General features: G+C 42.3%; 2 protein-coding genes across 2 annotated transcripts; both read left to right on the top strand.

Moving 5' to 3' along the window:
- Nucleotides 1–22,024: 22,024 nt before the first annotated feature.
- On the top strand, nt 22,025–56,816 carry LOC127315259 (uncharacterized). The gene is made up of 3 exons (XM_051345762.2): nt 22,025–22,162; nt 25,708–26,175; nt 56,567–56,816. The coding sequence occupies exons 1-2, from the start codon at nt 22,025–22,027 to the stop codon at nt 26,161–26,163; spliced, it is 594 nt and encodes a 197-aa protein (XP_051201722.1). The 3' UTR covers nt 26,164–26,175; nt 56,567–56,816.
- LOC127315260 (protein FAR1-RELATED SEQUENCE 5-like) lies at nt 28,492–29,388 on the top strand. The gene has a single exon (XM_051345763.1). The coding sequence runs from the start codon at nt 28,492–28,494 to the stop codon at nt 29,386–29,388; it is 897 nt and encodes a 298-aa protein (XP_051201723.1).
- Nucleotides 56,817–72,089: the final 15,273 nt, after the last annotated feature.

Raw genomic sequence — 72,089 nt, 5'->3', positions numbered from 1 at the left:
TCCTCCGAAGCAACGCCTGCCTCCGCTCCTCCGCCAGCCTTTCCTCCTCGCGCCGCCTCACTCGCTCCTCTCCAAGCCTTGTCTCCTCCGCGAAGGAGAGGAGCCCGAGCAACCACTTTGGGATCAACAAAGGAGCGCTCTGATGGCCTCTCTGGCGAGTACCACCGGCGGCGAGAGTCTAGGGCAGGGGAGATCGCGGTGGAGGTGGGGAATTGCCTGGAAATCGCCTGGGGCATGGGTGGAGCGGAACCTACGTCAGGAGCCGGAGTTTTTCCTCTTCGTCCGACACCTCGACTTTTCCTTTTTCAATATTATCAAATGTGTTATACAAGTACAAGAAGTTCTTCTCTAGCATTAGAGTCCATCATACATCAAGATGTTATAGTTTTTGTATGGCAATAGCAAGATATTGAGTACAAGAGTTAGGTCAGGAAAATATGGTGAAATCACGTCTTGAAGAAGATAAGGTACTGAATCTACCCTGTGCTTGATCTCAAACTTTTTTCATCAACTTTGACTCTTTCCTTTTTTTTCCTTTTCTTCTCTGATAAAGACTCACCTAGTCACCTGGTCTGGGCTTTGTGAAAGGCTTCATACTGTCCATCTCCTCTCGTTACTAGAAATTCCCATTTTCCCTAGCGTCTATATCGCTCCCTAATAGTGCAAATCGATAGGTTTGGTGTTAAATATTTTCAAGAATAGAACGTGAATCACGTTTGCTGTTAAATATTTGTAATCCCTCGTGTAGTCCATCTCCTCTCACAACTAGAAAAATTGGGAAAACGCCAATTTTTTTTCCCTCTGTTCTTGTTTATTAGGGGCAGCATCAATAGGCTGTCCTTTCTTATTTGATGATTAGTTGTCAGCTGGGAGCCACATGCAAGATACCGCTGGGGCAATTACGAACTGACAGAACAGGCAGTCGCCCATTTTTTCTTTATTTCCTCGATCTCAATGCTTGCTCCTATCATGTTCCAAGATATCTCACTGTTTTGGGATCCAGCATTAATTTATTAGATTTGTCCCAACTAAATATATAATAAGAAAGCAATACTAAGTAGTAATATATTTCTTACCGATCGATCAAACAATGCAAATTGTAGTACTCCTTTCTAAATTAGTTGATGCAGAATTTTTAAAGAATGAGCAAACCTACACACTCACTCAACTGTGTTCAAATCTGACTAAAACTACATCAACTAATTTGAAATAGAAGAAATACGAAATACTTACTTGGTGTAAGAAAAACAGAAAGAAATACAAACATGAAACCAGCAGGCTTGATTAGCGAGTGAGACGGAGAATGAGACAGGGTACACGATGATCTGTGTGGTTAAGGACGCTTCCTTGCATCGCCCTTATCCAGAAACGCCAACCTTTCCCTTTCGTAATCATTTGGTGTTTCGTTTTCCGAGAGAGAAGAGAGCGGATCGTACTGAGGGCGAGCGAGAGAAGCAACAGTACTGTAGTACGGTATAACTCCCCTTCCTGATCAGTGATCACGATGTATAGCATCCCCCTTCGAATATCCTGGTGTGCGTCTCAGTCACTAATTAGTTTGTGATGATCGTCTACGAGGCTTAATTTGATCATCTCGTATTTTGGCAGCCTCGCTAAGCCGCCGCCCCGCCGCGCATGTAACGCGTGCTTGTTATTTTTCCATTATGCTCAGCTCAAGTTGGCGGTTTTCATGGCGGCGTGCACTGTCAAGCTGACTGTCTGTCTGTAGATGATGCTCCCGGCCAGTGGCGCTCGTTATTCACGTCGAGCTTTATTTAAGTAGTCCTTTGTTTTCCCCACAGAGCATGCTAATGCAATGCATCGATCGGTACTTAGGTCAATGCGCTACAACTTGTGGAATTCATATATATTTTCTCATCACGGACATGTATTATTAACAGTTTTAACTTTTAAAGAAGGTATGCTCTCACCTGCTTGAACGTGGAAGACAGGGTGCACGTTGACGTCCTGACACAGATCCGAGAGACAGAAATGTACAAGTGCACAGCGTGATGGTTCATCTCAACTAATTTAGTTTATTTACTATTTACAAGATCTTGAATCGCGAGCCAACATCTCTGCTGCTTCCGATAAACGAAAACACTCACATGAATTGATTTGAGTTTAACTGAACCTATCACTTGAGTGAACTATGTCCTAGCATATCATTTTCTAGTCAGCAAAAACATGTCACATACGATTGTGGTGCCAATTGTCCTGGTGTCTAGATGAGAAGGAATGTAAATTTCTGGCCTAGGTTCAACACGGATCAAACGGGAAAACTAAGAGCACACCATATATAGACTAAAACCTGTCGGCTAAGATCCTTCTGAGCTCATTAGAGGAAGGAGAGAGAGAAAATCTGTAAGGGTACATTGCCCCTATGTGTGGTTTTGGTAATTAATGACAACCCCTATGGACTAATGTTTTTATTGAGTTTATATGAAGGAATATTCCATAGGTTCTACTTGTACTCCATGTGTTGGATTCAAGTATGGATGCCATGAAGATAAAGGTATACCTTGTGTATTGGCATCACGATCATCGGTATGAAGATATATGTGTGATATGATCAAGAAGAAGAAATGCAGATGGAGTTCTTATGTGGAACTCAATATTAGCCATGCTCTATCTTATGTGAGTATGAGAAGATACAAGGTTGAGTTGGGCAAGTTCAAGATGAGCATCTTGAGTGGATCACATGCTTGAAGCTTGTCGTCTATTTGGTGATAATGGACATGTGAAGATGTGCATCAATGGAGCTTTCCCATCATGGTGTATGGGGGAGCATTTGTGAGTCTTCACGAAGCAACGATGATCAAGTGAGGCATTCCGGCTTGAGTGGAGCTTGAAGATCTATCATCAAGATCAAGCGGGATGCGCAAGGCAAAGGTATGGCCTTGCTAGGTTTTCCTTTTACCGGTCTCAAGGTGATTGTTGGGAGACCAGATTATAGGATAGATAGCCGCACTATCAAGAGGGGCTTTCGGTTGGGTAACTTGATCGCATCGTCATAGGGAGATCAATCCTTTGCATACTTTGCATATCCCTATTGCTTCTTGGTGTTTCTCCGTGAGAGGTTCTTGAGCTTGTTGCTAGCTTTACAACAAGCCCAAGTTCATCGAAAACGGAATCCGCATGCATCTTCTATTGCGTTTTCGAGTTTGGACGTCTTCACCGTTTCTTGACGGTGGGGGACTCCCTCTCTAAAATCATCTAAAATATTCTGTGAGGAGTCTCCATATTTCCAGTTTTTGTTGGGGTTCTATTCGTCGTTATCTTTCCAACAAAATTGGTTTCATGTCAATCGGAGTTCGGGAGCATTAGTTATCACAGTTTTTGTATAAACATGTTTTCCTGCTCACCCAGTCGGACCGGCCCATGCGCCGGCCGGTTCCAGTTGCCGACCGGTCAGCCGGCCTACAGACCAGGGAGTCCGGCGCTCGGCCCGGTCAACCGGGCGGCAACCGGGCTCCAAACGAAGAGCCAGCAGATCCGGTTGCCGACCGGTCAGCCGGCCTACAGACCGGGGAGTCCGGTCTGTGGCCCGGTCTGACTGGGCCCTGGACCGGACGGCCCGGCCCCAGGCCCGGTTGACCGGCTTCCTCGACGGTTGACTCAGCCCAACTTTTCCCCAATGGTTATATTTGCTCTTGGGCTATAAATAGCCCTTCTTCCACCTTGGGCTGAGTAGTTCTTCCCATTCTCTCTCCTCCATTGTTGCATTTGCAGAACTTGCTCTCTCTCTTGATTCCTCCCATAGTTCTTGCTATTTCTTGAGGGATCTAAGAGAGGAGATCTAGATCTACACTTCCACCAATCCATTTCTTCTCTAAGTGAGGGGAACTCTTGGGATCTAGATCTTGGAGTCTTTTGTTGACTTTCCCCATTGTTCTTCCTCTCCAATCTCATCCTAGCATTTGTTGTTTGGGTGGGATTTGAGAGTGAAGGATTTGAACACCTCTAGTGTTCTTGCTTTGCATCATTGCATAGTGTTGAGCTCTCCACCACGATTAGTTCGAGTGAGAGACCGTGAGCTTGTTACTCTTGGAGGGAGACCTCCTAGTTGGCTTGGTGATTGGTGCTCCGGTGATCTCTTGAAGAAGATTGTGAAGAGGCCCGAGCTTCTCCTTCGTGGAGCTTGTGAAGTGGTTGTGGAGCTTGCCATCTCCGGAGCGGAGGAAAAGCTAACCATAAGGAAAGGGCCATTATCCTTCGTGGGTGTGGTTCGGAGAATAGGGTGAGCCTTCGTGGCGCGGGGAATCCTTCGCGGGACCTCCACTCCTCCAAACGTGACGTACCTTCTTGCAAAGGAAGGGAACACGGGAATACATCCTCGTCTCCGCGTGCCTCGGTTATTTATATACCCGAGCTCTCTTTCCTTGTGATAGCCATCGTGCTTGAAGTACATATATCTTGCTATCACTTGTGCTACATATATCTTGTGCCTATCTTGCTTAGCTCTAGTTGCTATTGTTACACTTAGTTGAGCTTAGCATATTTAGGGTTTGTGCTTGTAAACTAAACGATAGTTTAATTCCGCATTATTACAAGATAAATCCGTAAGAGTTTTTAATTACCTATTCACCCCCCCCCCCCTCTAGGCGACATCTCGATCTTTCAATTGGTATCAGAGCAAGGTCTCTCCTTGTTTAAGGCTTCACCGCCTTGAGAGTAAAGATGTCGGCTAGTATAGTGCACAATGACACAATTGTCTTTAATGGCACAAATTATCTTTTGTGGAGAAATTGCTTGCTTTGTAAACTTCGGACCTTGTGTCCACATATAGAGCAATTTCTAGATGTCGGTTTTTCTCCTCCGATGGATTCTCAAAATCTATCTTTAGAGGATGAGAAAAACTTACATCTTGAAGCTCAAGTATCTAATGAGCTTTTATTCTCCTTGAGACCCGATTTTCGTAGGTTCTTGATATATATAAAGCGAAAGTCGTCTCATGAGATGTGGATCAAGCTTAAAGAAATGTTTGGTGGATCCACTTCTCATTTGGTCGGTGGTGACTCCGAGGAGCTCTCTTCCCCTTCACATCATGAAGAGTTCCAAGTTGCTTCCACCTCCGGCCGTGATGAGTCATCATCTTCTTCCACTTCACCAACGTGTTGCAAGACACAAGGTAATGATATGGTGAGTGGTGAGGGAAATTGCAATGTTGATATTGTGCTCAATAGTGATGACTCTTCATCTCTATCACATTGCAATGTTTCCTCTTTGGACATAAACACATCTTGCATTGAAAATAATCTACATGCTTGTGTTGATAGCCCTTGCATATCATGTGTAAATTGCTTACATAGATCTCAATGCTTGCCTTGTCTTGCTCCCATAATCAAAATGTTTCTATTTCCTCTGGTTGCTTGTTGACTAACAATGTAGAGGAAACCAAACACTCTATGGATCAAGACATGATTTCAAATGAGGATTCAAGAATATCTTCATCTTCATCCTCCGGTATGCACATGTGCCTTATGGCAAATGGATCAAAGGTATCTCCTACTTTGACTCCTAACACATCCTCTAATGATGAGAGTGATGATGATGATAATGATGAAGAACATAATACCTTAGTGCATGATATGGCAATGGTATATGCTTTTCTTCGTGGTAATAAAGAAGCTCGTGCTTATCTCGAACACTCTATGGATACCTTGAATAAATATAGGGAAACCATAGTGGAGTTGGAGTCCCATGTTGAAAATGGGGAAATGAGATTCACTCTCCTCAAGCATGAGCTAAAAGATGAGAAGCATACTAATTTCATGCTTACACAAAAAATTGAATCCTATATTTAGGGTTTAGCATATTTATATACCCGAGCTCTCTTTCCTTGTGATAGCCATCGTGCTTGAAGTACATATATCTTGCTATCACTTGTGCTACATATATCTTGTGCCTATCTTGCTTAGCTCTAGTTGTTATTGTTACACTTAGTTAAGCTTAGCATATTTAGGGTTTGTGCTTGTAAACTAAACGATAGTTTGATTTCGCATTATTACAAGATAAATCCGTAAGAGTTTTTAATTGCCTATTCACCCCCCCCCCCCCCTCCTCTAGGCGACATCTCGATCTTTCAAAATCCATTGAGTCCAAATACTGTTAATTAATTTTTTTCTCGGTAGAGTATTTTTATTACTTAAAAGGTTTAAGTATTATGCCTACGCATCTCTAACATGCACACAACCTGAAAACATAATTAGAAAATTAAACGTTCATTACGTAGAACCAAACTTGACTTAAAGTACGGTAACTTTTTTTCAAAAATTAAAGTACGATAACTAAGGAGGTGTAGGTCTAATCCTTAGGTTATGGTGCTACCCATATTGGATAATAGAATCCCTCGCCGCACCCTTTAACCGTGTAGATACCTCCATAAATAGGTTGCGATCCTCCATACGCTGTAGCAACAACCATAACGGAGCATACTGGTGCATAGGTAGCTAACCTGCATGAGAGAAGCACTTTTATCATTAAAAATCTTGTCATTTCTATATAACCAAAGCGACCAAACAACAGCGACCGCTTCCAACCTAATAAGTATTTTAAACCTATGATCCACCCTATTAAGCCAATTACCAAAAATATTGGTGACGTTACGTGGAGGGTATAAGGTATGGCCTTTTTGGATAATTGACCATATAGTTTTTGCCAGCTAGCATTGAAAGAATAAGTGTTTAATTGTCTCATCTTGATGACAAAATACACACATTTTACTTCCTTGCCTGACAAGGTTGTCCTTAGTAAGGATAACTCCTCGACGTAGATATCATGCAAACACCTTTGTTTTTAAGAGTATCTTCATCTTTCAAATAAATTTATTATTACTATCTGTTGAACAGGTTGAACCAACACTCTATACATGGAGTCCACAGAGAATCTACCATTCTAATTTAGATTCCAACATGCAATACTATCTCCGTTTCAATAAATAAGATACACATGTATTTCAAAACAAAATTTGACAAAAAAGGAAGAAAATCTTAATTATATTGTACGCAATTAATATCGTTGGATTCATATTGAAAAACCCTTTGTAACGATATTAGTTTCATACCAAAAATATTTATATATTTGAGTAATTTTTAATTAAAAAATATTACGGAAAACAAAGATGGTTTATTCATTGGAACGGAGGGAGTATTGGTGCACATACATGCACACTTTTGAAGGTGGTGGGAAGAGCCTCAGCCCATGAGGCACTGCAGATCATCTACAGTGCACATACATGCACACTTTTCGTTTGAAAAGATCATAACTATTTGCACAATGAATTGTGAAACACATGCCATGGTATTTTTTCAGCGGTAATTATTTGGCTATAAGTTTTCAATAATTTTTATCAGCAAGTAATTATTTAACAATAATTTTTGTACGAAACATAATTTCTCGAAAGCAATTTTTTTGCGGTAGTTCTTCAATGGAGCATAAACACTAATTATTCAGAAGTTTTTTTCCACCCACAACTTTTCAATGGTGACTGTTAGCTTCGGGGTTCTCTTACAGTAATTACAGGAAACAAAATATTCTACTATTTGTCATCTCTTCTATTACAGTAATTATTTGGCCGTAAGTTTTCAAAACTTCTTTTACCAGCGAATAATTACTCAACAGTAATTTTCTACAATCTATAATTTTTCGAATGTATTTTAGCAGGAATTCTTCGGTGGAACATGAACAGTAAATGTGCAGGAGCAATTTCTCTACGGTAACTTTCCAATGCTGACTGTTAGCTTCGTGTTCTCCCACACTAATCTATTATATACTAAAAGCAAAATAAGGATGTATAACAGAGCCACCAAGTTAATCCACATCATCTAAATTTATTTTGATTGTTAGATCTAAAATATATGGCTAGAATTTAATCAACTATTAATAGTTACGTAACTAAAAAGCAGTCTAATTTGCCCAGTTGACACGATGAGTTACAAAAAAACTGCTATGTTGGTCTAGCGTGAAACAAAAAAAAAGCCATTGCATCTACGGCTGGCCAGCTACTAAGAAGGAAGAGTCCATTTAAAAAAGGACAGGGCTATATCTGTTTATTAATAAAAAATAAAATAAAAACGTACGATCAGCTACAACAAAAGAAGTCTTCTGGCAGGCCGGCTGCCAAAACAAAAAAAAAGTCCACGTAAAAGAAAATAGGGCCACGTCCGTTTAAAAAGATGACACTAGCTATATCCGTTAAAACAAAAGATTAGTTAAGAGGATAGTGAGATGGTTGCATGCAACTGTGCTCTAGGTCCGCACTCTCATATTACAATAAACAAAGACTATTCCTACACGTTGGCGCAAAAACAATTTTGTAGAGACATGAACATGGGTTTTTTCTTCTCGATTGGTATTTCCGGTATCTTGGCAGAAACTGCTTTTTTCGGTTACCACTCAGGAAAAATATTATCAAACAAAATTTACCAAATTTAAACTAATTTTCTCAATTTTAATGAATATTTACAAATTATGAACAAATCTGAAAAATGGTTTTAATAAATCTCGGATGATATATGATCGGTATTTCCGAAAACCAAATAACATTACCTAGAGGTATATTTTCCTTCGGAGAAAAATAAAATTAGAAATGAGAGTACCTTTTGTCGATTTTAGACGCTATGGCAGTCTAATCCATATCTCTTAACATAAAATATATTTTGTTTCGACTCGAGTAAATATAAATTATATCTGTCTTCACTAGAGCTTCGTACCAAGGCGTGACTGACAATCAGTAGGTTTTGCACTTGCCTGAGAAATTTAATTATTCCAAGCACTCGGACAAACATCTCCATATATTCTACTCTAAGTGGCCCTCAATAAGTAAATATCAACAACTTTAGATCTTTTATTCAATTGTTTTCCACAATTCAGTTTATTTATTATTAAAACATGATCATATGAAAAACAAGGTCAAAGGGACACCTTTATGATGTAGCAATAACTTAAACATTGTGTATTTTGTAATTAAGAAAGTAAAAAAATATTTTGGTTCGACTCGAGTAAATATAAACTCTATATGCCTTCACTTGAGCCTCGCACCTAGGCGGGATATGGTCATCTTGACTCACGATGAGGAAGTTTTGCACTTGCTCAATCAATTTACTTACTCCAATCAGTCAGACAAACACCTCCATATCTTCTACTCCAAGTGGCCGTCAATGAGTAAATATCATAAACTTTAGATCTTTTATTCAATTGTTTTCCACAATTCAGTTTATTAATTATTAAAACATAATCATATGAAAAACAAGGCCAAAGCGACACCTTTATGATGTAGCAATAACTAAAACATTGTGTATTTTTAATGAAAGTAGTAAATAAAAACGTTTCATAACACAAAGAGCACACACCCGCCCTTTGTTATTGCATCCATCTATGGAAGGGACTATCAGGGACTCTAACTCATGTGCTATGACTATATAATCATATTTTTATACTGACATATTTCAAAAATCTAAGAAACTATGAATGTATTTCTCGAACTATGCCCTCGCATTTGCGAGGGCCACTATGCTAGTTATAGGAAACACTACAATCAACTATTTTTCATTTTCTTCAAGAAAATAAACCTATCTTCTTCTGATCGTCTCCAGAAATTCTTCGACTACATTCTTTTGACGGTGGTTGCTCAATGGTTATTTTGTGACCTCTTCCATTCGGGAACATCTTCTGCTGACCGTCTCTATACTAATTCTCTGATAAAAAAAATCGACGGTAGTTGCTCAAATAGTTATTTTGTGATCTCTTCTATTTGGGAAATATGTTACTACCTTTTTTTATAGATCACACCATGATCACCCTACATGCACGTGTCAAGGCCCACAAGTCGCGCCACTACTCATGTAAATAGTGATGTGTGGATGAATAGTGCTTGGACCGTTAAATTTCGACCCTACTGCCAAAACAACATCAATGAACTGTTCACTACATCGCCCACCACAATAATTTCCCGTTTATTTTCTACCGTAGTTTTCCCATACAACATGACCAATGCATGCTAGAGTTGTTTTACTTGTGATTTTCTTGTAGCAGTAACTTTATGGTACAAAATCTTCATCTTAATTAGTAATTTTCTGTTACTGAGCAAGAATCCTTCAAAGTTGATTTGCAATTATTTGGTGGAGGGAGTATTCAACTGTAGTAACTTTTCACTTAAGGTTTTTGCTGGGTTGTTCTCAGATAGGTTTTTTCTGTTTTTTTGGTTCTAAGGTGCTTTTCTCTAGCACCTTTTTAGCTGTACTCTAGTTTTTTTGGACTCTTATATAAAATAAATAAAAATATGCAGTGGGGAAACCCACTGTTCAACCTCAAAAAAAAAACTATACAAAATTGAATCGAGGATGCTGGTTAGAGAGAGAGAGAGAGCCGGAGAATGAGACAGGGTACTGCCATAATTCTAGGTTAAGGTCGCTTTCTATGCTTGCGCTTATCTAGAAACGCCAATAACCTTTCCCCTTCACAATCATTTGATACAGCAAGAGAAGGACATCTTGGTTGGCCTGCTTTTCCTGTCGCGTGCATCCTCTGTCAAATATCCTCGTGTGCGCGCGTCTCTGTTGCCAATTAGTTTGTGATGATCGTCAACGAGGCTCTGATCATCCAGCAACCACGATCAGCACTCATCGCGTGGCGCTAAGCTTCCGCACGTGCAATGTGTGATCTTCTATTGTTCACTTCAAGTTGGCAGCGGCATGCATCGTCAAGGTGATATGTCCGATGTCCGGGAATGATACTCCCCGGCCAGTGCCACTCGCCGTACTTTATTCATCGAACATCTTTAGATATGACATTATACTTCGTACATGACATTGCAATAAGCTTTAATTCCTTTTCCTTGAGCTCCACCACCTTGGCTCTTGCTTTTGCATTGCCCTCAACAATCTCAACCTTTATTTTTTGTACATCGGACCCCTCTTCTAATTTGACATTTCCTTTTCGATATACAAGTCCTTCAATGTGCCAAGCAAATAAAGTGCCGAAGAATCATGCTTCATGTTGGTCTTGGTTGTCTTTTCCCCTCTTAGCCGGGCCACACGTGAGCTCATTCTTGCGAAAGGTTGGACACTATCAAGATTAATCACCGTTGCATCCTTGGCACTATTGCTTCCAACAAAGGGCATCTTGTACGCCTCATAGCCCTCTTGAAACTTGGGACAATCTTTCATGTCCTTCCAACAATGGGGCAAGGTAAAATATTTACCGCCATTTACCTCCTTGAAATACCCCAAAGCTTGTCATACCTAGAATTTACGAGAGAGAATAATATGGAAATGTATGTATGCATGACAACATATAATTCATTTATGTCCAAGGGGCGAAACTTACCAATCCTTTCATGCCGATTTCGCTCGCGGGGTGTTTGATCACATGATCGTGCACCGTGCAAAACTTGTTGCATTTTGTTTGGATAAATGACAACCTTTTTGAATGGACAATTCGTTCCGATCGTTCTCAAAACAGTATTACCCAAAGCGTTTATGGTCGTGAAAGTAGTCATGGATTCTCTTCCAAAATCCCCCATTTTGCTCGGCATCACTAATAGAATATTTTCCAATTATCATCCATGCCTCGCATATCATCTTGTCCTCAAGATCCATGTAGTTGCCGGTTCTTTTACTTTGGCAGCGGGTTTGAGCATTGATGGTTGGGTGAGGTTGTCCTCGAACAATGACTCATCCTCGATGCCAGGCCCACCTTGGCATCCATTGGTCATGTCCTCCATGATGCACACATTATTATAGTAGGCCTGATCGGCCGACGTGGTGGGAGGTTACATTGCCGCTACAAAGTCCATTATGGGAGGCTGCATCGCAGCTGGATACATCGTTGCCAGGTCAAATGAGCCTGACATTTCCTAGTATAGGCCGCGGGCGCTCGGGAACGAGCCAACGGGGATCGCCCGTGGGGTCTTTGAGTGTAGCACCGGTATGCGGTTTTTTTTGAAGCATGACTGTGAGGCAAAAAGCCCCATAGAAAATTTTATTAACTTAACTCAGTCTTATATACACAAAAAATAAACAAAGAATGCTAGGATGGAAAAGACTCTAAGGCAGAGACTTAATCCATCTGAGAAGACTATATCTATGCTTGGCCTTAATTCTATACTGCAACCAAGTGATCTCGTGCACAAGTTTAGCCTTCCACCTAATGAAAGGCACATTCTCTCGTCGAAAAATTCTGCCATTTCTGATGAGCCATATATTCCAACAAGCTGTAATAAGCACTTCCATAAAAAATAGGTGACCAAAGCTTCTCTTGGCATGATCCAAAACAGTATGTAAATCATCATGCTGCTGCCACTCTATTTGAAGATAATTCCAAATTCTGCTGTTAGAAGTACAATGGAAGAATAAATGTATTCTATCCTCATAAGTTCTGGATGGGCAAAGAACGCATGGAGTATCATCTATAACATTCTAATGCTTCCTCCTCAGTAGATCTCATGTGTTCAACCTATCAGACAGGAGTAGCCAAGCAAACATCTTAGACTTCATTACACAACAGGGCTTCCAAAGCCATGTATAAACCTTAGGCACCATCAGATGAGCATGAATATGATCATAAAATTTCTTAGCAGAATAACTCTCACCCAAGCAATAGCGCCACTCATCCTTCCTCTCAGATAACTGGTTTGTCTGCAATATGTCCTGCAACTTTACCAACTCCTGAAAGGCCTGTATGGACAGTGGCCTATAGAATAAATTCAATAATTCATCTGCCTCCAACACTTGAAACACAGCCAGTTTATCAATTAACACAAAGGAGAAAAGCCTGGGAAACCTAGCCATGAGAGGTTTAGCTGACCCATCAATATTCCAATTATCCTGCCAGAACATGATAGTGTCCCCTTTCCCAACATAATCACAGATACTCCTCTAAAGTTATCCACTTGTTTCATTATGTCTCTCCACCAAAAAGAGCCACATAACTTCTCCTCATGTGAAAATTTTCCCTGATAATGAGCTGACCAGACCAACTGTACACAAGGCACTTCGTTCTTATTATAAAATTTATCCAGAAACTTCAACAATAGTGCTGCGTTTTGCTTCTGAAAGTTGACAATACCAAGACCTCCCTTCAGAGGATTGCATATCATCTCCCATGCTGCCAAGGATTTCTTAGGCTCACCCTCTTGATCTTTCCATAGACACTGCCTCAAAATCCTATCCAACTGCTTGGTTAACCCTGGTGGCAGCTGCAAAGTGCATAGAAACTGTAATGGCATTGAAGCCAAAGCAGAGTTTATCAATTGCAACCTAGCACCTCGGGACAAGAAGCTAGAGCTAGCAGTGAGCTTTACACATGTATGCGATTGAGGTCAAGGGACACCGGGGTTGCCATGTACTCGCACACATCGGGCAATCCATCCCGTCGCAAGATGGAGAAACGGGGTGGCGCTGCCGTCAGTTGCGAGATGGTGGGTGCATACCCGCACGTCGGTGTCGACGTGCTGGTGGATGCCGCCCTTGGAAGAAGAGGTTAGGCTGCGGAGACCTCGAGCTCACCGCCATGGCACTACCGGCGCAGGTCATGACCAACTGTGCGAGCGCATTCCGGTAGAGATTGAGGAGGGATTTTTACTGTGGCGGCAAGGGCGTCCGCTTTGGCCTTCGACTATATGGCCGTTAGATGCTCCGAGGATCGTTACCGTTTGTGGTGGCTACAACTTTGATCTTCCTCGGCGGTCCTCTGCTCCGTCGTGAGCTCGACTTTCGACTTCATCAGCGTGGTGGATGCGACAGAAGACGCCTCAGTAGCAGTAGGTGCTTCAGCTGCAGCGGCCATGTCAGGGATGGAGGCGGCGGGAGGTGCTTCATCCAAGTCACCCTAGGGTAGCTTTGGGAGTGGAGTTGCCTCGTAATGGGTCACAGAATAGCATGCCAGGGGGAGACAAAGTGGACAAGAGTGGGGTCTGCGTTGTGTCCGTGTCCTTGCAAAGTCGGACTAGATTTGAGCTAGCTTTGGGTCAGAAATGTTGACATCCCAAATTTTAGGGGAGTGATTGGTAGCCCGCAACACCTCAAAACAAAAGTTGGGGAGAAAAAATGGCCTGTTTGGTTGCCCATTAGATGCCCACGTTGTGTCCAGAGCGCGCATCAAAGAAGCCCGGAGACATGCCAAGCAGGAACGGCCAAGTCAGCCATTTCCAGGGAGCCACCCTCACCGTGTACTCCCTCTATGCCAAAATATACTGCCTATTAGATTTATTGAAGTCAAATCTTGTAGATATTGACTAAGTTTATACCAAAAAATATATATTAACATTTAGAATCTTAAATTAATAACATCATATTTACTGCAATTTTTTTTAATAAGGTTGTTGCGGTCAAAACCCACCGGCGGGCAGCGACGGGCAACACAGTAGAGCCGGGAACAACTTAGGGCTGCGGCTGGCCCTGGTCCCTCCGAGCGACGGCCCGCAAAGCCTTCTGGTCACACGTCCGATGCTGATTGCAAGGGCGTGCCACCTGACATATACCTGGTCAGGAAGGTGATGGAGATGCCTCGCTTAGTTTCCTGCATGGCATACACGTAAACATTAAATACGAGCCTCGATCGGCTCTCAGGTTATCCTGTGAATCGGCTCAAGGAGCCGATCCACCCATGATTCGTATGAGGTGCACGAATATATGGTGGTCCTGCTTGATCAAGATAAAGCTAATGAGATCTACGACGATTTAGGGTTTTCACCGCATAATCGGATCATCCTACTCACGATTGGGCCTCGCGGCCACGCACGGTGATCGTAAGCCGATCCTAGATAGGGCCTAAAAACCAACACGAGGTTGATCCCCGGAACATCCTGTCTAGGACTAGCAAACGACACCCTACGCGCCGCTGGATCCTCCAACCCTTTGTAAGGCCTAACTATTGCAGATATTAAACTAATCCTTGATGAACAAGGAGCAACCGTAACGGATCAGATCTACTAAATAATGATCAAGCGGGGTGCCGCCCCTACACCTAAGATAGGTGTAAGGGCGGCTAGATATGCAAGGGTTGCACTACGACAGCATATGATACGAAGAACAATGCAAACCCTAACATATCTATGATAACTACGTTGCTCGCCATCAAAAAGGCTTCAGTACGAGCAACGCATGAACAACATGAAGCTTGTGCTGCCTAGATCGCAAGATGCGATCTAGGCAGCATGTTGCTTATCGGTAGAAACCCTCGAGACGAAGGAGTTGGCGATGCGCCGAGATTGATTTGTTGGTTGAACGTGGGTTGTTGTTTATTCCATAAACCCTAGATACATATTTATAGTCCAGGGGACTTTCTAACGTGGGAATAATCCCACCGTGCACGAGACAAACTCTAACTTTTAATCTACGATGCAATCTACTATAATTAAAGATACACGGGCAATCTAGCCCAAATTCTTCGTGCAAGGCCGCTTCAGAGATCTTCCACGTGTAATCTTCCAAGCCCATCTCCCTTACGGCCCACCTCCTGATTTGGCCAAAATCTGGTGATAACACATGCCCCCTGGTTTTGGCAATGATAATTTCAAAACCACTCTGTTTTTCCTTCGAAGGGTCATGTCGTGGCAGAGCAGAGCCGTTGCAGTATCCGTCATCATTATGCCCTGTCTTCTCAGCTTCTCTGCAAAATTCGATAGCTTTGGCATCACCTCCTCGGAAACTGTAATGGCATTAAATCTCCACCCGGCTCCTTATTATTTAACCGTGCCGATTGATTAGCCCACTTCATCCTCTTCCTCTGTTCCAGCTATCGGCACCAAAAAAACCCTCTTCCCCAGTAGCGATGTCTTCCTCTTCCTCTGTCTCCTCCGGCCTCTCCCTCCAATCCTTCTCTTCGAGCAAGCCGGAGTGGAACTCCGATCACGCGCCAGAGGGCGACCTGCCCCTGACCGATGGGGAAGAGGACCTCAAGTTCCTCATCAATGGGGAGCTGATAAGCGAAAGTGAAGACGACCTCCACCCCTGGGCGGAACCCACCTCCCCCGACGGGAAGGGGGAAGAAGTAGAGGAAGAAGAAGAAAAAGAAGAGGGCGGCCCCTCTTCCCCCGTTAAGCTTCTGCCGGCCAAGCGATTCCGCGCTTGGGCAGACAGCGAAGACGATGATGATGACGAGGAGGAGGAGGGGGAGGAAGATGAATCCTCCTCCTCCATCGGGTACCCGCCGACCAAGCGCTTCCGCTCCTGGGCGGACAGCGGGGATGATGATGATGACGAGGAAGATGAAGCTCCGGCTAAGGGCTGGGGCAGCAGCGACGAAGAGCTTCCTGGGAGCAGCGCCGACGACGTCGACGACGGCGACGATGAAGATAGCGATGACTAGTAGAGTAGGACTAGTAGTAGTAGTGCACTAGGCACCAGACCCCTCTTTTGAGAGCCATCGGCTCTTCCTTGTAAAGCCGCTCCTTTTGAATTAATGAAAATTGTTCTTTCAATTAATCCAATTTCACTTCTTCCGCCTGCCATACCAAGACCGATAGCAACGTATCGGATTCTTTTCCCTTAGATGCCCATGAAGCCGGACTCAAATGTCGATTAGACCGTCAGTCAAGCACTTCTCAAATTCAGGCTGTGATTTGATATCTGACCATAATTTTTCGCAATCTCTTAGCCGATGACTACTCATCGGCTATTTTGAGAATCCAGTCCCTTTCCTTTTCTTGCAGCAACATGACGGTCCAAAACCTGTAAAACCGAAGGCCTCCTTTTCCGGTTCCTCTCCGTAGCTTTAGCAGTTTTCTCCTGCAAGTAGCTCAGCACTTTCGGAGAAGGCCACGATGCAGGATCAGCCGATGCAACTCCAATCGGCTCCCGAAAATAGAGCATCTACCAAATTAGCTGCCCCCCGAGCCTTAATCAAGGCGAGAACATCAGCGAGGATGCATCGATGCAACAGAAAAGGGTTTGACCCCAGGTAATCTGGTAATCTGAGACAGCCACCAGGAACAGTTAGCCAAACTTGCCCCCATTGATCAGCTTTCTCCCATTGAACGCCGATGTATTGCATGCCGATTGATACTACCGCTGAACTGTCATAAAGGGTCGTCGGCTCGTTGCACCCGAGGTTGCTTTCATTACACATTCCCTCCAAGGAAACAGAAGCTCTTGAGGCCAAAACATCTTGGCGCAAATCTGAGCCTTGAGAGTATATCTGGTGGGTCCCATGCAATTGTTCTAGAGTCGATGGCTGTGCATCGGCTGTATGTCATGAAATTTTTTTTTACTGGCCGATTTTTCCTAATCGGCTATCGGCCCCCAATGTTTCACTGCATACATGTTTACACATGTTTATCTGCACATGTTCATCTGACTATATGCCCCCCGAGCCGAATCTGCCAGGTGACTGCAGATATCGGCTTTGTGGTTAGCCAAGGCACTGTACTTGTACATCGGCTCCGCGAGGATTCGTGTTGACTTTCATCCGCCGACGTGGCCGCTGCCCAGTAGATCGATGTTGAACACAAGCAGAACATGTGGTGAAGATAATTTTGGCCGATTGCTGGAATCGGCCGCCATGTTGATTGAAGCGATGACTGAAGGTTCTGTAATGTCCCTTCATAGATTTTTGGGGCCGATCACAAGGATCAGCCTCGCCACGTTTGCTCATTGGTTTGTCCTTGCTACTCGGTCAGGCTGGTGGATAAAACCAGCCCAACCTCTGACTTTATGCGCTTGCTGTCGTCCATCTTGAGTGCATCGTGTAATCGTGGAGCACCAAGCTCCGTCGGGAGGACGAGCACCATGTTTGTGCCAGCCGATGTTCCATCATCGGCTTTCCTTTGTTTGGGGCGCCACACCATTTTCCGTGGCCGACCCTCTTCGTCCAGGGTTCGCTGAACTTTCGCAGCCAGATCAGGTCGTGTCTTCCTTAGCGTATGCAAGTATACCCTTTCAGCTTCCTCCAGGCCGCGCAATCGCTGAACCCTGCGCTTTTGGGAACGGCTGAGTCCGTCAGGGCACCACCTTGGCCGGTGGTACCTGTCTTCTTCTTCTTCTCCCTCGTCTTCTGAATCCTCGAGATCTGCCCAACGAGGTGACTCAGCGCGTTTGCTTTGTGGCGGGAGAGGCCCTAGGCGCTTGAACACAGACACGTTGGCTGCCTCCTTCTTCTTCCGGTTGCATTCTGGGCAATTGCCGATTGTGGGCAATCGGCTCATTCCTGAATCCCAGCAGTGTCTGAAGAAGGGGCAGTCCCAGTGCCTATCGTTGTCGTCTTGCTCCCTTGATTTTTCTTCGGCACAGCGCTCGTGCTCCTCCTCATCGCGATCGTGCCGACGATGTCTTCTGGCGTCTCTAGCCAGACGATCTCTTTCATCATCATCGCTTGATCGTCGGCGTTGGTCATACTGACTCACATACTTGTTGAGGAGGTGATCAGAGAGGGGTCGCTGATATCTTATGTTCTTCACTTCTCCCTCTGTGACGTAGTGCTTGCCATCATGACGGAGCCGATCGCGTGGAGCAGCTTCCTCTGTGTCCTTGCTATGAGAGCAGCTGCCCTCGTCTCCATCCTTGCCAGCGTGGTGTCCAAGTCCTACCATGTTGATGCTGAACGAGGATCCTGGCTGGCAACCTTCCGGGTAGGTGCATCCCACCATGTTAACGGCGGGGAAGGGTTGGGTGTCGACCTTCATGGCGTACTGGTTGAAAATCAGACGTCCTTGTTCTATCGCCATTTGGATCTGCTGACGCCAAACCCTGCAGTCGTTGGTGGCATGGGAGAGCGAGTTATGCCATTTGCAGTACGGCTTTCCGTTCAGCTCCTGTACCGTGGGGAATTTGAGACCTTCGGGTATCTTCAACTGCTTTTCCTTGAGTAGGAGGTCGAAGATTTGTTCAGTCTTGGTCACGTCAAAATCAAACCCCCTGGGCGGGCCTGGTGGCTTCACCCATTTGCAGGACACGGGGGTTGCCCCCCGAGTCCATTCGGCCACTGCTACCTCTTGATCTCCCGCAGAGACTTCGTCTTCCTCCGCCTCGACCAGGACTACTGCACGCTTGAATTTGTCCTGGTACAAGTCCGGGTGGCGCTGTTCATATGCCGACAGTTTCTGAACCATATGCGCCAGTGAGGGGTAGTCTGCTTGGGAGGCCATGTCCTTGAGCGGTGCTGCAAGGCCCGCTACTGCCAACTCGACTGCTTCCTTTTCAGTTATACGAACCGAATAACATCGGTTCCTAAGATTCCTGAAGCGCTGGATGTATTTTGTCACAGTTTCTCCACACTTCTGACGTAGTTGTGCTAGATCGGCAATGCCGGACTCGGAAGCCTCTGAATGGTACTGCATATGGAACTGTTCTTCCAACTGCTTCCAAGTCCGGATGGAGTCTGGTGGCAACGAGGTGTACCACCCGAAAGCCGATCCCGTGAGGGACTGTGAGAAGAACCTCACGCGTAGTTGATCCGACACTGAAGCCGGTCCTAGCTGTGCCAAATATCGGCCTATGTGCTCGATGGAGCTAGAACCATCTGATCCACTGAATTTGGAGAAATCAGGGAGCCGATATTTAGGTGGTAGCGGGATCAATTCGTAGTCGTCGGGGTACGGCTTGGAATAGCCGATTGCCCTCCTTTTCGGCACCATGCCGAACTGGTCTCTCAGTATGGTACTGATCTGATCCGCTGTGCTGGCTGCAGGAGTTGAACTCTGAAGATTCGCCGGGGTGGCGTACTTAGCCAGCCATGTTTGCTTTTCCAGCTCTGAGCCAACTGCAGGAGCTGAGCTCTGGAGGTTCGTCGGGGTGGCGTACTTAGTCAGCCACATCTGCTTCTCAAGATCTGTGGCTGACGTTCCTCCTGTTTCCCCCGGAGTCCCTGATGTTGTGGCCTGGTTCGTGAGCGCCCAGTTACCGCAATCTGGCACATACGTGCACGTGTACCCGTGAGGGATCTCCTTAGGCGCCTCATGCAAGAACTGGTAGTCACTAGGGTCACCACCAATCTTGTAGACGACGAATGCCGGTGAATTCGGCACTTCTGGTGCTGCCAACGCAAATGGCAGCGGTGGACGGGACTGGAGTGGCAACTCTCCTTGATGCGTCCCGAGAGCTGGTCCTGACGGCGAGTACTGATGCCTCATGATCTCCTGGATCACGCGAAGAGCGACGCGCTCCAACGTGTTTACCAGGTTCTCAGAGTGGCGGTGTAGCGAGTGAGCCACCAAGAAGTTGATCTCCTGCCGCAGGGACCTGGTGCGCTCTTCCGACGGGGCAGAGAGGTCTATCCCATCGAGTGCACCATTAGGCGAGAAACCCTTCCACCTGATGCCATGTGAACGGGTTCTGTGGAAATATCAGATGAGGTCGGCTTCGAGGATGACTTTGATCTCGTCATACTTCTTCTTGAGCTCGTCCGTCAGATCCTCGTACGTGACTGGCGTGCCGTCCGCCATCTCAGATGTAGATGGCGAGGTGGTTGATGTCGAAGCTTGTCCCACCGGGCGTGCCAGAATGTGTTGCGGTCAAAACCCACCGGCAGGCAGCGACGGGCAACACAGTAGAGCCGGGAACAACTTAGGGCTGCGGCTGGCCCTGGTCCCTCCGAGCGACGGCCCGCAAAGCCTTCTGGTCACACGTCCGATGCTGATTGCAAGGGCGTGCCACCTGACCTATACCTGGTCAGGAAGGTGATGGAGATGCCTCGCTTAGTTTCCTGCATGGCATACACGTAAACATTAAATACGAGCCTCGATCGGCTCTCAGGTTATCCTGTAAATCGGCTCAAGGAGCCGATCCACCCATGATTCGTACGAGGTGCACGAATATATGGTGGTCCTGCTTGATCAAGATAAAGCTAATGAGATCTACGACGATTTAGGGTTTTCACCGCATAATCGGATCATCCTACTCACGATTGGGCCTCGCGGCCACGCACGGTGATCGTAAGCCGATCCTAGATAGGGCCTAAAAACCAACACGAGGTTGATCCCCGGAACATCCTGTCTAGGACTAGCAAACGACACCCTACGCGCCGCTGGATCCTCCAACCCTTTGTAAGGCCTAACTATTGCAGATATTAAACTAATCCTTGATGAACAAGGAGCAACCGTAACGGATCAGATCTACTAAATAATGATCAAGCGGGGTGCCGCCCCTACACCTAAGATAGGTGTAAGGGCGGCTAGATATGCAAGGGTTGCACTACGACAGCATATGATATGAAGAACAATGCAAACCCTAAGATATCTATGATAACTACGTTGCTCGCCATCAAAAAGGCTTCAGTACGAGCAACGCATGAACAACATGAAGCTTGTGCTGCCTAGATCGCAAGATGCGATCTAGGCAGCATGTTGCTTATCGGTAGAAACCCTCGAGACGAAGGAGTTGGCGATGCGCCGAGATTGATTTGTTGGTTGAACGTTGGTTGTTGTTTATTCCATAAACCCTAGATACATATTTATAGTCCAGGGGACTTTCTAACGTGGGAATAATCCCACCGTGCACGAGACAAACTCTAACTTTTAATCTACGATGCAATCTACTATAATTAAAGATACACGGGCAATCTAGCCCAAATTCTTCGTGCAAGGCCGCTTCAGAGATCTTCCACGTGTAATCTTCCAAGCCCATCTCCCTTACGGCCCACCTCCTGATTTGGCCAAAATCTGGTGATAACAAAGGTATACATAATGTTCTCAATAAACTTAGTCAAAGTTAGTGAAATTTAATTTTTACGGAAAGAACTACAACAGGGAGAAGTAGCTAATAAGGAGGGAGAGCTAATAGATCAGGACATGAATTTCTGGCAAAGTTAGTGAAATTTAAACCCCATAATTTCTAGTAATTTCAAATATTAAAAAATCGAATTCTTCTAGAAACAAAAGATAATCAAGTATTCTAGCCGTATAAAATGTGTGGGCTGGAAATGATTTCTGTCGTATCCTAGGAAAAAAAGAAAAAAATATGATGAATATATCATGAATAGTACATGGAGATTGGGCTTTTTGATTTTATCTTGTTTTATCCAAGATACAATAATAATTATTCCCTCGTGAAATATTTTTATACAAGTATAATACTTCACTACGGGAGAGATGGAGTCTGCCGACGGCGTCGGCACAGGCTGCGCCGACGGTGACCGTCGGTGTAGCGTCGTCGGTATAGTTATGGGCGGGGACTGCCCGATCACCGTCGGCACAGACTGGCCGTCGGCACAGACTGCTATGCCGAAGGTTTTACCGTCGGCATAGTATTTCGAAATTTTCAAATTTATTTTTGAAAAAAATTTCAAATTATGTTTTTTGAATTTTGAATTTTTATTTTTTTCACTTGTCTTCTCCTTTTTTTTAATCTTTGACAATCACACTTAGTACACATAATCTTAGGTCAAATTGCACCTGTGCTCAAACTTCCCAATTGGTCACCCATCCTCACATTACTCCCGCCCCGGCACGCTCAACTTCTTGGTTTTCTTCGGATGAGCTTTCATAAAAGAAATGATACCTTGATGTTAATACTACCATATCAATCATATTAACCCTTTGACCGTGATGTCACACCTCTATATTTTTGAATTCTAAATAATTACTTAAGTAAACAACAATGAATATAAATAATAATAATAACAATATAGAATTTGAAAAACAATTACTTTTTTATTTAATATGGAATTTAATATCAGTAAATGCAAATTTGACGAATAATATGTCTAAATTGATCAGAAAAATGAGAGGAATACAAATATGACAACCGTATCATCTTTTGAACCTACAAATTTAATTTACCCTTATGAGCATTAGATCAAGTACATCTAGTTTAAATTTGACTGACTTTATCGAAAATGAGGTGGGAAACGGCATCGGCATGGCATAGTTTGACGAAACGAGGTCATATTTGGCACGTGTGTGGGTCCTAGGATCGGAAGCAAGACCTCAGACGCAGATTACAAATCCGATCAACAGGCGACCATTTTTCATTTTAGCGTGCCCAAACAGTTATTTTTTGTGAAGCAGCTACATGAGGCACATTTTATTATGACGTGAAACCTCCGTGCGGTGATAGTAGACAACCTACGCACCACCTATCACATGCTATGTGCACGACTTAGCTTTTTGGGAACCAGTACGGCTTTCGGGGGTGTCCCACCGAATCCGCTGGAAACTGACCGGATTTAACCTAGGGGTCAACTATCTGTCGCTCTAGAAATTCCAGAAAAACTGTTTTTAGTTCTACGACGCATCATTATATGTGCTAATTTTTTCCCGTTTAATTTGTTCGTGAATGGGTGCACCCGCACGGCCGGTACGGCGATACCGCATGTCCCGGGGTCCCTGTTTTGACCAGATGGCAATTTGAACGAAGTCAAAAAATCCCACGGAGCCACGTAGCATCATTTTATATGTCATAGTAACTATTCCGTTTTTCAAAATTGGGATACAATAATTATTTTGAAAAACCTTTCACGAAAAGGGCTATCACGTCCGGAGTTCTATGGATTTCAAGGGAAATGAGGTGGGAAACGGCCTCGGCATGGCATAGTTTGCCGAAACAAGGTCATATTTGGCACGTGTGTGGGCCCTAGGATGGGAAGCAAGACCCCGAACGCGGATTTCTAATCCGACCCACGGGCGACCATCTTTTCACTTTTAGCGTGCCCAAATGGTTTTTATTTGTGAAGCAGCTAAATGGGGCGCATTTTAGTATGACGTGAAACCTCCGTGCGATGATAGTAGATCACCTACACACCACCTATCACATGCCATGTGCACGCGTTAGCTTTTTGGGAACCCATGCGGATTCCGGTGGTGTCCCGCCGAATCCGCTGGAAATTGATCGGATTTGAACTAGGGGTCAACTATCCGTCACTCTAGAAATTCCAGAAAAATGTATTTAGTTCTATGATGCATCATTATATGTGCTAATTTTTGTCTGTTTAACTTTTTTCGTGAATGGGTGCACCCGCACGCCCGGTACGGCGACACCGCATGTCCCGGGAGCCCTGTTTTGGTCAGATGACAATTTGAATAAAGTCAAAAAATCCCACGGAGCCACGCAACATCATTTTATATGTCATAGTAACTATTCCGTTTGTCAAAATTGGGATACGATAATTATTTTGAAAAACCTTCATGAAAACGGCTATCACGTCCGGAGTTCTATGGATTTCAGGGGAAATAAGGTGAGAAACGGCCTCGGCATGGCATAGTTTGCCGAAACGAGGTCATATTTGGCACGTGTCTTGGCCCTAGGATGGGAAGCAAGACCCCGGACGCGGATTTCTAATTCGACCCACGGTTGACCATCTTTTCATTTTTAGCGTGCCCAAACGGTTTTTATTTGTGAAGCAGCTACATGGGGCGTATTTTAGTATGACGTGAAACCTCCGTGCGATGATAGTAGACCACCTACGCACCACCTAAGCAGCATACATGGGGCGTATTTTTAGCGTGCCCAAACGTTTTCCATGTGCACGCGTTAGCTTTTTGGGAACCCATGCGGCTTCCGGTGGTGTCCCGCCGAATTCGCTAGAAACTGACCGGATTTGAACGTCAACTATCCGTCGCTATAGAAATTCCAGAAAAAATGTTTTTAGTTTTACGACGCATTATTAGATGTGCTAATTTTTGCCATTTAGTTTGTTCGCGAATGGGTGTATCTGCACGCCCGGTACGGCGATACCTCATGTCCCGGGGCCCCTGTTTTGGCCAGATGGTAATTTGAACGAAGTTCAAAAAATCCCACGGAGCCACGTAGCGTCATTTTATATGTCGTAGTAACTATTTCGTTTGTCAAAATTAGGATACGATAGTTATTTTGAAAAACCCTTCACGAAAAGGGCTATCACGTCCGGAGTTCTATGGATTTCAAGAGAAATGAGGTGGAAAACGACCTTGGCATGACATAGTTTACCGAAACGTGGACATATTTGGCATGTGTGTGGGCCCTGGGATGGGAAGCAATACCCCGGACGCGGATTTCTAATTCGACCCACGGGCGACCATTTTTTCATTTTTTACGTGTGTGAAAGCCATGAAACCTCGAACGTTATAGCTCATTTCTAAGAAGATTTGTTTATGTATTTTAAATATTTCGTTTTTGATATTTTCTATGATAGATCTTGTTTTTCTGCAAAATTTGATATATTATACTTGTTTTTCTCTATTAGAATGATTTAGTTATACTTTTTTGAAGATTGTCGTGAAGAAATAGAAAAAAGCTATGCCACGTATAGCCGTCATAGCTCTGTAGTGGAGAAAATAGAAAAAAAATGTTGTGCTGATGGCCCAGACTGGTCATGTGCCAACGGCCAGGGGTGCCGACGGCCACCGTTGGCACCTCCGGCCTGTACCGATGGCCAGTTTAACACCGACGGCCATTCTTGTCGCCGCTCTCCGGAGGCTCCTGTGCCGACGGCCCCGATATTTGCCGTCGGCACATACGGCGGCCCCGTCGGCACATGTGTGCTCTCCCGTAGTGCTTGATCATCTTTAGTTCTTAAAAGAATTTGTATTTTCAAAACCACTTTATAATTACTATTGTTTTTAGATGTACGGGGTATTCAACACCCAGGAGCTTAAATGTATTTTCGATCAGTTGCATCTCTGTACACATCAATGTGCACGTGACATGAGCGACGAAGAAGCAAGAAAGCCGCGAGTTAGTTAAAAGTCAGCCACTCCTTCCCACTCGACTCCATACTCGTGCACCCTTCCACGTGTCTCTCCTCTTCGACTCACGAAAATGGCGAAACACTCTCAATCCCGCATCGTCGTCCTAGCTCCTCCCAGTCGCGGCCATCCTCGCGGTGGCCCTCCTCCTCCCACTCGTCCGCTCCGACGCCGACGCCGACGCCGGATCCACCCCCACCACCGCGTACGACGAGCTCCGCCTCCGCGGCTTTCCCCGGGGCCTGCTCCCGGCCAACGTCCGCGGCTACACGCTCGACGCCGGCTCGGGGGACTTCACCGTAGACCTCGTCTCCAGCTGCCGCATCGTGCTGCCCGCGGGAAGCTACCTCGCCAACTTCAACGACCGCATCACCGGCCACCTCGACGACGGTCGCATCTCCGGGCTCAGCGGCATCAGAGTCAAGGCCTTCTTCCGCTGGTGGTCGATCACCGGGATCCACGCCGATGGGGACGACCTCGTCTTCGAGGTCGGCTCCGTCTCCGCCAAATTCCCCGCTCGCCACTTCAAGGCCAGCCTCGAATGCCCAGCCAAGGCCAACTCTTAGTACTACAGCAAGGTACTTGCTGCTTTACCGATGTACTATACCCGAGCTAAGCATGGGCATGGCTACGTTGTATGAATTGTCAGCTTTTACGTCATGGTTGTGTTAGAGTTAGAGTATCTCCAGTCGCGTCCCCCAAATGAGGTTTGGGGGACCGCGGACAAGAAATGGGGAAAAAAGCTGTCCAGTCGCGTCCCCCAAAGCTAATTAGCGCCCCATTTTGTGTCCGGCGTCCTCGGTAGAGTCTCTACCGGGGACGCCGGACACAAAAATAGCGTCCGGACGCATGCATGCAGCCTCTAGTCCCCACATGCTAGTCTCTTTCCCCACACTTTCTCTCACCTACTTTTCCCACATGGGGTGGTCCCTTCTATTAAAATGCATGCATCCGGACGCTGTTTGAGGGACGCGGCTGAGAAGGGCCTCTTTTTTGTACAGATTTTTGGTCTCTTTTTGTCCGGCGCGGTTCCAAACGTGCCCCAAATCATTTGTGCCGGACGCTTTTTGAGGGACGCGACTGGAGATGCTCTTAGACTTGCTGATCTCTTTCCTATTTGTCTTCCTTTGAAAAGTTGAAATTTGTGTAGTTGGAAGATCTTATTTTTCAATAAACTATAAACTTGTGTCGGGGGGTTCAAGGGTTCAGTGTAGCACATCAACTTGACTTCAACACTATGGAACTTACAATTTTATAGTATGTTATATTGTTGGACCGCATTACACGGGGGCGCCGCACAGAGCCCTCGTCCGTGCGACGGTTTTGGATGGGCCCACCCACGTGATTTGGTCGACCGGGTGCGCGCGAAGGACGCAAAAAAGCGTGAGCTTCACCGCATGTCCACCGCCAGCTGTACTACCGGCCCCACCCCGCCTGGATATTTCTAACCAACAAACCACGTGGGCCCTACCATGATTTCGTCCAGGGAGACAAAATCACATGCAAAAGACTCTCTTCTTCCTCAAGCTTTTCTCGGCCCTACAGCAATTTCGTGACCTCCCATCACTGGATCTTCTTCTTCCTCACGTTTTCTCCAAAACAGAACAGAAACTAGATCTGGGAAGAAAAGAAGAACACGGGAGAGAAGAGAAGAAACACAGTGCCAGGATGAGGTGACCACCTTGCTCAGAGGGAGAAACTACCAGATTTCAAAGGGAATTTGCAGATCTAAAACAGACAGGTACGATCTGGAAAAACACCATCTCCCCATAAATTTTTTGACCCTCCCTTGATCCCCCTAAACAGTAGATTTCGTCATGTGCATACACTATCAAAAAACATCATACTAGTAAGTATTTTTCAAGCATCACATGCACTTGCCCCTGGCAGAATTTTAGTTCATCCATGAGAACAAAAACCAAAAAAGAACCCCTGTCATGTTCCTAAAACCAACAGCACTTGCCTGGCAGATTCTTGTTGATCATCATGTTCCTACAAACAAAAAACGACATACACTTGCCTGGTAGATTCTTGCTCATCACCATGTCCATCAGAACATACAAAAAAAAGACAGAGTCACACGCACTTGCCTGCTGGGTTTCTAAAACCAATAGTACCACATGCTAAAAACAAGAAGAAAATGCATAACTACACAGCCAGCATTCATCTTGCTTCACTCTACATTGGTCAGACTTATCCGTGCTTCACTGTGCCTTCCAGAAACAAGAAGTAGCACACTTCCTACTTCCTGCATTACAAAAAACCAAAACAGTATTAGAAACTAATTCAGATTTTTATTTGCAGGTTGCAGAAGATGAACATCACATAATTCAAAGGGCAAGATGTGCCTAATGCTACTTTATCAGTTCAAGTAGCTTCGGCAAACACATGTTAGGCAGTTTTAAAAAAAACAAGTGATACTTTTTGCCATTACATTCTGCAGCAAAAACCATGCCCAAAACTAAAAAAGCATGTATGAATTTGATAAATTTAATTGAAAACTACCAAGTTAATTGTGCCCAGATACCAGATTTAATTGTAAGCAACAACCAGGTTAATTGTAATAAGCTAATTCTAAGCATGCTGGAAAAACCTACCAAGTTAATTGTAAGCAGCAAACATGTTTACTCCATCATACTTGCCAGATTTAATTGTGCCCAGATACCAGATTTAATACATCACAGTTATCAGCTAAATTGTAAAAAGCAACAAACCAAGTTAATTTTAAAAAAGCTAATTCTAAGCCTGCTGGAAAAAACCTACCAAGCTAATTGTAAGAAGCAACCAAAGTTTACTCCATCATACTTGCCACACAAAAAAAACCCCTGTTTTACAGCTACTATAATTTGCAGATCTTTATTTGCTTGTACATTATTTTTTGCAAAAAAGCAGGCATGGACAACGCAGGATCCACCTCCAGGGCTATGTCAGCAGACATAGCGTGCACTGAGATTACGCTTCCACAAGCAAGTTCTGCACAAACTCCGCCGGCTGCACATAAATATGGGATCGAAGGGAATGCAGAAGTAGTTTCAACTCCACAAGCACCTAGATCAGACATGAGATTTGATACACTTGAAGATGCTCAGAGGCACTACTTGGCATTTGCAAGGAGGAGAGGATTTGGAATCAGATACAATTACAGGAAGAAATCCGAGGTCACTGGCGAATACATAAGAGCAGCTATGGTTTGCCATAAAGCAGGTCACCAAGCAAAAGAGAAAGAAGATACGCAGAAACCTAAACCAGTTGTACCGGAAAGGATGAAGTGCAGCAACATTAGGACTGACTGTCCAGCTAGGATGGCGTTGAAAGTCAGAGATGGTACCTGGCTGGTGACGGAATTCTGTGATGATCACAATCACCCTCTACTCAAGAAGTGGTCGTTGACTGGTTTCCTACGCTCACACAGAGACATACCGGAAGAAGACCAAGAGTTCATAAAAATACTACACACTGTAAACATGGATACAAGCAGAATGATGCAAGTTATGGCTACACTATATGAATCAGTAGAAGGAGTGCCATACACACCAAAGGACATGGCAAATTTCAGATCCAAACTTCGGGCAGAAAACAAGTTCGTAGACATGCAAAACACTATGGCATACTTTGAGGACTTGAAGTCCCGAGACAAGGATTTCTACTACAGATACAAGCTTGACGATGAGGACCGTGTGCAGTACTTGTTCTGGGTAGATAGTGCAGCAAGAAGAGCTTACAAGAACTACAATGACTGTATTTCTTTCGATGCAACTTACATGACAAACACATACAAGATGCCCTTGTAGGATAACATTGCATAGAAAACAAAAAATTTCCTACCGCGAACACGCAATCCAAACCAAGATGCAATCTAGAAGACGGTAGCAACGAGGGGATTATCGAGTCTCACCCTTGAAGAGATTCCAAAGCCTACAAGATGAGGCTCTTGTTGCTGCGGTAGACGTTCACTTGCCGCTTGCAAAAGCGCGTAGAAGATCTTGATCACGGCGTCACGAACGGGCAGCACCTCCGTACTCGGTCACACGTTCGGTTGTTGATGAAGACGACGTCCACCTCCCGTTCCAGCGGGCAGCGGAAGTAGTAGCTCCTCTTGAATCCGACAGCACGACGGCGTGGTGTCGGTGGTGGTGGAGAAATCCGGCGGAGCTTCGCTAAGCGTGCGGGATGTGGTGGAGGAGAGAGGCCGCTAGGGTTTGGGAGAGGGGGGCGCCGGCCATCTAGGTGGTGCGGCCACCTTGGTGGTGTTGGGGTGGCCGGCCCCCTCCCCTTGGCCCTCATTATATAGGTGGAACACCCAAGAGTTGGTCTACAAGTCTTCGAATAAGACCCCAAACCAAAACCTTCCATAACACATGAAACCTACCCAAGCTAGGACTCCCACTAGAGGTGGGAATCCCACCTTCCTTGGGAGGGGGTGGCCGGCCCCCCTTGGGGAGTCCACTTGGGACTCCTCCCCCTTAGGGTTGGCCGGCCATGGGAGGTGGAGTCCCACCGGGACTCCGCCTTCCTTAGTGGTTTCTTCCGGAATTTTCTAGAACCTTCCATAGAACCTTCCGGATCATTTTAAATCACATAAAATGACTTCCTATATATGAATCTTATTCTCCGGACCATTCCGGGACTCCTCGTGATGTCCGGGATCTCATCCGGGACTCCGAACAAATATTCGAACTCCATTCCATATTCAAGTTCTACCATTTCAACATCCAACTTTAAGTGTGTCACCCTATGGTTCGTGAACTATGTGGACATGGTTGAGTACTCACTCCGACCAATAACCAATAGCGGGATCTGGAGATCCATAATGGCTCCCACATATTCAACGATAACTTTAGTGATCGAATGAACCATTCACATACGATACCAATTCCCTTTGTCACGCGATATTTTACTTGTCCGAGGTGTGATCATCGGTATCACTCTATACCTTGTTCAACCTCGTCTCCTGACAAGTACTCTTTACTCGTACCGTGGTATGTGGTCTCTTATGAACTAATTCATATGCTTGCAAGACATTAGACGACATTCCACCGAGGGGGCCCAGAGTATATCTATTCGTTATCGGGATGGACAAATCCCACTGTTGATCCATATGCCTCAACTCATACTTTCCGGATACTTAATCCCACCTTTATAACCACCCATTTACGCAGTGGCGTTTGATGTAATCAAAGTACCTTTCCGGTATAAGTGATTTACATGATCTCATGGTCATAAGGACTAGGTAACTATGTATCGAAAGCTTATAGCAAATAACTTAATGACGTGATCTTATGCTACGCTTAATTGGGTGTGTCCATTACATCATTCATATAATGATATAACCTTGTTATTAATAACATCCAATGTTCATGATTATGAAACTAATCATCCATTAATCAACAAGCTAGTTAAGAGGCATACTAGGGACTCATTTTTGTTCACATAACACACATGTATCAATGTTTCGGTTAATACAATTATAGCATGGTATGTAAACATTATCATAAACTCAAAGATATTATAATAACCATTTTATTATTGCCTCTTGGGCATATCTCCAACAGTCTCCCACTTGCACTCGAGTCAATAATCTAGTTTACATTTGTAAAGATATAACACCTTGGCTTTCTGGTGCTTTATCATGTTTTGCTCACGGGAGAGGTTTTAGTCAACGGATCTGACATGCTCAGAAACGTATGTATTTTGTAATTCATTTGCATCTCAACGCATCACTCATTTCCAAATGAGTCGGCATTAAATATGTTTGGTCTTCTGGTGGAACCTTAATTCCGCGGTCTGAAATATGTCACTAATATTGTCATACACAATATAGCTTCAAAGTTCTGACTCTGTCGGAACTACACCAAGTTCTCAAAGAACCTTTTGACTTAACATCCTTTGTCATTGTCAAAACAATGACATACTCTGCCTTCTTTTGTAGAATCCGTCACAATATTTAGAACTCTTCTAAATCTAGTATAGACAAATTCTAGCTCATTGTGCTACCTTTTAAAACAACACTTAGTCTAATTTGAGATTGAAATTTTATTTTTATATGTGACAAAACAAATATCGGTGCAACACCTTACAGCGATTTGTTTGTCATTTCTCCATACAAAACTATATATATATATATATATATATATATATATATATATATCCTTGGTTCTTCTTAAGTACTCAAGAATATTCTTACTGTTTTTTTTAATGATCATCATATGAATCATTCTGGTACATGCTCATAACACTTTTAGAGCACAGAACATCTGATTGTGTACATATTATTCGTGATGTATAATCACTCATGTGTTTTTACTCATCGAGTGTCAGATACACTTAAGTCTTGTTAAATCTTCACATGACAAGAACATTTTCTTAATATTTCTATATTGAACTGCTTCAATATCTATTTTATGTACTTTGACTTAAACTTATTATGTGTTTCAATCTATCTTCATAGATCTTGACACTAAATTTGTTTCAGTCCATATCCTTTCATTGAAGTTAGTTTCTCAATGAAACCTTTTTAATCAAGTATATAATTACATCATTTATAACCAACTATATGTCATCTACATAAGTATTATAAATATGTCTTAGCGCTCCCACTTAATTTCTTGCAAATGCAAGTCTCTTCATCGTCTCTGATGAAATCAAAAACTCTTTTGACTATTTCATCCGGTGAAGATTCCAACTCCGCGATACTCACTTCATCCAATTGAAGTTCGTATACCTATCTAGTATTCTACGGACTAGCAAAAAAACTCTTGGTTGTATCTTGTATACACCTTTAATACACACTTCTGTTAAGTAATGTATTTTGCCATCCTACTAGCATATCTCATAAAAGAAATATGTAGCGATTACTATAATAATCCACATAGACTATAAGCATTGCTATGGAAGATCTAATCTTTATTGTAGTCAACTCTTTGAACTTTGTCTTAAACAACTTTTCAACGAGTTTCTTCAAGGATATTCCATCCAAGTCCATCAATTTTATAGATCCATTTACTTTCAAAAAGTATTCATCTATCATGGATTTCATGGCGCATGGCCATTTTAACGGAGTCAGGGCCCATCACAACTTCTTCGTTTGTAGTTGGTTTATCATTGTTCAAAATCAATCCTTTGTCCACAAATCATTTATTTGATCACAAAGTAAACCATGCCTACAAGGTTCAATAAGTACTTCGATCTCCATGGCTAAAACACTGTGTAGTCATGGAAGCCATGATCGTCGTGGCCGCTTCCGGAACCAATTTCCGATGCTGCGCTACTTTGATCATTATGCTCAGGTTCATAAACCTTATCAAGTTCTATTGTCCTCCCACTCAAATATTTCGCTAGAAAACAATTTCTTGAAATAAGCAAGTAACATTGACAAACACTTTTGTCTTTTACTTCATAGTGGAAAGAATTCCCAATCAATTCTTTGGGATAACCAACAAAGACATTCATCCGATTTTGGTTGTAAACTCTTAGACCAAAATTTAAAGAAACGACTATTAGGGTTTATACCCATGCCATAACTTGTATGGTGTCATTTCAACGGATCATGATGATGCTCTATTTAGTGTAAAAGCGGTAGTCTCTAAAGCATAATCCACAAAAATTATAATGGCATTAATATTTTATCTCATCATTGACCCAACAAGGTTTGGATACATCTCTTGGATACTTCATCATCACTATGATACTTCAAGAAATGTGAGTTGTAGAACAATTTCATAAGTCTCTTAGATGTTCGCTAAAACTCGTAATTCAAATATTTCCTCTATAATCCAATCATAGATATTTGATTTTTCTATTACAATGATTTCCACTTCATGCTGAAATTTATTTGAATCCATTCAAATGTTTCAAACTTCTTCCTTATCGAATATATCCACATATATATATACTCAATTCATTGTTTGAAGTTTTCATGAAGTAGAAGAATCTCCCGCACACAACTATGCCCAGTGAACCATATACATCATTATGTATGTTTCCACTAAGTTAGTTGCCCGTTCAAATCTTTGCCTATGAACGGTATTTCAGTCATTCCTTTTAGAAGAGATTTGCAAGCGCCAAATGATTCATAAATCAAATGACTCCAATAATCCATTTGCATGGAGTTTCTTCATGCGTTCTTTTCCAACATGACCTAAATGGCGGTTCCACAAATAAGTGGAATTCAAATCATTTGCCTTACGGCATTTTAGTGTCAGTGTTATGTATGTGTGTTTCACCATTAAAATTTATAATAACTTATCCATCGTTCATGGAGCAATGTCATAATTTTGAACAACTCATTGTTTTTATTTGACAAGAGCAAAATAACAATTATTAAGTTCTTTATTATAAATTCTAAGGGCTAGATAGAATGCCAACGATGAACATAATAACACTTTATTTTTGTTCCAGACGTGCATTCCTATCATATTCCTTGTCAGTTACTTAGGCCATTGTATTCTTGTATTGCGTTGTTTTGTATGACACTTCATACCAACCAATATGGTACAAATACCCAAGAATTTCATTGTGTGACCAAACGAGGAATACATCCATAACATGTATATCATTGATATATACTTGAGCTAGACTTTCTAGTCTTTTCTTTTCTTTCTGCCAAAATATTTTTTGTAATTTCTCTTTTAGCTTTCCTCATTATTCAGAAAACATTTCTCCTTCAATAACTTCTAGGTTTGTTGGTCAAATACCAATAACCTTGAGGTTCTTACTTTGAAGTTGATCATCAAATGACAAGTGTTTCAGATTTCACTATTAGTAACTTTGTAATATGATGAACAATTTCACTCATAATTTTATCCATCATATCATGACGACTTTTCGAGACCATGTCTGTACATGCTAGGCTCGTAAAGTTTAACCTCAGTATTCGCATGTGCAAATCTGGCTTGCATCCGTTGTAAGCACACGTAGAATCTATAAAACCCGATCATCACGTGATGCTTCGAAACAACGAGTCTTAGCAACGGTGCATACTAAGGACAATCACTTTATGGATATGCGAATATCGTTAGTGCCCCAATAGTTGGAGGATTGGGACGCCTTGCGTCTTCAACCTTCGTACATTCCCATAAAACTTATGAGTTTATGTAGTCTCACCAAATTATATTCTATCATCTTGCAATAAGGTCTTAGATATCACATATATCTCATACCTTGATTATTTTTGAAAACTAAATTTTCAGCTCCTTACTTTTCAAACAGATTTGAACTTTAAGTTTCATGGAGACAAGATAACTTTAGGTACTAATTGAAACCATAGTTCTTTGAATTAACAATGTGAGGTTTACTAAAAGTTTGCAATAGGACTTAATCAATTCTTGATTCTTTAACAATACGGTACCAATCCGTAAAGTTTCTTGTCAGATTTTAATAGTATTTCTATCTCAATTACAAGACTTAGCGCATGGTAGAAAACGGATGCCAATACTACAAAATTAATTCAAAATACTACTCAGACTATGTTTATGATAATTAGTTCATGTTTTAATCTAATTACTAATGAACTCCCACTTAATACGACATCCCTCATAGTTGTTAAGTGGTACACGATCCACATCCACTACACCAAAACCGATCATCACGTGAGATGATGTAGCTTCAATGGTGAACATCAACATGTTGATCATATCAGCCATATGACTCGTGTTCAACCTTTCGGTTTCCGTTGTCCCGAGGCCATGTCTGTACATGCTAGGCTCGTCAAGCAAACCCAAGTATTCCGCGTGTGCAACATGGCTTACACCCGTTGTTTGTGAACGTTGAGTCTATCACATCCGATCATCACGAGATGCTTCGAAATGACGAACCTTGGCAACGGTGCATACGAGGGGAGAACACTTTATTATCTTGATATTAATGTGAGGGATCATCTTATAATGCTACCGTCGCGATCTAAGCAAAATAAGATGCATAAAGGATTAACATCACATGCAATTCATATGTGATATGATATGGCCCTTTATATTTTGTGCCTTCGATCTTCATCTCCAAAGCACGGACATGATCTCCATCATCTTCGGGCATGATCTCCATCATCGTCGGCGTAGCGTCAAGGTCCATGACGCCGTCTTCATGGTTGTTCACCTCATGTAGCAACAATTACAACTACTTTGAAATACTACTCAACATGAAATTTAAAGACAACCATAAGGCTCCTGCCGGTTGCCACAATACAATAATGATCATCTCATACATATTCATCATCACATCATGGCCATATCACATCACCAAACCCTGCAAAAACAAGTTAGACGTCTCTAATTTGATTTGCATATTTTACGTGGTTTAGGGTTTTCAAGTAAGATCCAATCTACCTACGAACATGAACCACAACGGTGATACTAGTGTTGTCAATAGAAAGAGTAAATTAAATCTTCACTATGGTGGGAGAGACAGACACCCGCAAAGCCACTTATGCAATACAAGTTGCATGTCGAATGTGGAGCAAGTCTCATGAACGCGGTCATGTAAAGTTAGCCCGAGCCGCTTCATCCCACCATGCCATAAAGATGCAAAGTACTCGAACTAAAGACAACATAAGCATCAACGCCCACAAAACAATTGTGTTCTACTCGTGCAACCATCTATATATAGACACGGCTCTGATACCACTGTAGGATAACGTTGCATAGAAAACAAAAAATTTCCTACCGCGAACACGCAATCCAAGCCAAGATGCAATCTAGAAGACGGTAGCAACGAGGGGATTATCGAGTCTCACCCTTGAAGAGATTCCAAAGCCTACAAGATGAGGCTCTTGTTGCTGCGGTAGACATTCACTTGCCGCTTGCAAAAGCGCGTAGAAGATCTTGATCACGGCGCCACGAACGGGCAGCACCTCCGTACTCGGTCACACGTTCGGTTGTTGATGAAGACGACGTCCACCTCCCGTTCCAGCGGGCAGCAGAAGTAGTAGCTCCTCTTGAATCCGACAGCACGACGGCGTGGTGTCGGTGGTGGTGGAGAAATCCGGCGGAGCTTCGCTAAGCGTGCGGGATGTGGTGGAGGAGAGAGGCCGCTAGGGTTTGGGAGAGGGGGCGCCGGCCATCTAGGTGGTGCGGCCACCTTGGTGGTGTTGGGGTGGCCGGCCCCCTCCCCTTGGCCCTCATTATATAGGTGGAACACCCAAGAGTTGGTCGACAAGTCTTCGAATAAGACCCCAAACCAAAACCTTCCATAACACATGAAACCTACCCAAGCTAGGACTCCCACTAGAGGTGGGAATCCCACCTTCCTTGGGAGGGGGTGGCCGGCCCCCCTTGGGGAGTCCACTTGGGACTCCTCCCCCTTAGGGTTGGCCGGCCATGGGAGGTGGAGTCTCACCGGGACTCCGCCTTCCTTGGTGGTTTCTTCCGGACTTTTCTAGAACCTTCTAGAACCTTCCATAGAACCTTCCGGATCATTTTAAATCACATAAAATGACTTCCTATATATGAATCTTATTCTCCGGACCATTCCGGGACTCCTCGTGATGTCCGGGATCTCATCCGGGACTCCGAACAAATATTCGAACTCCATTCCATATTCAAGTTCTACCATTTCAACATCCAACTTTAAGTGTGTCACCCTACGGTTCGTGAACTATGTGGACATGGTTGAGTACTCACTCCGACCAATAACCAATAGCGGGATCTGGAGATCCATAATGGCTCCCACATATTCAACGATAACTTTAGTGATCGAATGAACCATTCACATACGATACCAATTCCCTTTGTCACACGATATTTTACTTGTCCGAGGTGTGATCATCGGTATCACTCTATACCTTGTTCAACCTCGTTTCCTGACAAGTACTCTTTACTCGTACCGTGGTATGTGGTCTCTTATGAACTTATTCATATGCTTGCAAGACATTAGACGACATTCCACCGAGAGGGCCCAGAGTATATCTATCCGTCATCGGGATGGACAAATCCCACTGTTGATCCATATGCCTCAACTCATACTTTCCGGATACTTAATCCCACCTTTATAACCACCCGTTTACGCAGTGGTGTTTGATGTAATCAAAGTACCTTTCCGGTATAAGTGATTTACATGATCTCATGGTCATAAGGACTAGGCAACTATGTATCGAAAGCTTATAGCAAATAACTTAATGCCGTGATCTTATGCTACGCTTAATTGGGTGTGTCCATTACATCATTCATATAATGATATAACCTTGTTATTAATAACATCCAATGTTCATGATTATGAAACTAATCATCCATTAATCAACAAGCTAGTTAAGAGGCATACTAGGGACTCTTTGTTGTTCACATAACACACATGTATCAATGTTTCGGTTAATACAATTATAGCATGGTATGTAAACATTATCATAAATTCAAAGATATTATAATAACCATTTTATTATTGCCTCTTCGGCATATCTCCAACAGCCCTTTGCACCATTCATTGGTATAAACAACCATGGTCAGTCGATACAACTAGGCTGTGGGTTCCTAAAGAATGAGCTCAGTGAGAGCTACATATGGTTATTTGAGTCATTCTTAATTACAATGGATGGAGTAGCACCCGTTAACATAATAACAGACCAGGATGGTGCAATGCGTGCTGGAATTGAAAAGGTGTTTCCAAACACAACGCATCGTAATTGCAGGTGGCACATTGTCGATAAAGCAACAGAAGAAATCGGTCCATTTGTTGCAAAGATACTAGGGCTTCGGGAAGAGATGAATGACTGCATAAACTGCAGCTTCACACCGCAGGAGTTTGAAACAAGATGTAACTTAATGATTCAAAAATACAATGTGCAAAACCATGAGAAGATAGCAGCTTTGTACCAAAAAAGAAGTTCATGGGTTCCTGCCTACTTCATGCACAAGTTCTATCCGTTCTTACAAACAACTCAGCGGAGTGAGGGTTTCAATGCGGTGCTAAAAAAATACATAAGTCCTTCAAATTCTGTGCTTGAGTTTGTTCTTCAGTATGCTGATATCCAAGCTAAGATAATGAAAGCAGAGAAGAAACAAGAGGCAGATTCATCACTTTTGACAGCTAGGAGCTGGTCTTGGCACCCAATAGAGAAACAAATGGAAAAGCTCTACACAAAAAACATACACACCCGCTTTCAGTACGAAATGTCATACACCATGTCTTACAACATAAGGCAGGTAGCTGAGAATACATACGAAGTGTACTGCATAACACACTTTGTACCAAGTTACCACAACAGCACATATCAGGTTTATGCAGACCCCCCCAATGAAACTTACAGATGCACATGCTGCAAATTTGAAAAAGATGGCATCGTCTGCTGTCACATCCTAAAGGTAAAAAAAGCTAGACCTTACTTTCTAGATTGTTTGTGCGCGGTAGCCTGCTAAAAAACATTCATGATTTCAAAAAATATTTTTGTAGAGAAAATATTAAAAATGACATTCAAATGCAGGCCATGGTTCAACTAGGTGTTTGTCAGATGCCGCTGGCATATGTGTTGCGCAGGTGGACATGGAGCACTGAAGAAAACCTAGTGGAAGAATTACTAGGACAACCGGCTGTTATGCCAGAGGAATCTAAGAAGAAGATGTGGCTAGCAGTAACATGCAATGAATTCAAAGGCCTAGCGCTTTGCGGGAATGAAACCGAAGATGGCAGGAAGATAATTCGGAACCACATGAAATCAATGAAGAAAGACTTGGCTTCACTGAAAAGAGAAACAGAAAAAAGAGCAAAGAAGGCATCTGCTTCAAGCGATGCAAGGAAAGCAACGCAATCTGCTCCAGCCCAAACAACACACAAAGATTGTCATACACAACAGGTACCTCCAGAAGAAGGTACCTCTTGTCCGGAACCACGACAAACTAACCGTCAAAAGAAACCTACAGGACCATCGTCAAGCACAAATCCAGCGGTGCAAACAGCAGGTTCACATCCCACTGCAGCTGAACAAACTTCAGAAACTACAGAAGCTAGTAATATCTGTGATCCTCGCGTATCAAATACTAAAGGAAGAAAGCGGAAGCAAGCATATCAGAAACCACTGGACATAGGGAGAAAAGAAGTACGCGTCTGCAAACAATGTGGCTCTACTCAACATGATTTGAGAATGTGCCCCCAGAGAGGAGAACTTCCAGTCTAGAACTAAAAAACTGGATCCTTGTATTCGTTACTACTGTACTTCATTTATTATTGTCCGTATGTTTGAATGCAAGTACTAGACATTTTTGTAATATTTATTATTGGAATACCAGGGGAAAATGGATGTGATTGTACCTTTTAGGTCCTCCAACTAACCTACCAGATTATTTGTTCCTACCTATGAGATTTTCATAGAGTAACTACCAGATTCTGATATTTATTACTGAAAAATGCTAAAAATGTATATGATACATCCTTTTTAGGCTCTTGGACAGACCTGCCAAAATTATTTGCACCTACCTATGAGATTTCCATAGAGAAACTGCCAGATTCTGATATTTATTATTGAAAAATCCAAATAAAAATACATGTTATTGTTCCATTTGTTCTCTAAGACTGACCTGCCAACTTAGTTGTACCAAGCTATGAGATTTCCACAGAGTACATACCAGGTTCTGAATACATAAGTACCTACTGGGCTATTAACTTGGGGGAGAGGGGGGATCTACTTGTCAGTACCGTATCAGCCTCCTAACGCAAAAAAAGCCTCCACTTCCGAGATTTTAAACTACTGTGTATTACTACAGGTACACATTGGCATTGTAGAAAAAACTTGATAGTTCTATAGAAAAGAGCTATATTGACGCGGGGAAAAAAACTTGATAGTTCTATAGAAGAAATTGATGGCTACATCGAAAAATTGATTTGGATAACCTGGCAGCTGCATAAAAATAAAAAAGAGATAGTTGTAGTGGAAAAAACTGATAGTTTCTCTGGATAAACAGGGTAGGTGTATTACCGGACAACATTGTTGAACAAAATCCACTTCCAATTTTCTTTTTCTTTGTTAAAATCGGCTGTCAACCACCTGTGAGGTAACACCCTCCGTAGCTTAGGCACATCGTCTTTCGCAAGTGGAGGAACGTTCTGTCCATCCCATTTCTCAACATTGTATATGGCATGATACCCACAATCAAAACTGCCAAAAAAAAAGAGAGTCACATATTAGAAACATGAAACGGGGAGGATTTTTTTTATAAAATTCAGTATATGGTGCATGCTACAATAACACAAAAGAAAAGCTGAAAAACAGACCAGAAAATCTTGTGACTTACATGGTTGCCTGAATTGGAACATTTATAATTTTCAAATCCCAATTCTGGATTTGAACCTTAGATGTGATGTAGTGTATATTCCAGAGTGCCTTAATCCTACTGATTAGAGCATTTGCGTGGCTTATTAGAGCTTCATCACCTTCGCCCCGCATTGAATCAAGTGCTTCGAACCTTTCAGCTTGAAAGTTCATATGCAAGGAGTACCAATGGTTTCCTTCCTTTTGCTGCCTTGTCATCTCTTGCAAAACTGGGAATGAAATCTGAAATGGATAACATACATGAGAAAAAAGTTAACACAATGAGCAAGAAAAAAAGAAAAAAAATATCTAAGAACATGAAAAATAGAGAAGCATTCTTACCAATTTCATCACACTTAGTGAATAATCCTTGGTCCTCTTGAATAGAGAAACCACCGCTTTCTTCTCGAATTCCCCATTCATAAGGTAGACACAAATTTGGTAAGGCACTATCAATTTCCCCTCGACAGTGTTAGTACGCCGCAGGTACTCTATGGCAACTTCCATGCAATGATTAGACAGTTCACCTCTGCCATGAATTGAATTTGCTAAATCACTCGTGTAAGCAAAACTGTCATTGTATTTTATTATCTGGTACCTGATATAGAAAAACAGAACCAAAAAACACACACAATTTAGCCACCCACTCAACAGCTATTCCAAAAAAATGAAGCTATAGCTACAACAAAAAGGGCATATTTAAAAAAAGCTTCTAAACTTACATCCTTATGTTCGATTTGACTGGTCTCTGATGCTTGTTGCTAAGCATAATCTTCTGATAGATTTCTTCTTGTTCAACAGTAACTTTGATTGAGCTGACAAAGGGTGATTGCATGTAATGTGATGACTTCTTCACTCTAGTTTTATGCGGGTACACCTTCGGAGTTGCACTGTGAACATTAGTTTCCCCTTTTGATGCGAGGGGAGCTGCATCAATTTGAAGTTTTCGCTTCCTTGCTATAAATGCCTTTGATAACTCCTCATACCTTGCAAGCTCTGCCATACCATTTTCACTTCGATGAACAGTTTTCCCTAACATGACATCTTGTACCTCCTCAGATAATTGGATTTGTTCAAAATCATCACCACTTGATGCTTCATCTTGAGTTCTAGTTATTTGACCTATCAGATAAAATGAAAAGACAAAAAAATTGAGATTAGCCTATAATGAAATACAAATAACTAGAAAAATAACCACGAGTAGTTGCCATAAAATTTGCATATATGAAAAGTACCTTCTGGTTCTGGTTCAGCCCAAGCCAGTGGTACTGCAAAATTAGGTGCTGCAATATTGGGTGTAACATCCTCAACAGCCACCGGTTCCAAAGGTACTACATAACTAGGTGCTGCATCCTCGTATTTGTCAAACTCATCCTCTTGAATATCACCATCTGCAGATTCCTGGGAGCTAAAGCCAAGATGAAATCCTGGAGGTGTGAACATACGAATACGGTTGTCCCTAACAGCTCCACTTGATCCACCCTTTCCAATTTCAACCGTTTTCCTTTTCAGAGGCCTCTCTTCTATTGAGCTTGATTTCTGTGCAGCAAACCTTGATAGTCCTCCCATTTTCTTCACAGATTCAGAAAATTTCCTAACTGCATCTTCAACTTCAGGTGGCACGAAAACAGGTCCACGTCTCATTAACCCAGGAATACCTAAGTTAGCGCCAACAAGAGGAGACACTCTCAAATGTGTTCCATAGCCTGCAGTGAACTGCGTCTGTGCTACTGGAGAGGACACAATTGATTTGCATGACTTTGCATCAAGGTGTGATGCCCGAGCTTCAATAACATTTGGAGAGATTGGAATAGTGTTCTCTTTTGTTGCGCCTTCTTCTACTGACGAGCACTTCTTATCGCCAGAACTACTTGGAACATAACTTGTGCCTTGCTGCATTGTGACAGTAGGAGAAATTGCAATGGCAGTTATCAGAGAGTTGCCATCACCAACAGTGTAGCTACCATCCTTTTGATCTTGTTGGGTAGTAACAGTTGGTGATAGAACGATTGCTGTGCCTGAGGACTTCCCATCTTCTGGTAATGCTGATTCAGTAATCACATCATTGCCACCAACCTTACCAGATTTGTCGCTATTCATAGAAGCAAGCCTTGGAGACTTCCTTGTTGGTGTAGTTGCTGCTTTAGCTTGGCGTTTCCTATATGTTCAACATGAAAAAAGATCAACATTTCCAGAAAAACTGATACACATGGTCATGGTTATCCTCTTTGGAGTTATGCAAAAACAGAAAACTAATTGAAACCTTTTCTTTGGAGTTTGATTTGATACTACTGGAGGCACATGGTCATCCTCCAAAATCCCACTATTTGTTGACCCTTCAATGATGACATCCTTGCCTTTCTATTCAATATTACCACTGCTTGGCATTATATGATCATCAACAATATCCCTGCATCAAAAAACAAAAAAAAGACAGGAAAACCTTACTTACTACCCAGATTATGTACACAAAAAATATATCATGTTAAGTCAATGATTCCTACCAGGTTTATCTGGTTCAACTATCATATTATTAAGCATTAACCACCTATGTTCCCCAAAAAAATAACTACCAGGTTCTTCAGAGGAATATACTGATATCAGGCGTTCATATATAGATAAATGCAAAATTTACCATATTATATATGCAAACTTATCATGTTAAGACAGAAAGAACTACCAAATTTATCTGGTTCAACTATCACATTACCTAGCATTAACTACCAGGTCCTTCATGGTCTCCTTGAGACCTCAAAATCCACAGTTTCCCATGCATGTAAACCAGATAAAAACAAATGTAAAACCACAAAAATACCTTTCTTGAATGGTTTCCAAACCTTGTTGTCCATGGTCAGGTACAAACTTCAACATGGCAGTAGGGTCATTTCCTTGCTTGGACACACGAACAGGAATCTCAAGTTCTACTGCTACTACATTCTTGATCCTACTATTTGCAATTGTTTCAGAAGATGATGGAAACCCTGACTCTTTCATCCTTTTAGAATTGCCAAGACTTGCTGCGAGATGTGCTGCACTACCCCTGATTCTGTCATCATCTTGTGGAGTCGACTCAAAAGGTGATTCACTTTCATTCCCGCTACCATTCACTTCATCGGATCCATCCAAATCACTGAAGGACGGTACATTTATTTGTGAGTGCATAGCAGTAGGAGACACACTACTAAATTTATCTTCCTGAAGTTTCTTCTCCATTTCAACAGCAGGAGATAGATTAGCTTGGCTTGTAGTTCCATCTTGCTGACCTCCATTCCTTGTGATAACAACAGGCGACACAAGCATCTTCTTCTTTGCATGACCAGTTGCACATCCAACTTTCCTAGTGGCAGGTACATTTCTAGATGTATGATTCTCATGTGCATCATGTTCAGATACCTCCGTGGCAGGTACATCTTCATGATACGAATCAACATCATCATCACTTGATTCTCCGTCGCTACATTGTGTCAATCCTTGAACAAGACTGCTCAATAGACCATTAAGGCTTGATGCAAAGTTCTGCATTAAACTGAAAGCTTTCACCCGTTGCTGCAAAAAGAAAAAACAAAAGCTAAAATATGTGAGTACAGAATTGAGCATGAAAATATGAAGGCGCAGACACAAAAAAAAGCAAAAGACTAGCCAGCATCGCCTTCAGCAAAAAGCACGAAAACAGCAAAAGCGCGTGTTCACAATTAGCTACATTTTGTGTACAACTGGGATGCGTATTAAGCTTCATCCAGGAATCAAATCCATCTGGACCACCGAAAAGACCCATTTCAAGGGCGCCAACATCTTTATACTCATCCTTCAACTGAAAACAAATGAAATGACAAATACAGTGAGCAAAAAAATACAGAGAAGTACATGCATTCGAGTAAAAACTGCATGGAGAAGTTGTACATATACAAAAATGCTAACCTCCAGTACACCAAAAGTGCTTGTATCATACTCCTGAACATCCAATGCTGCCACTGCATCAATAGCTAACTTCGACCAAGCATTTATAGCAAAATTAGCATTGCCAAGCTCTAGCTCATAATGATCAGTTTTAAGAGCATCAAAATATCTCAACTTGTATACCCACAAAATGAAGTCACATGAAAAAAAGATAAGAAAAAAAAACAGAAATTAGGTTCGTTACATGAAAAACATGTATAGAAAATAAGAAAAAAGAAAGAAAAAGCAGTAATAAAACAGCCATTTGTTTCAGTTTAAAAAATGGAGGAGCTACAGGAAGCTCACCATACAGTACAATAAGCAACCCTTTGTGTATTTCTGATTTGATAGGTGATCATGAAGTTCATTGGCAACAAATTTGCAGAGGTTCAATTCATTTGCTCGAGCAATGTCGACCTGGGGACAAAATGCAACAAACCAGAATCATGAGATAACACACACAAAAACATAACAGATAACCACCACTTAAAAAACACTAATAAAAAGGAAAAAAAGTAATTACCAGCATAGGATAACATTTGTTACTCATCTTGTTATCAGTTGTAGGGGCTACTACTGTTGACATGATGAATAACATCCACAACTCCTTGAAAGATTCATCGGCCCCCACATACTGCTCAACCATCTTTGCGAGATTGGAAACCTTAGGTCTAGTACTTCCACCAGGAAAAAGCCTCTCAGCAATGACAGCTTCCAACTCATAATCAGCATAATACTTAACCTCTAACTGCCCCCGTGGAAGACCAGTCATGATATAAACTGACTCTTCTGTCAAAGGTATTGCGCCACGACAAGGGACTACAAATGCTCTCCTAGCTGGTTCATAACATTGCACAAACCAACTAATAAGTGGGTTGTGCAGATGTTCACACTTGTATCCAGAAAACTTCCCAGTCCCATTGATACTATCGCATCACGCTTATCTTGAGTCAAACTATTATATAGCTTGATTATAGGAGCTGGAGAAGCCCTATTTCGGTCTCCACTAAAACCCTGTCAAACAAACAATAAAGAAACCAAAATGAACATGGTATCCAGGTTCTTGCAAAAACTAACATGGTTTTCATACAGCTACCATATTTTTAAAAAGTACCTACCAGCTTAGTACAACATGGCTACCAGGAAAAATGAAATTGCGTATAAAAAATGAACCATCATAATACAGCTACCATATTTTTTAAAAATACCTACCAGCTTAGTATAACATGGCTACCAGGAGAATGAATTGCGTATAAAAAACAAACCATCATCATACAGCTACCATATTTTAAAAAATACCTACCAGCTTAGTACAGCATGGCTACCAGGAAAAAATGAATTGCAGATAAAACAAACCATCATAATACAACTACCTTATTTTTAAAACACACTGATGGCGTGTAATTCACATGTTCGTTGGGAACCCCAAGAGGAAGGTATGATGCGCACAGCAGCAAGTTTTCTCTCAGAAAGAAACCAAGGTTTATCGAACCAGGAGGAGCCAAGAAGCACGTTGAAGGTTGATGGCGGCGGGATGTAGTGCGGCGCAACACCAGGGATTCCGGCGCCAACGTGGAACATGCACAACACAACCAAAGTACTTTGCCCCAACGAAACAGTGAGGTTGTCAATCTCACCCGACTTCTTTGTAACAAAGGATTAACCGTATTGTGTGGAAGATGATTGTTTGCAGAAAACAGTAGAACAAGTATTGCAGTAGATTGTATTTCAGTAAAGAGAATTGGACCGGGGTCCACAGTTCACTAGAGGTGTCTCTCCCATAAGACAAACAGCATGTTGGGTGAACAAATTACAGTTGGGCAATTGACAAATAAAGAGGGCATGACCATGCACATACATATCATGATGAGTATAGTGAGATTTAATTGGGCATTACGACAAAGTACATAGACCGCCATCCAACTGCATCTATGCCTAAAAAGTCCACCTTCAGGTTATCATCCGAACCCCCTCCAGTATTAAGTTGCTAACAACAGACAATTGCATTAAGTATTGCGCGTAATGTAACTAGTGACTACATCCTTGAACATAGCACCAATGTTTTATCCCTAGTGGCAACAGCACATCCATAACCTTAGTGGTTCTTGTCACTCCTCCAGATTCACGGAGGCATGAACCCACTATCGAGCATAAATACTCCCTCTTGGAGTTACTAGCATCAACTTGGCCAAAGCATCTACTAATAACAGAGAGCATGCAAGATCATAAACAACACATAGATATAACTTTGATAATCAACATAACAAGTATTCTCTATTCATCGGATCCCAACAAACGCAACATATAGAATTACAGATAGATGATCTTGATCATGTTAGGCAGCTCACAAGATCCGACAATGATAGCACAATGGGGAGAAGACAACCATCTAGCTACAGCTATGGACCCATAGTCCAGGGGTAGACTACTCACACATCACTCCGGAGGCGACCATGGCGGTGTAGAGTCCTCCGGGAGATGAATCCCCTCTCCGGCAGGGTGCGGAGGCGATCTCTGGATCCCCGAGATGGGATCGGCGGCGGCGGCGTCTCAGTAAGGTTTTCCGTATCGTGGCTCTCGGTACTGGGGGTTTCGTCACGGAGGCTTTAAGTAGGCGGAAGGGCAAGTCAAGAGGCGGCACGGGGGGCCCACACCATAGGCCGGCGCGGCCAGGGGTGGGGCCGCACCACCCTAGGGTTTGGCCACCCCGTGGCCCCTCTTCGTCTCGTCTTCGGACTTCTGGAAGCTTCGTGGAAAAATAGGCCCCTGGGCGTTGATTTCGTCCAATTCCGAGAATATTTCGTTACTAGGATTTCTGAAACCAAAAACAGCAGAAAACAAAGAATCGGCACTTCGGCATCTTGTTAATAGGTTAGTTCAGAAAATGCACGAATATGACATAAAGTGTGCATAAAACATGTAGATAACATCAATAATGTGGCATGGAACATAAGAAATTATCGATACGTCGGAGACGTATCAGCATCCCCAAGCTTAGTTCTGCTCGTCCCGAGCAGGTAAAACGATAACACAGATAATTTCTGGAGTGACATGCCATCATAATCTTGATCATACTATTTGTAAAGCATATGTAGTGAATGCAGCGATCAAAACAATGTATATGACATGAGTAAACAAGTGAATCATAAAGCAAAGACTTTTCATGAATAGCACTTCAAGACAAGCATCAATAAGTCTTGCATAAGAGTTAACTCATAAAGCAATAATTCAAAGTAAAAGCATTGAAGCAACACAAAAGAAGATTAAGTTTCAGCGGTTGCTTTCAACTTGTAACATGTATATCTCATGGATATTGTCAACATAGAGTAATATAATAAGTGCAATAAGCAAGTATGTAGGAATCAATGCACAGTTCACACAAGTGTTTGCTTCTTAAGGTGGAGAGAAATAGGTGAACTGACTCAACATTGAAAGTAAAGAATGGTCCTCCATAGAGGAAAAGCATCGATTGCTATATTTGTGCTAGAGCTTTGATTTTGAAAACATGAAACAATTTTGTCAACGGTAGTAATAAAGCATATGTATCATGTAAATTATATCTTACAAGTTGCAAGCCTCATGCATAGTGTACTAATAGTGCCCGCACCTTGTCCTAATTAGCTTGGACTACCGGATCATCACAATGCACATGTTTTTACCAAGTGTCACAAAGGGGTACCTCTATGTCACTGTACAAAGGTCTAAGGAGAAAGCTCGCATTGGATTTCTCGCTATTGATTATTCTTCAACTTAGACATCCATACCGGGACAACATAGACAACAGATAATGGACTCCTCTTTTATGCATAAGCATGTAACAACAATTAATAATTTTCTCATTTGAGATTGAGGATATTTGTCCAAAACTGAAACTTCCACCATGGATCATGGCTTTAGTTAGCGGCCCAATGTTCTTCTCTAACAATATGCATGCTTAACCATAAGGTGGTAGATCGCTCTTACTTCAAACAAGACGGACATGCATAGCAACTCACATGAAATTCAACAATGAATAGTTGATGGCGTCCCCAGTGAACATGGTTATCGCACAACAAGCAACTTAATAAGAGATAAAGTGCATAATTACATATTCAATACCACAATAGTTTTTAAGCTATTTGTCCCATGAGCTATATATTGCAAAGGTGAATGATGGAATTTTAAAGGTAGCACTCAAGCAATTTACTTTGGAATGGCGGAAAATACCATGTAGTAGGTAGGTATGGTGGACACAAATGGCATAGTGGTTGGCTCAAGTATTTTGGATGCATGAGAAGTATTCCCTCTCGATACAAGGTTTAGGCTAGCAAGGCTTATTTAAAACAAACACAAGGATGAACCGGTGCATCAAAACTCACATAAAAGACATATTGTAAACATTATAAGAATCTACATCGTCTTCCTTGTTGTTCAAACTCAATACTAGAAATTATCTAGATCTTAGAGAAACCAAATATGCAAACCAAATTTTAGCATGCTCTATGTATTTCTTCATTAATGGGTGCAAAGCATATGATGCAAGAGCTTAAACATGAGCACAACAATTGCCAAGTATCACATTACCCAAGACATTTATAGCAATTACTACATGTATCATTTTCCAATTCCAACCATATAACAATTTAACGAAGGAGAAACTTCGCCATGAATACTATGAGTAGAAACCAAGGACATACTTGTCCATATGCTACAGCGGAGCGTGTCTCTCTCCCATAAAGTGAATGCTAGGATCCATTTTATTCAAACAAAACAAAAACAAAAACAAACCGACGCTCCAAGAAAAAGCACATAAGATGTGATGAAATAAAAATATAGTTTCAGGGGAGGAACCTGATAATGTTGTCGATGAAGAAGGGGATGCCTTGGGCATCCCCAAGCTTAGATGCTTGAGTCTTCTTAATATATGCAGGGGTGAACCACCGGGGCATCCCCAAGCTTAGAGCTTTCACTCTCCTTGATCATGTTGCATCATACTCCTCTCTTGATCCTCGAAAACTTCCTCCACACCAAACTCGAAACAACTCATTAGAGGGTTAGTGCACAATATAAATTGACATATTCAGAGGTGACACAATCATTCTTAACACTTCTGGACATTGCATAATGCTACTGGACATTAGTGGATCAAAGAAATTCATCCAACATAGCAAAAGAGGCAATGCGAAATAAAAGGCAGAATCTGTCAAAACAGAACAGTTCGTATTGACGAATTTTAAAATGGCACCAGACTTGCTCAAATGAAAATGCTCAAATTGAATGAAAGTTGCGTACATATCTGAGGATCATGCACGTAAATTGGCTTAATTTTCTGAGCTACCTACAGGGAGGTAGACCCAGATTCGTGACAGCAAAGAAATCTGGAACTGCGCAGTAATCCAAATCTAGTACTTACTTTTCTATCAACGGCTTAACTTGGCACAACAAAACACAAAACTAAGATAAGGAGAGGTTGCTACAGTAGTAAACAACTTCCAAGACACAAAATAAAAACAAAGTACTGTAGGTAAAAACATGGGTTGTCTCCCATAAGCGCTTTTCTTTAACGCCTTTCAGCTAGGCGCAGAAAGTGTGTATCAAGTATTATCAAGAGACGAGGTGTCAACATCATAATTTGTTCTAATAATAGAATCAAAAGGTAACTTCATTCTCTTTCTAGGGAAGTGTTCCATAACTTTCTTGAGAGGAAATTGATATTTTATATTACCTTCCTTCATATCAATGATAGCACCAACATAAGAAAAGGTCTTCCCAATATAATGGGACAAGATGCATTGCATTCAATATCCAAGACAACAAAATCAACGGGAACAAGGTTATTGTTAACGGTAATGCGAACATTATCAACTTTCCCCAAAGGTTTCTTTGTAGAATGATCAGCAAGATTAACATCCAAATAACAATTTTTCAGCGGTGGCAAGTCAAGCATATCATAAATTTTCTTAGGCATAACAGAAATACTTGCACCAAGATCACATAAAGCATTACAATCAAAATCTTTAACCTTCATCTTAATGATGGGCTCCCAACCATCCTCTAGCTTTTTAGGAATAGAGGCTTCGCGCTCTAGTTTCTCTTCTCTAGCTTTTATGAGAGCATTTGTAATATGATGCGTGAAAGCCAAATTTATAGCACTAGCATTAGGACTTTTAGCAAGTTTTTGTAAGAACTTTATAACTTCAGAGATGTGGCAATCATCAAAATTCGAACCATTATAATCTAAAGCAATGGGATCATCATCCCCAATGTTGGAAAAAATTTCAGCAGCTTTATCACAGGCAGTTTCAGCAGTTTTAGCAGTTTCGGGCAGTTCTCGCTTTGCATTAGAAGTGGAAACATTGCTAACACCAATTCTTTTATTAGTATTAGTAGGAGGTGCAGCAACATGTGTAGCATTAACATTACTAGTGGTGGTAATAGTCCAAACTTTAGCTACATTCTTCTCTTTAGCTAGTTTTTCATTTTCTTCTCTATCCCACCTAGCACGCAGTTCAGCCATTAATTTTATATTCTCATTAATTCTAACTTGAATGGCATTTGCTGTAGTAACAATCTTATTATGATGATTCTCATTAGGCAAAACTTTTGATTTCAAAAGATCAACATCAGCAGCAAGACTATCGACTTTAGAAGCAAGTATATCAATTTTCCCAAGCTTTTCTTCAACAGATTTGTTAAAAGCAGTTTGTGTACTAATAAATTCTTTAAGCATGGCTTCAAGTCCAGGGGGTGTGTTCCTATTATTGTTGTAAGAATTCCCATAAGAATTACCATAACCGTTGCCATTATTATAAGGATATGGCCTATAGTTGTTACTAGAATTGTTCCGGTAAGCATTGTTGTTGAAATTACTATTTTTAATGAAGTTCACATCAACATGTTCTTCTTGTGCAACCAATGAAGCTAATGGAACATTATTAGGATCAATATTAGTCCTATCATTCAAAAGCATAGACATAATAGCATCAATCTTATCACTCAAGGAAGAGGTTTCTTCGACAGAATTTACCTTCTTACCTTGTGGAGCTCTTTCCGTGTGCCATTCAGAGTAGTTGATCATCATATTATCAAGAAGCTTTGTTGCTTCACCAAGAGTGATGGACATAAAGGTACCTCCAGCAGCTGAATCCAATAAATTTCGTGAAGAAAAATTTAGTCCTGCATAGAAGGTTTGGATGATCATCCAAGTAGTCAGTCCATGGGTTGGGCAATTTTTAACCAGAGATTTCATTCTTTCCCAAGCTTGAGCAACATGTTCAGTATCTAATTGTTTAAAATTCATTATGCTACTCCTCAAAGATATAATTTTAGCAGGGGGATAATATCTACCAATAAAAGCATCCTTGCATTTAGTCCATGAATCAATACTATTCTTAGGCAGAGATAGCAACCAATCTTTAGCTCTTCCTCTTAATGAGAAAGGGAACAATTTTAGTTTAATAATATCACCATCTACATCTTTATATTTTTGCATTTCACATAGTTCCACAAAATTATTAAGATGGGCAGCAACATCATCAGAACTAACACCAGAAAATTGCTCTCGCATAACAAGATTCAGTAAAGCAGGTTTAATTTCAAAGAATTCTGCTGTAGTAGCAGGTGGAGCAATAGGTGTGCATAAGAAATCATTATTATTTGTGGTTGTGAAGTCACACAACTTAGTATTTTCAGCGTTGGCCATTTTAGCAACAGTAAATAAAGCAAACTAGATAAAGTAAATGCAAGTAAACTAATTTTTTTGTGTTTTTGATATAGCAAACAAGATAGCAAATAAAGTAAAACTAGCAACTAATTTTTTTGTATTTTGATTTAGTGCAGCAAACAAAGTAGTAAATAAAACTAAGCAAGACAAAAACAAAGTAAAGAGATTGAGAAGTGGAGACTCCCCTTGCAGCGTGTCTTGATCTCCCCGGCAACGGCGCCAGAAAATATGCTTGATGGCGTGTAATTCACACGTTCGTTGGGAACCCCAAGAGGAAGGTATGATGCGCACAGCAGCAAGTTTTCCCTCAGAAAGAAACCAAGGTTTATCGAACCAGGAGGAGCCAAGAAGCACGTTGAAGGTTGATGGCGGCGGGATGTAGTGCGGCGCAACACCAGGGATTCCGGCGCCAACGTGGAACATGCACAACACAACCAAAGTACTTTGCCCCAACGAAACAGTGAGGTTGTCAATCTCACCGGCTTGCTGTAACAAAGGATTAACCGTATTGTGTGGAAGATGATTGTTTGCAGAAAACAGTAGAACAAGTATTGCAGTAGATTGTATTTCAGTAAAGAGAATTGGACCGGGGTCCACAGTTCACTAGAGGTGTCTCTCCCATAAGACAAACAGCATGTTGGGTGAACAAATTATAGTTGGGCAATTGACAAATAAAGAGGGCATGACCATGCACATACATATCATGATGAGTATAGTGAGATTTAATTGGGCATTACGACAAAGTACATAGACCGCCATCCAACTGCATCTATGCCTAAAAAGTCCACCTTCAGGTTATCATCCGAACCCCCTCCAGTATTAAGTTGCTAACAACAGACAATTGCATTAAGTATTGCGCGTAATGTAACTAGTGACTACATCCTTGAACATAGCACCAATGTTTTATCCCTAGTGGCAATAGCACATCCATAACCTTAGTGGTTCTTGTCACTCCTCCAGATTCACGGAGGCATGAACCCACTATCGAGCATAAATACTCCCTCTTGGAGTTACTAGCATCAACTTGGCCAAAGCATCTACTAATAACGGAGAGCATGCAAGATCATAAACAACACATAGATATAACTTTAATAATCAACATAACAAGTATTCTCTATTCATCGGATCCCAACAAACGCAACATATAGAATTACAGATAGATGATCTTGATCACGTTAGGCAGCTCACAAGATCCGACAATGATAGCACAATGGGGAGAAGACAACCATCTAGCTACAGCTATGGACCCATAGTCCAGGGGTAGACTACTCACACATCACTCCGGAGGCGACCATGGCGGTGTAGAGTCCTCCGGGAGATGAATCCCCTCTCCGGCAGGGTGCCGGAGGCGATCTCCTGGATCCCCCGAGATGGGATCGGCGGCGGCGGCGTCTCAGTAAGGTTTTCCGTATCGTGGCTCTCGGTACTGGGGGTTTCGTCACGGAGGCTTTAAGTAGGCGGAAGGGCAAGTCAAGAGGCGGCACGGGGGGCCCACACCATAGGCCGGCGCGGCCAGGGGTGGGGCCGCGCCGCCTTAGGGTTTGGCCACCCCGTGGCCCCTCTTCGTCTCGTCTTCGGACTTCTGGAAGCTTCGTGGAAAAATAGGCCCCTGGGCGTTGATTTCGTCCAATTCCGAGAATATTTCGTTACTAGGATTTCTGAAACCAAAAACAGCAGAAAACAGCAACTGACACTTCGGCATCTTGTTAATAGGTTAGTTCCAGAAAATGCACGAATATGACATAAAGTGTGCATAAAACATGTAGATAACATCAATAATGTGGCATGGAACATAAGAAATTATCGATACGTCGGAGACGTATCACACACCTACCAACTTAGTATAACATGGCTACTACCACAGACCATAAACATGCACCATACCATAGTTTACAAAAAAAACCTACCAGCTTAGTATAATATGGCTACCGGGTTCATCAGATGCATCTACACGTTATTCACATGCTATTACCACAGTTGTTGAATTACATATCAGAGAAACACATACATGGTGACGCTTACGAACTGCTTTCTCTTTATGACCAGCATTGTTCCGCGCTGCCTTCCTCCTAGCCATGGTTGTACCCCCTATGATTAACAAAACAAAAAGTCCACTCTGTAAAAAAATGAATGAGAGTAACATAATTACAAAAAGCATATCAAAAAACAGAGACTCCACATCATATCCGGTTCCCATTTTGCTTCTACTCCACATAATATCCCCCCTGGCTCTAAAAAAAATTAATCTCATTTTCCTTATCCACTGAGTCAACTCATATCCCTCAGTCTAAGACATACAACAAAAAACAGAGGCCATGGCTGGACAATGGAGCTAGGAATCATGCTAATAACAGTACATTGCAAAAAAAAAAGCAAAACCAAGGAAGCTTGTAGGAGCTGCAAAAAAAAATGCTCCATCGGTAGAAAAATTGTAGCCCGGGGTTCACATCCTCGCAAAAGCCTACCTCAAACCTGGCAGCCCAAAAGAAGCACGTCACCACCACCCCCCCAACTCGCCGTCAAACTCACCATCACCGCCATGCCCAACGAGAAGCTACAAAACGAGCTTGTCGCGCAGCTATATTAGTACCGACACTCCAGACTGCCACCATCGTCATAGAGATGTAGTGGGGAGGGAAGATGAACCTTAGGCAACCAACAGGACAGCCGTGCCCTCCTCATCGCATTCATGCAATTCGTGCCCAACTGTGGCTTCCCCCTCGACGACTTCACAACGACACAAAACTTCAGCCGACTAGGGTATCCTCGACGACGGCCTCCCCCAGCGGCAGAGACCTCACCAAGGCGCGTGACCCACAAAAACGACAGGGTATCCTCGATAGCGACCTACCCATCGCTTCCTCGCCGTAGCTAACCTCCCTCAACGGACAGCTCGCCGGCGGCGCCGGTGTTCATCGACGAATCTACTCTGACCCGAGCCATCACGGGGGCCGAGCCTTACAGTGCGCAGTCACGGAAGCGCCCTGCCCCCCCGCCGCAGAAGCTCCACACGAGCACCGCAACGCCGCCCACCCAGACAAAAACCCCAAAACCCATACCCACTGACGACCAGCGATTCCGACCGCCGGGGACGACGAACTACCAGCATAAAATACACACAGATGCGGCGACGAGAACGGCTAAAAAACCACCAGCAGATGCGGGGAGACTCACCGAGTAAGCGCGTGCGGCGGATCTAGTCGTCGTCGGCGAGGAACGGGAGAAACAGCGGCGGCAAGCGAGCTCCGCCGCCGAAATCGCCACCGAGACGGACAGAAAGGGATAGGACAACCGACGATGGGAGAAAATGGGCGGTGGGAGAAAAAAAACTGAAAATAATTGGAGGTAGCCCGGATCCCGAAATTCAAAACGATGAGACGCTGACATGTGGGGCTTCAAACCTTGTCCAGAGCGTTGTCCACCCGAGCGACGTGGTCGTGCGCTCGCGCCCTTAGATGGCGACGCACGTATCGCGACTCACCGTCGCACAAAGAGGCCGCCCGTGCGGCGCTTTTGTTTAGATTTTCCCTATATTGTTATGCCTAGGCAGACACCATATAAGAGGAACAATGATGAAGGTTTCTGTGTAAAATCCAGCAAAACTAATGATTTCTTTCTTGTATCCAGTCATTCAAGGCTTTAACTAGTTAATCATTTAACATGTGATCTGGGCCGAGGGATTAGTAGGAAACAAGTGCCAAACACATACGTGGCCAACTAGGCATCCCATAAAAGAAATTAACTGCTTATTCATAGAGCAAAAAAAAAACATCCCCATGGATAACGTTCTTCGAGCATGTTGTAAAGACGACTTAAACTAACACATGATCAGTAAATTTGAATTAACTTTAGGTGTGAAGTTCGTGGACTACTGTACCAGGTCACTAGCAACACTTAACCTGGTACTCATATTGTAGGTTAAGTGTTCCTAGTGGTGTTTCTCTTGATTGTAAACCGAGAACTTGCTGGTAGTATATTTCTGATCACTATATTCGCTAATACTTTAGGGAGCTAGCAGGCTGTTACAAGAGAGACGATACCTGCTTGATTTTGTATCATCCAATTTTGTTTTGTCAAACGCTGAAATATTGCCTGTTGACTGCAGGCACCCTTGCATGTCTCATGATATTGGCATGATCAACCGCCTCGACATCAAGCACCATTATAGTTTTTAATCTCTTCGCGTAATTTGTAAAATTACTTAGTCTGGATCGCTAAGACGACCACTCCACTCTCCACACCAAGAAAGCGCAATAATGTAACCGGTTTTTCACCGGATTATTCGTCGGTCATAGTCTTGGGAACTGGTGAGGGTTATTGTTTCAGTTCGTAATATATATGACTTCTGGTGCATACTTCTCTTGGATTAATTGTTCCCTTTTGTTTGTGGGTGTTGAAGTTGTGTTGAATATGTGTATATGCTACAATTGAACTAGGATTGTGCGCGTAAGTTACGTGTTGGGGTCGAACTATATAACATGGACCTAATTAATATATAGAGGCTAATATATAAAGGCACCCGGGTAGCCAAAATAGACAAGGTGAAAGCTAGGTTACACAAGATTGAGTTTTGGGATGGTCCGGTGCCCGTGACAATGGCGCTGGACCGACGTGGCGTTTGTAGATTTGACATGTCTAGTACTTGGGGAGGAGTGCCCATAAAGCAGCCCGGCATATGTAGGTGTTTATCTCCGAATTGCGTTACCAAACATCGTCTTTCATCTACTTTCTGCAATGATCCGGTTACATATTGGCTTCATGGTGCGGATGCTATAGAGGAAGGCGAGATGATGGTGGTTCTGGTGGGTGGCGGGCTTCTATCGGTGCGTAGGACAGAGCGAGCAAGGTTCATTACGCACAGCGTAAGGGCCGAGCAAAGCAGAGGCCGAAGCGACACCATCAACAAAGGAAAACATTGATTGGGGGCGTGGAAACATGAACGGCCATGTTGTCGAACCAGATTGGATCGTCAAGCACTGTCGGTTGATTTGCTCGACGCGCAAGTTGGGGTAGACCTACTAACTGATGCAGCGCAACTGGTTTTAGCGGTTAGAGCGGCCAATTCAACTGGAGAGTCCGACTCGATGAGAAGAGACCTTCGGCAAGGACCCGCACCCATCGAAGCTAATTCTGTCGACCTCAACAACGACGACATCGACAACTTCGGCACCGACGAGGCCATGGACATGACCGACGAGCAGCGGGCGCTGCTCGCGTCGCTCAAGAGTGTCCCGAGGGATGTCGAGCGCCGCCTAGCCAGGGTGGCAGCGAAGAAGGCCCACGTCAACCGTAGAGCACACATGTGGGCGGCCGAGCTATCATCCCTAGCAATGCTTCAAGGCACGGTGTGGGAGGAGGTGTTGGAGGCGAGGTGACGGGAGAAGCCACAGTTGGACTTGGAGATCCGGGAGATAGAGAAGGTGGCCATGACAATGGCTGAGGCGTTGGAGTTCATGGCGCGGGACCAAGCTTGCTACGACGCCGACATGGAGGCGGCCTAGCAGGCAAAAAGGGTGCGTTTAGGACCCGCTCTAGAGGAGGGTCAGGTGCGACGCAAGGAGGAGGAGGGGTCGCGTCTCCACATGAGTGATGTCGCCCAAGTCCGTGGAGCGCACCTTCCGCCACTAGGAAGCCAGCATGGTCGCCACCGTGCTCGGGACAAGCGTGAGGTCGTTGAGCTCCGACGATGTCGGACCGTTAGGGCACATCTGCGGCCAGTAGGCGGGCGAGGTGCCCCGACCGCAGTAGGTCGCGCGATGACGAGTAGATACAACCTTCGTAGTTTAGCTTATGTAATCCTTTAACCATTTGTGTAAAAATGGTCATTTTAGACCAAAAAAAAGAAGTATTAATCACAGGTAGTTTTTATTCTGAGTCAATGACGGCAAAAAGAGCAAATACGAAGAACAAAATAGTCCGCCGTGCATGTAACGCGTGATTGGATAGAGCCGCTCTGGAGAAGCCCTTAATTTGATCAGCTTGTATTTTTGTAACCTCTCTAAGTTGCCTCCCCGCCGCGCATGTAACGCGCTTGTTATTTTTCACTATGCTAGCTCAAGTTGGTGGTTTTTATGGCGGCGTACACTGTCAAGTTGACCTGTGTCTGTAAATGATGCTCCCGGTCAGTGGCGCTTTGTTTCGGCCATTGTGGATCTCGTTATCCAACGTCCAACTCGATTTAAGTAGTCCTTTGTTTTTTTCCCACAGAGCATGCTCGATGACAGTGGCAGCTTATGTACGAGCGCTCTAGGAGCATCCACAAATGAAATGCATCGATCGGTACTTAGGTCAATGCGCTACAACTTGTGGAATTCATATATTTTTTCGCATCGAGGACATGTATTATTAACTGTTTTAACTTTTAAAGAAGGTATACCCACATGCTTGAATGTGCAAGACAGGGTGCACGTTGACATCCTGCCACAGATCCGAGAGACAAAATGTACAAGTAGTGCACAGCGAGATGGTACATCTGAACTAATTCAGTTTCTTTACTACTTACAAAATTTTGAATCGCGAGCCAACATCTCTGCTGCTTCCGATAAACAAAAGCACCCAAATGAATTGATTTGAGTTTAATTGTACCTACCATTTGAGTGAACAATAATGCCAGAGTTACGGGAAGTTTGTTACGTAATGAAGCTTACGGGATAAGGTGGAGCTTAGGGGAGAGGTTACGCCCCTGGAATCACGGGAGGCTACCAAAGTTGAACCAAAAGAATTCACCCAGGTCAGTCCGTAAGGGCACATGCTATAGTTGATACGACCATCTTATCTTAAGTGTGGCATGTAATCTAGGTATAACAGTAAAATATGATGTACAATGGGTTATTTTTGTTTTATCTTTAGAAACTAGACATCCTAAATATGTGGTGAGTGATACGTCTCCGACGTATCGATAATTTCTTATGTTCCATGCCACATTATTGATGTTATCTACATGTTTTATGCACACTTTATGTCATATTCGTGCATTTTCTGGAACTAACCTATTAACAAGATGCCGAAGTGCCAGTTGCTGTTTTCTGCTGTTTTTGGTTTCAGAAATCCTAGTAAGGAAATATTCTCGGAATTGGACGAAATCAAAGCCCAGGGGCCTATTTTCTCACGAAGCTTCCAGAAGTCCGAAGGAGAGACGAAGAGGGGCCACGGAGGGGCCACACCCTAGGGCGGCGCGGCCCCCCCCTTGGCCGCGCGGCCCTGTGGTGTGGGGCCCCCGTGCCGCCTCTTGACCTGCCCTTTCGCCTATAAAAAGTCTCCGTGACGAAAACCCCAGTACCGAGAACCACGATACGGAAAACCTTCCAGAGACGCCGCCGCCGCCGATCCCATCTCGGGGGATCCAGGAGATCGCCTCCGGCACCCTGCCGGAGAGGGGAATCATCTCCCGGAGGACTCTACGCCGCCATGGTCGCCTCCGGTGTGATGTGTGAGTAGTCTACCCCTGGACTATGGGTCCATAGCAGTAGCTAGATGGTTGTCTTCTCCCCATTGTGCTATCATTGTCGGATCTTGTGAGCTGCCTAACATGATCAAGATCATCTATCTGTAATTCTATATGTTGCGTTTGTTGGGATCCGATGAATAGAGAATACTTGTTATGTTGATTATCAAAGCTATGCTTATGTGTTGTTTATGATCTTGCATGCTCTCCGTTATTAGTAGATGCTCTGGCCAAGTTGATGCTAGTAACTCCAAGAGGGAGTATTTATGCTCGATAGTGGGTTCATGCCTCTTTGAATGCGGAGGAGTGACAAGAACCACTAAGGTTATGGATGTGCTGTTGCCACTAGGGATAAAACATTAGTGCTATGTTCAAGGATGTAGTCACTAGTTACATTACGCGCAATACTTAATGCAATTGTCATTGTTAGCAACTTAATACTTTGGAGGGGGTTCGGATGATAACCTGAAGGTGGACTTTTTAGGCATAGATGCAGTTGGATGACGGTCTATGTACTTTGTCGTAATGCCCAATTAAATCTCACTATACTCATCATGATATGTATGTGCATGGTCATGCTCTCTTTATTTGTCAATTGCCCAACTGTAATTTGTTCACCCAACATGCTGTTCGTCTTATGGGAGAGACACCTCTAGTGAACTGTGGACCCGGTCCAATTCTCTTTACTGAAATACAATCTCTTGCAATCTTGTTCTACTGTTTTCTGCAAACAATCATCTTCCACACAATACGGTTAATCCTTTGTTACAGCAAGCCGGTGAGATTGACAACCTCACTGTTTCGTTGGGGCAAAGTACTTTGGTTGTGTTGTGTAGGTTCCACGTTGGCGCCGGAATCTCTGGTGTTGCGCCGCACTACATCCCGCCGCCATCAACCTTCAACGTGCTTCTTGGCTCCTCCTGGTTCGATAAACCTTGGTTTCTTTCTGAGGGAAAACTTGCTGCTGTGCGCATCATACCTTCCTCTTGGGGTTGCCCAACGAACGTGTGAAATACACGCCATCAAGCATATTTTACGGCGCCGTTGCCGGGAGATCAAGACACGCTGCAAGGGAGTCTCCACTTCTCAATCTCTTTACTTTGTTTTTGTCTTGCTTAGTTTTATTTACTACTTTGTTTGCTGCACTAAATCAAAATACAAAAAAATTAGTTGCTAGTTTTACTTTACTTGCTATCTTGTTTGCTATATCAAAAACACAAAAAAATTAGTTTACTTGCATTTACTTTGTCTAGTTTGCTTTATTTACTGTTGCTAAAATGGCCAACGCTGAAAACACTAAGTTGTGTGACTTCACAACCACAAATAATAATGATTTCTTATGCACACCTATTGCTCCACCTGCTACTACAGCAGAATTCTTTGAAATTAAACCTGCTTTACTTGAATCTTGTTATGCGAGAGCAATTTTACAGTGTTAGTTCCGATGATCTTGCTGCCCATCTTAATAATTTTGTTGAACTATGTGAAATGCAAAAATATAAAGATGTAGATGGTGATATTATTAAACTAAAATTGTTCCCTTTCTCATTAAGAGGAAGAGCTAAAGATTGGTTGCTATCTCTGCCTAAGAATAGTATCGATTCATGGACTAAATGTAAGGATGCTTTTATTGGTAGATATTATCCCTGCTAAAATTATATCTTTGAGGAGTAGCATAATGAATTTTAAACAATTAGATACTGAACATGTTGCTCAAGCTTGGGAAAGAATGAAATCTCTGGTTAAAAATTGCCCAACCCATGGACTGACTACTTGGATGATCATCCAAACCTTCTATGCAGGACTAAATTTTTCTTCACGGAATTTATTGGATTCAGCTGCTGGAGGTACCTTTATGTCCATCACTCTTGGTGAAGCAACAAAGCTTCTTGATAATATGATGATCAACTACTCTGAATGGCACACGGAAAGAGCGCCACAAGGTAAGATGGTAAATTGTCAAGAAACCTCTTCCTTGAGTGATAAGATCGATGCTATTATGTCTATGCTTGTGAATGATAGGACTAATATTGATCCTAATAATGTTCCATTAGCTTCATTGGTTGCACAAGAAGAACATGTTGATGTAAACTACATTAAAAATAATAATTTCAACAACAATGCTTACCGGAACAATTCTAGTAACAACTATAGGCCATATCCTTATAATAATGGCAACGGCTATGGTAATTCTTATGGGAATTCTTACAACAATAATAGGAGTTCACCCTGGACTTGAAGTCATGCTTAAGGAATTTATTAGTACACAAACTGCTTTTAACAAATCTGTTGAAGAAAAGCTTGGGAAAATTGATATACTTGCTTCTAAAGTCGATAGTCTTGCTGCTGATGTTGATCTTTTGAAATCAAAAGTTTTGCCTAATGAGAATCATCATAATAAAATTACTACTACAGCAAATGCCATTCAAGTTAGAATTAATGAGAATATAAGATTAATGGCTGAACTGCGTGCTAGGTGGGATAGAGAAGAAAATGAAAAACTAGCTAAAGAGAAGAATATAGCTAAAGTTTGGACTATTACCACCACTAGTAATGCTAATGCTACACATGTTGCTGCACCTCCTACTCATACTAATAAAAGAATTGGTGTTAGCAATATTTCCACTTCGAATGCAAAGCGCGAAAAACTGCACAAAGCTGCTAAAGCTGCTTTGAAGCGCCTGTGATAAAGCTGCTGAAATTTTTTCCAACATTGGGGATGATGATCCCATTGCTTTAGATTATAATGGTTTGAATTTTGATGATTGCCACATCTCTGAAGTTATAAAGTTCTTGCAAAAACTTGCTAAAAGTCCTAATGCTAGTGCTATAAATTTGGCTTTCACGCATCATATTACAAATGCTCTCATAAAAGCTAGAGAAGAGAAACTAGAGCGTGAAGCCTCTATTCCTAAAAAGTTAGAGGATGGTTGGGAGCCCATCATTAAGATGAAGATTAAAGATTTTGATTGTAATGCTTTATGTGATCTTGGTGCAAGTATCTCTGTTATGCCTAAGAAAATTTATAATATGCTTGACTTGCCACCGCTGAAAAATTGTTATTTGGATGTTAATCTTGCTGATCATTCTACAAAGAAACCTTTGGGTAAAGTTGATAATGTTCGCATTACCATTAACAATAACCTGGTTCCCGTTGATTTTGTTGTCTTGGATATTGAATACAATGCATCTTGCCCCATTATATTGGGAAGGCCTTTTCTTCGAACTGTTGGTGCTATCATTGATATGAAGGAAGGTAATATAAAATATCAATTTCCTCTCAAGAAAGGTATGGAATACTTCCCTAGAAAGAGAATGAAGGTACCTTTTGATTCTATTATGAGAACAAATTATGATGTTGACACTTCATCTTTCGATAATACTTGATACACACTTTCTGCGCCTAGCTGAAAGGCGTTAAAGAAAAGCGCTTATGGGAGACAACCCATGTTTTTACCTACAGTACTTTGTTTTTATTTTGTGTCTTGGAAGTTGTTTACTACTGTAGCAACCTCTCCTTATCTTAGTTTTGTGTTTTGTTGTGCCAAGTTAAGCCGTTGATAGAAAAGTAAGTACTAGATTTGGATTACTGCACAGTTCCAGATTTCTTTGCTGTCACGAATCTGGGTCCACCTCCCTGTAGGTAGCTCAGAAAATTAAGCCAATTTACGTGCATGATCCTCAGATATGTACGCAACTTTCATTCAATTTGAGCATTTTCATTTGAGCAAGTCTGGTTCCATTTTAAAATTCGTCAATACGAACTGTTCTGTTTTGACAGATTCTGCCTTTTATTTCGCATTGCCTCTTTCGCTATGTTGGATGAATTTCTTTGATCCATTAATGTCCAGTAGCATTATGCAATGTCCAGAAGTGTTAAGAATGATTGTGTCACCTCTGAATATGTCAATTTATAATGTGCACTAACCCTCTAATGAGTTGTTTCGAGTTTGGTGTGGAGGAAGTTTTCAAGGATCAAGAGAGGAGTATGATGCAACATGATCAAGGAGAGTGAAAGCTCTAAGCTTGGGGATGCACCCGGTGGTTCACCCCTGCATATATCAAGAAGACTCAAGCGTCTAAGCTTGGGGATGCCCAAGGCATCCCCTTCTTCATCGACAACATTATCAGGTTCCTCCCCTGAAACTATATTTTTATTCCATCACATCTTATGTGCTTTTTCTTGGAGCGTCGGTTTGTTTTTGTTTTTGTTTTGTTTGAATAAAATGGATCCTAGCATTCACTTTATGGGAGAGATACACGCTCCGCTGTAGCATATGGACAAGTATGTCCTTGGTTTCTACTCATAGTATTCATGGCGAAGTTTCTCCTTCGTTAAATTGTTATATGGTTGGAATTGGAAAATGATACATGTAGTAATTGCTATAAATGTCTTGGGTAATGTGATACTTGGCAATTGTTGTGCTCATGATTAAGCTCTTGCATCATATGCTTTGCACCCATTAATGAAGAAATACATAGAGCATGCTAAAATTTGGTTTGCATATTTGGTTTCTCTAAGGTCTAGATAATTTCTAGTATTGAGTTTGAACAACAAGGAAGACGGTGTAGAGTCTTATAATGTTTTCAATATGTCTTTTATGTGAGTTTTGCTGCACCGGTTCATCCTTGTGTTTGTTTCAAATAAGCCTTGCTAGCCTAAACCTTGTATCGAGAGGGAATACTTCTCATGCATCCAAAATACTTGAGCCAACCACTATGCCATTTGTGTCCACCATACCTACCTACTACATGGTATTTTCCGCCATTCCAAAGTAAATTGCTTGAGTGCTACCTTTAAAATTCCATCATTCACCTTTGCAATATATAGCTCATGGGACAAATAGCTTTAAACTATTGTGGTATTGAATATGTAACTATGCACTTTATCTCTTATTAAGTTGCTTGTTGTGCGATAACCATGTTCTTGGGGGACGCCATCAACTACTCTTTGTTGAATATCATGTGAGTTGCTATGCATGTTCGTCTTGTCTGAAGTAAGAGAGATCTACCACCATAGGGTTAAGCATGCATATGTTAGAGAAGAACATTGGGTCGCTAACTAAAGCCATGTTCCATGGTGGAAGTTTCAGTTTTGGACAACAATCCTCAAATCTCAAATGAGAAAATTATTAATTGTTGTTATATGCTTAAAAGAGGAGTCCATTATCTGTTGTCTATGTTGTCCCGGTATGGATGTCTAAGTTGAAGAATAATCAATAGCGAGAAATCCAATGCGAGCTTTCTCCTTAGACCTTTGTACAGGCGGCATAGAGGTACCCCTTTGTGACACTTGGTAAAAACAATGCATTGTGATGATCCGGTAGTCCAAGCTAATTAGGACAAGGTGCGGGCACTATTAGTATACTATGCATGAGGCTTGCAACTTGTAAGATATAATTTACATGATACATATGCTTTATTACTACCGTTGACAAAATTGTTTCATGTTTTCAAAATCAAACCTCTAGCACAAATATAGCAATCGATGCTTTTCCTCTATGAGGACCATTCTTTTACTTTCAATGTTGAGTCAGTTCACCTATTTCTCTCCACCTCAAGAAGCAAACACTTGTGTGAACTATGCATTGATTCCTACATACTTGCTTATTGCACTTATTATATTACTCTATGTTGACAATATCCATGAGATATACATGTTACAAGTTGAAAGCAACCGCTGAAACTTAATCTTCTTTTGTGTTGCTTCAATGCCTTTACTTTGAATTATTGCTTTATGAGTTAACTCTTATGCAAGACTTATTGATGCTTGTCTTGAAGTGCTATTCATGAAAAGTCTTTGCTTTATGATTCACTTGTTTACTCATGTCATATACATTGTTTTGATCGCTGCATTCACTACATATGCTTTACAAATAGTATGATCAAGATTATGATGGCATGTCACTCCAGAAATTATCTGAGTTATCGTTTTACCTGCTCGGGACGAGCAGAACTAAGCTTGGGGATGCTGATACGTCTCCGACGTATCGATAATTTCTTATGTTCCATGCCACATTATTGATGTTATCTACATGTTTTATGCACACTTTATGTCATATTCGTGCATTTTCTGGAACTAACCTATTAACAAGATGCCGAAGTGCCGATTCTTTGTTTTTTCGCTGTTTTTGGTTTCAGAAATCCTAGTAAGGAAATATTCTCGGAATTGGACGAAATCAAAGCCCAGGGGCCTATTTTCTCACGAAGCTTCCAGAAGTCCGAAGGAGAGACGAAGAGGGGCCACGGAGGGGCCACACCCTAGGGCGGCGTGGCCCCCTTGGCCGCGGCCTGTGGTGTGGGGCCCCGTGCCGCCTCTTGACCTGCCCTTTCGCCTATAAAAAGTCTCCGTGACGAAAACCCCAGTACCGAGAACCACGATACGGAAAACCTTCCGAGACGCCGCCGCCGCCGATCCCATCTCGGGGATCCAGGAGATCGCCTCCGGCACCCTGCCGGAGGGGAATCATCTCCCGGAGGACTCTACGCCGCCATGGTCGCCTCCGGTGTGATGTGTGAGTAGTCTACCCCTGGACTATGGGTCCATAGCAGTAGCTAGATGGTTGTCTTCTCCCCATTGTGCTATCATTGTCGGATCTTGTGAGCTGCCTAACATGATCAAGATCATCTATCTGTAATTCTATATGTTGCGTTTGTTGGGATCCGATGAATAGAGAATACTTGTTATGTTGATTATCAAAGCTATGCTTATGTGTTGTTTATGATCTTGCATGCTCTCCGTTATTAGTAGATGCTCTGGCCAAGTTGATGCTAGTAACTCCAAGAGGGAGTATTTATGCTCGATAGTGGGTTCATGCCTCTGTGAATCTGGAGGAGTGACAAGAACCACTAAGGTTATGGATGTGCTGTTGCCACTAGGAATAAAACATTAGTGCTATGTTCAAGGATGTAGTCACTAGTTACATTACGCGCAATACTTAATGCAATTGTCTGTTGTTAGCAACTTAATACTGGAGGGGGTTCGGATGATAACCTGAAGGTGGACTTTTTAGGCATAGATGCAGTTGGATGACGGTCTATGTACTTTGTCGTAATGCCCAATTAAATCTCACTATACTCATCATGATATGTATGTGCATGGTCATGCTCTCTTTATTTGTCAATTGCCCAACTGTAATTTGTTCACCCAACATGCTGTTCGTCTTATGGGAGAGACACCTCTAGTGAACTGTGGACCCCGGTCCAATTCTCTTTACTGAAATACAATCTACTGCAATACTGTTCTACTGTTTTCTGCAAACAATCATCTTCCACACAATACGGTTAATCCTTTGTTACAGCAAGCCGGTGAGATTGACAACCTCACTGTTTCGTTGGGGCAAAGTACTTTGGTTGTGTTGTGTAGGTTCCACGTTGGCGCCGGAATCTCTGGTGTTGCGCCGCACTACATCCCGCCGCCATCAACCTTCAACGTGCTTCTTGGCTCCTCCTGGTTCGATAAACCTTGGTTTCTTTCTGAGGGAAAACTTGCTGCTGTGCGCATCATACCTTCCTCTTGGGGTTGCCCAACGAACGTGTGAAATACACGCCATCAGTGAGACAGATTGTGCTAAGAGATCATCTCTTAACTAAGAGAAAACAAAGTCTTTTTTTTTTTACTTTCTCTTTCCTCCACGTCAGCATTTATCCTACGTGGCATTGCTAAGATATCACAATTGTACATGCCCTTATCCCGTAAGATTCTTCCCGTAACTCTAGCATTATTGCTTGAGTGAACTATGTCCTAGCATATCATTTTCTAGTCAGCAAAAACATGTCACATACTATTGTGGTGCCAATTGCCATGGGGTTGAGATGAGAAGGGATGGATATTTCTGGCTAGGTTCCACGCAGATATCAAACGGGTAAAATAAGAGTGCCATAGAGACAAAACCGTCGGCTAGCATCTCTCTCAGCTCGCTTGAGGAAGGACAGAGGAAAAAATCAGAATAGCACACGAAGTTTTGCATTGGGTAATCTTCCAGAAATTTTGCACACCAGCCCTTTTGCACACAAGACACCATTTGTTGCATGAGCCTAGCCCAAATAGCTGGAATGAAGTGAACCAAATAACATTCTTCATTTTCACCTTTCTTGCAAGACAAGTGTCTGTAGCCAGCCAACCAATGTGCATAACGGGGCTCCAAGCCTGATTGAGGGGGAAATAGGCTCAAATTTTCCATGTTGAACAGGATGAAAAAAAGGCTCACGGAACCAAATAGGCCCTTCCAGTTTGGCTTCTCTCAATTTTCATGTTGTGAATCAAGCAGAATTGACAATCTAGTTGATTCATGACTCAACAATTTCGTAAAGTAACTCATCTCTAGAAACTGAACAATTTTGAAAACAACTCACCTCAAGAACTAGATTAACCTTGAATCTATTCTATACTAAAAGCAAAATGAGGTTGTATAATAGAGACACCACGTTAATCCACATCATCTAAATTACTGTGACAGTTAGATCTAAAAATTACGGTTAGGATTTAATAAAATATTATTATTTGCGTAACATATGTCACGTGCCAGATAGTTACGTAACATATTTAATGTGCAGACTATTTCCAACGTAATATGTGTGGACATGTGGGACACGGCTCATGTTTTTTTTTGAGATTAAGTGGCCGCACTTTATTCAAACTTCAGCATCAAGTGCCAATATGTTCCTTACATCGACAGGTAAAACCCCTAACCAAGTTTTGCTAATCATACTCGTGCGGCCTTCCTTAGCTAAATAATGAGCAACACCGTTACATCTACGATGAACGTGAACAACCGAAGATCTCTCCAACCCTCCAAGGAGTTCCTTGATCTCTTCGACAAGAGGACCATGCCCAGAGCGATCCAACCCAACAGCATTCAGTTTGCCCACATCTCCAGCACAATCAGACTCCAGCACAAGATTCCTTACCCCAATCTGCTTCGCCAGCTGCACCGCGCTTCTACAAGCAAGAAGTTCGGATCTCTCCGGATCGATCACCATCGGGAAAAAAATGGCAAGCCCCTGCGAGCGCCGCGCCATGTTGAGAGGAGATATAACGTGCTAGAGATGGACTCTTATGCACTTCCCTGGTAATGTATACGTAGATGTCTACCATGGCTGAACGTTGCATTATACTTATAAAAGAAGGTTCCTGCCAGCATTGAACGTGGTGGTGGCAAGGTCACAACTCCGTTTGGTGCAGCGGCAAGATCGGCACGCATCACCGCGATGCCATGACCGGCTTTGGAAGCTCTCGCCAGTCGACGTGCACCCAGATGCATACCTGAGGGAGGGGAGTGAGCAGCCTCCGGCGGAGGGCCATTAGGGCTGCTTTTCTTTACCGGGTCGGTGGAAATCAAAGAGAAAGAAGCGGAGTCGTGGAGAGGCTGGACTGTTCCATTGCCTCCTCGGCACCGCTTTGACCGAATTAAAAGGGACGGGAGAAAATTAGGGAGTGAAGGGAGGCAACCGGTAACTGATCAAAGGCAAAAGCTGCTAGATTTTTTTTTTAGATGAGTAATAACCGGAAGAGACAACCGGATACTCCCGGTTATGCAGGGTTTTGCATGTAAAGAAAAAGGGGGCAGTGAATTAACTCGCCCAGATCTACAGTACCAGGCAGCCATCTACAGTAACAAATCAGTGTGAAAATTAATTCCAAAAAATACCCAGAAAACGTGGTTTCAGCAAAGAGGTGCAGCTTTTATATAGGTTATTATATGTAAAAAATCACGTATTGGGTAGGACATACAAGAAGCAATTTCGCGTTTCGGTCATTAGGAAAACTCCAAAACTTATTGATACACGCTAAAGCCAACTCTAAAATAAATAGGTGATGGTTTTTTTTTTCAAAATAGATATGTACGATCCGATATATCCGATTTTAGCTCATAGACATGCCTATCGTGATATAGGAGTATTTATGCACGACATGATGGCAGTCTCACGGGAAAAATATGAGAGGCTGTAACATTCGACAAATTTGTAGGTACAAACATAAAGATATCACCAAATACATTAAAATAAAATCAACGTATAATGCAAAACTTTTTTTAGAAACTATAAATAATGCAAAACTTGAAAACCAAATTTGTAGAAGTTAAATTAAGAAAAATTCCAAAGCAGATATGTACGATCCGGATTTTAGCTTATACGCATGCCTGCGCGATATACGAGTATTTATGCATGACATAATGATAGTCTCATGGGAAAAATATGAGAGGCTATAAAATTCGACAAATTTGTAGGGACGATCATAAAGATATCACCGAATACATTGAAAATAATCAACGTATAATGAAAAAAGATAGAAACAAAAAATAATACCAAACTTGAAAATCAAAATTGTAGAAGTTAAACTAAGAAAAATTTCAAAGATATATGTATGACCCGAGTTTAGCTTACACGCATGCCTGCGCGACATAGAAGTAATTATGCACGGCATGATGGCAGTCTGCGGTAAAAATGAGAAGCTCTATAATTCGACAAATTTGTAGATACAAAGATGAAGATATCACTGAATACATTCAAATAATGCAAAACTTTTTCTTAGAAACTACAGATAATGCAAAACTTGAATACCAAATTTGTAGAAGTTAAATTAACCTCGCATGTTTTGAAAATGCATATGAGACCTAAGTCATCGAACACGCAATGATGCTAGAGACGTCCTTCTATTGCCTATGCCATCAGAGTTTACAATCATGTAGAAAAAATAGCGACCGGTTAAGATGCCAAGTCATCCATGATAGTGTAGTCATGTTTCAGCAAACGACAAATATAAGGGAGCAAGTACGCAAAATGATTGGATTGAAGAATATGGTTAACTTAACATAGTTTAAAAAAGTTAAGCGTAATATTACATCTATTGTAAACAAATGGTATGCTATTGTTATTGATAAGTAAATATGTAATTAAAACATGACAATAGAAACTAACACTAATAAATTAGTGATAAAAGGTATTACACAATTTATTTAATAACATAAATAGTGGCTAAAGTTGTATATTCTAGATTATCCATAAATAGTGGCGAAATGTTATGTATTTTAAAACATGAGGGGGTCACATATTCTTACAACAAATAAAGGAAAAAAAGATGTAGAAAAAGATCATATAAATGTAGAGTAATATTCATATGCTTTCATCAGCCTATATATTAATGAAGATAAAATTGCTTAATAGTTTTACCTTATAATACTTTTTTTGTAGAAAAAGATCATATAAATGTAGAGTAATATTCATATGCTTTCATCAGCCTATATATTAATGAAGATAAAATTGCTTAATAGTTTTACCTTATAATAATTTTTTTGTTCCATTAGAATGGTTTTAACATCGTATGATCATTGCTCAAGAAAACCGTGTATATATTAGTATATGATGGTTAGCTTTGAATAATTACTCAATGTCACATATAAAATCTACTGGCTAGCTCATGCCCATAAACGTTTCTGAGTTATATTGACCCATTTAAGCTCATACATGAACTTAACATATGTTCATTAATGTACTATTTTGGTAATACATTATCATCTCTTATGAGATGATCAATGATGTTTTCTACCCATGTGATATACATTTAGAATATGAAGATTGTGTCTACATATATAATTTATTTGTATTTCTGTAGCATCTGGAAGCATATTAAGATTTTTAATTAATTTTGACACCCAGAAGAAATAAACAATAGGTGATGCCCTCGCATTTGCGAGGGCCCCTATGCTAGTTTACTAAAGAAAGCACAATAGCTCTTGCAAGTCAAAACATTCATGATGTGCCTATGGTTACATATAACTAGACATCGTAGCAAACCCTATTGATCTTGGATGTCAATACATTGGCAACGTTGGGCACTATTGTCTCTAGCATCTCTCTTGGTGATCTAAAGCTAGATGATGCGTTCTAAATATCCTCGGGTCCTAGCTTCTTGTTCCCACGGTTGCACGGTGTACATCATAATCATCAATTAGATGTTGCCACAGCGTGGTGAAACTAGAACTAGATGATTCTAATTTTCAACTACCATTGTTTGGCCCTTTGAGACTATTGGTTAGTAGTTGGGACGAGAAAAATAGACATGATTTCCTAATGCATCCCAATCCTACATATGCAGAGACTAATATGTACGCAGATAAATGTCCGGGGGAATGCCATGGGTAGGTCCTTTCCAGGAATTCGTCGTGACCAGAGCATGTGCAAA

Source organism: Lolium perenne, chromosome 7 (genome assembly GCF_019359855.2).
Source record: "Lolium perenne isolate Kyuss_39 chromosome 7, Kyuss_2.0, whole genome shotgun sequence".
Lineage (NCBI taxonomy): Eukaryota > Viridiplantae > Streptophyta > Magnoliopsida > Poales > Poaceae > Lolium > Lolium perenne.
Note: the sequence above shows the minus strand (reverse complement) of the source record. Positions and strands in the feature narration are given on the sequence as shown.

Bases quoted from the DNA above. Each gene is read 5' to 3' on its own strand.
- LOC127315259 (XM_051345762.2), top strand. From the start codon at position 22,025: ATGGAGTCTGCCGACGGCGTCGGCACAGGCTGCGCCGACGGTGACCGT. The intron at 22,163-25,707 runs GTTTTACCGTCG...TCGTCGTCCTAG, and splicing joins CACAGACTGCTATGCCGAAG to CTCCTCCCAGTCGCGGCCAT.
- LOC127315260 (XM_051345763.1), top strand. From the start codon at position 28,492: ATGGACAACGCAGGATCCACCTCCAGGGCTATGTCAGCAGACATAGCG.